The sequence below is a fragment of the Nelumbo nucifera genome, chromosome 6 (assembly GCF_055504915.1).
Source record: "Nelumbo nucifera cultivar China Antique chromosome 6, China Antique-T2T, whole genome shotgun sequence".
Lineage (NCBI taxonomy): Eukaryota > Viridiplantae > Streptophyta > Magnoliopsida > Proteales > Nelumbonaceae > Nelumbo > Nelumbo nucifera.
Window position 1 is genome coordinate 4,184,764 of NC_142654.1, and position 68,231 is coordinate 4,252,994.

Genomic DNA, 68,231 nt, shown 5'->3' on the forward strand with positions numbered 1-68,231 from the left:
GGACAATGATAGGACTCCTGAAGCTGTAAGAGGAATAGTAAACTGGCCAATGCATATCGTAGGACTTTGGGGGAAGGTTGACTACTGATCTTGCGCCCCGGTGACGTTCATCTCAATGCTTTTTTCGGTGTTGTTAGAAGAATCCATTGGGATAAATCAAAAGCTAAAACTGCAACTAAAATTGGAATGACCTTTCGATTGAATTCCCACAGACAATGTCAATTGATGATGCACAATCTAGATACTCCTAGCTGGAAGATGATCCGAACTCCAGTTGTGCGGCGAGCTGGGCCAAGCTGCAAAATAATAGATCAGAGAAGCCAAGGTGACTAGCCCGGTGGGGTCGCTCCGATGCTTAAGGTAGTTCTATACTGTGGATGCGAGTTGAATACTTGAATGCTTGATTGCTAGTGAGTAAAATAATCACGCGTACCTTTGTCTTGGGGTTTGATGTCCTTATATAATGGAGCAGTCGTGGGCCTTACGAAAGAGCTCTGCGATCTCCGGGCTATGTGGATAAGATCTATTCCGTTTTTTAAGGAGAGCGATGTGTTGATAAGGTTTATCGTTTACCTTCGATTTAGGCGGAGTTAGGATGAGTCTCGTCGTGATCTCGAGAAATTCGGGGTCCGTTGGGAGGCCTTTTGATTCGATTACGTGGCATTTTGGCTCTTTAGATCCGAACTGGTACTTCGGTTATTTAGTCCCGAACTGGATTGGGTGTCAAGGTGGCTCTACGTCGAGGTTATTGGATATCCAAGCTCCGAATGTTGCAATCTGGGTTCCTTTGGCTGAGTTATCACCCCTCGAACAAATCGCGTCCACGTGACCCCTTCTTACTAGGTCGTACCAAATCACCCTTCATTAACTACCACCACTGGCATTAGATGACATGATTATTGCTGACCTGAAGATAATGCAGCATGCATTAGAGCTGTCAAAACATATCTCCAATCTCACTTTCCAGTCAAAGATCTTGGATTGGACATCTCAAGTACTTCCTGGATCTTAGAATTGCTTGTTCAGCAGAAGGAATTGTCATTTGCCAACGCAAATGTCTTGCAAACCCATGGAGCAACAATGCTGACAACCTAGCACATACAAGCATCTTATAGTCAAGCTCATATAGGTTACAATTACAAGACCTAAATTGAGTATCCAGTTCATCTCCTCAGCCAAAAAAAATTCTTAAGTGAACCCAAACAGAACTGGGCCAACTGCCCGCTCACAAGGAAATCAACGACTGGATTCATTATGATGTTGGGTGACTCATCCATCTCCTGAAGACAAAGAAACAAGGGATAGTTTCCCGACCCTGCAAAGAGGCCGAATACAGAGCCATGCAAAAGGGTGACATCCACGAGCTTATCAATTTTCCACGAGCTTATCTCCTGAAGACAAAGATTCAATTTTCCACGAGCTTATCAAACACATATAGATATAGACTCCCACTTCTCCGAGAGCATATACAAAAGGGTGACATCCACACTATGCATATATCTACCAAATGTCAACCTGCTGATATTCTCACAAAAGCACTCCACAGTGATCTATTTCGTTAAGTTGGGCATCTCAAAGCTCCATAATCCAATTTGAAGGGGGTGTCAGAATATACACACGTGTTTGAATCTGTTTCAAGTCGGTTACCCAAAAGTTCTAGATTGCCACCACAATCTCTTGTGTATATAAAATACACCAAAACATGAAGATCGGAATTTACCAATGCATTTAAATCAGAAAAGTACACCCAAAAATCTCTGTTTTTCCAAGTGAAAGAGCAAAACATGTGGATCAGAATTAGAGCTGTTCATGGGCCGGGCCAGGCCAAGTTCGGGCTGGGCTTTTGCTCTTTATTAACATAAACTTTTCAGGCTCGAGCCCGAGCCCGGCCTGACCAACGGGCCTAAAACTTGGGCCCGAGCCTGGCCCTCATAAAAAGCCCGAAGCCTGGGCCCGAGCCCGAAACCCAACTTGGGAGTCTGAGTGCCAGTGCCCTCTGAGGATTGAGAGAATGGTGTTGTTGAGTTCGCCAATTCCTGGGAGTTTGAGAGTGAGAATAGAAACCCAGAAAGTGAGAAAATAGAAGATGAAAACAATGTCGGCTAGAGAGAGAGAGAGAGAAAGAGAGCTCACTGCGAGAGAGACGATCTAGATCTGGTGGTGCTAGCCGCCGGTGCCTGAGTTTGCAGAATGAAAATGGTGTGCCTGGGTTCTGGTGGCGCCGGTTGGTGAGAGAACTGAGAATGAGAAGAAAGAAGATGAAAACGGTGCCAGCTAGAGAGAGAGAGAGAGAGAGATCACCGCCAAAGAGAGAGATGACTAGTTCTAGTGGAGTCGGCCATCAGTGACTGAGTTTGCAAGTGCAGTTGGGTTCACCGATTCTGAGAGTTGAGAGGGAGAAATGAGAGCCATCGCTTCTGAGAGTGAGAGTGAGAAAGGAGAATGAAAAGAAAAATTTTAAATATTTAGGGTTAGGGTTAGGTAGTTTAGGAAAAGTCGGGCCGGGCTTTTTTAACAAATCCCGAGCCCGGCCCGTAAAATAGTCGGGCTCGGGCTTTTAGGCCCGAGGTCAAGCCCGCGGGCTAAAACACATGCCCAAGCCCATCCGGGGGCCGGGCCGGCCCGTCGGGCCACCAGGCCCATGAACAGGTCTAATCAGAATCATTTAAATGCAATAAAAACAGAAAAAAATAACTAAGAATGCTTTAAGAATGTAAAGACCTGGTATCCAAGATACCCACCAATTCACATATGTGGTTTAGAAACTGAATAGAAGAGAACACTGTAAAATCAATACACAATATTTTCAGATACCAAATAGAAAAATCAACAATCGAACCAAACATGTGGATCAAACCCAAACACAGTAAAACCTAAATGAGAAATATGAGCATGAACAGAACAAAAAATGCAAAATCCAAATAAGAAATATGAGAATGAACAAAACAACAAATGCAAAACCCAAATGACAGGACAAAGCTTGAACTGGCGATGGATAGACACGAGGAGTTTGAGGAGGAGAGATATGAGCATGAACAGAAGGTATACCTCTACTGAATGAAAAAAGAACTCTAGACCTCTGGTGACCAAATAGAAGGTAAAGCTTTAGACCTCCAGCGATGAGATCGATTCTCCGGTGACTTGCTACGCAGGTAGACTTTCGATGACTGGGAAAGGAAGACAAGGCATTCGACCTCTAATTAGGGGTGAGCATTATTCGGCTAAAACCAAATCGAAAATTTTGGTTCAGTTTTTAATTAAATTGGTTCGGTTAATTTAGTTTCTGGTTTTGGTTTTTAAAATTAGAATTTCAGTTAATCGAGTTAACTGAACTTTTTATCATTATATATAATATATTATATGTAACATATAATATATAATATATAATATATAATATATTTATATATTAATATATAATATACTAAAATTTGATTTCATAATATATAATATATATTATATGTTATAAGAGTATATATTATTAAAATTCAATTTTAACCAAAATAACCGAAAATTTTGGTTTTGGTTTGCTTTTTATTTCTTTAATTTGGTTTTTAAAATTTTGGTTTGTTTGGTTTGGTTTTTAATCGGATAAACCAAATGCTCACCCTTACCTCTAATAGCTAAAAACGCAAAAGAAGAAAATGTTTTAGGGTTCGTTAAAAGAAGAGAGAAGCAGTTTACGATATGGTGCATTGTCAAATATAATACATGTTGGATGCCATGTCACTGCCACATCATGTTATCGTTGACAACAACGAGCTCCAAAATGAGAAAACGTCGAATTCGGTGTTTCCCCAGACCATACCTGCCTGATTTCCAAGACATGGTTTGGGGCAATGTTTTTTATGGAAAAATGGTTTCAAACATTTTGCCGTTTTCTGGAGTTGTGATTTTTTTGACATGACATTGATGGATTGCCATTTTTTGAGTATGTATTTGGCATCAATGCTGCATATGCAACACCATTTTCTTCTTAGAAAACAATGCCTTTTTTGTTTGAAAGCGTTACTGTCAGGTAGGATGTTTCTTGGGGCTAACAACAACACCTTCTGTTTGGTACCGGTGCTCCAAATCTGTTTTGAGCACTGGTATCCATCATCTAATGTTTCTACTATGTATATATTATCTTACATCCAATGGTAGAAAAAAAAACACATATTTCATCCTATCATCCCAATTGTTGAATAGACTATAAAAAAAATAAAGTCAGAAAATCATGAAAAAATGGCAAAAAATCTGAATTACATGAAAGAAACACATATTCATGTCATTACACCATTGGCAGCGAGGAGCTCCAAATTGAGAAAATATAAAATTTGGTATTTCCCCAAACTATGCCTTCTCGATTTTTAAGGCATAGTTTGGAGTAACGTTCTTTTATGAAAAAATGGTTCTAAATATATTGCCGTTTTTTAAAATATCGATTTTTTTAACGTGGCGCTGATGCATCATAGTTTTCTGGAACAATGGCATCGATGCCAAACAGATGCATCGTCACCGGCAACCAAATTTGATTTTAACCGGGTCTCCGGTACCGGAACAAATACAAACAACCAAATATCGTACCAACTGAACGCAGTTGGCACCTTGGATTTGGCTACGGTGAGGATAGGGGGGGGGGTTTGATCCCCTAATTTGCACATTGGATTCTTTCTTGTAGTGGTCCCCACGTCGTGAGGGGTAAACAAGGTAACCGGTTTGCCAGTTGAGGATGCACGCAAAATGCAATCACGAGTTGAGTTTGTTTGACTCAATCCTTAACCCTAACTATTAACTAATAACTATTAGGGGTTGGGGACTGGGGAGGTTCATCACTTTCCGCGTTGGAAGCTGGACGCCGGGATCCTGCCGTAATTAGCCACATAGGATTCTCTGGTCTGTCCGGCGGAAGGTCTGCCGTCTGAGTAAGGGCATTCCTGTGATTTATCGAAAGTTGTGTACCCGTTTCCTACACCTTCCGCGTTCCCTTTTCCCTTTCTTTTTTTATTACGAATTCTTGTCAACATCGATGCTGTTTGCTGGCATTCAATGTCAATGAAGAACTCGATTGAAGAATGAACCCCACACAACAAAACCCTTGCTTCTGGATAAAATTACCCATGCGCCCACTATTATATGTCTATGCCTGCCACTGCCAGTGCCACTGCCGGTGCCAGACTTTCGTGGGTCTCTCTTTCTACCTATCAGATACAGATTTGACCGCCAGTTTTAATTATGACGTGGACAATGGACCCACCTCATGAGTCATGACAACAACGACAAGGATGAATAAGCATTTTGTTTTCTATGCTTCTCCATGTTAAAGAATAAAGATGACCGTTGATCTGATACTGTGAGCTGAGCATTCGCCACTTTCCTTTCGAGTTTCGACGGCATTGAGAGCCGTTGCACATGTTGTAGGGCCCGCCCAGATACTGAGGAGAACAACATCACATTACCACATCACATCGGGATGGTTCTGACTTGAGAGAGAGAGATTTTATCGGATTGCTTTTGTATCTTTTCAGAAACAAAGGCTGGTGTACTCTCCTCTCGGCTCTCTCTTTTTAATGATTTTCAAATTACTTGGGGAACGAGGTACATTCATGTAATATCCGATCAACTCAGGGGTATTTCAAAATTATGTCCTAATCGAGCGGGATTTAGGACTGGGTTTAGTACTTGTCACTTGTCAGTAGGAGATGTTAATAGCGCCGATGCGAATTCGACTGGAACCACTGGACGCCTGCTTCCGTTCTGTTTTTTTTGGTAAATTATAAAGACCCCGTATGATGGAGTCTGTGACAAAGACCCGCTGCATTTTGTTTTGCGACAAAGACCCCTCTGTATTATTATCGTGAGATAAATACTCCCTTAACCGTTAAATTATATGACGGAAAACGTTAAATTATCAAAATATTCTATTAAACTTTTTTTATTTTTTTTCTTACCCTTGTCCAAATCCAAATGCAACTTTGGTTCATACTTGACCGACAACGCAACTCTCTCGGACCAAACGACTTGTAGTTGGGCTGGCGCCTGGTGTGGAATTGTTTAAAGCAACAATGAGGCAGGTGAAAGACAATTATCAGTCATTCACGGCGCTCCTCCTCTTCCTCATGCAATCTGCTCATTGGAAGATAGCTGCTGTCATCCGATCCGTCAAAGCGACCACCAGCCCAAACACCACTAGCACCACCAAAGCTCATCACGTCAGCTACGCACTAGAGTCCTATGTGTGCCAGAAAATGTTTTACGGTTTCGACCATGAGACGTTCTACATGGATTGTTGGGAAATGGGACACTGAAACTTTGGAGGAGAAGCTCTGAGACGCGTCTGAAGATACTGTCTTTAGAACGTTATTTGCCCCCACTAGCATCAAAGCGACCACCAGCCCAAACACCACTAGCATCACCAAAGCTCATCATGCCAGATACGCACTAGAGTCCTATGTGTGCCGGAAAATGTTTTACGGTTTCGACCATGAGACGTTCTACATGGTTGTTGGGAAATGGGGTCACTGAAACTTTGGAGGAGAAGCTCTGAGATGCGTCTAAAGACACTATCTTTAGAACGTTATTTGCCCCAACTCAGTTTTACTAAGTTTGTTATTGGGTTACAAGCAAATCCGTTCCTAAGATACAATAGAGCCTTGGGCTAAAATCTACAATCAATACCTACATTTTCTTCATACCTCTTCATAAACTATTTAAGGAGCATGAATTAGACTTAAAAAACACTTGTTGCGCCGCACACATGCATGTACTCACATTGCATGGTATCAAACCTCCATACTCTCCTCTATATTTCTAAGGAGTATAAATCAATTCCTATTAAAATACTGAAAACAAAGCTTATAATTTTTCAATGTGGGACAAGTTCAAAATTGAGTTTTATAAGAGAAAAGCTAATTTTCCAAACAAGTGTGCAAGTGCAATTTCTCATGTAATTGGCCAATCAAACCCATTGGATTTAATCTCTTATGAGATTAAAATCCAACATGGACAACAACGTCCCTTCATTTCTCCACCCCGACCAATTCCGCCGAGACTGCTTAGATCAGTTCCGAGATTTGAAAGCCACGGACCAAGTTGAGCTCCTAAGCATATTTCCCACTTGTGGCTTCTCTCTCTCTCGTTCACCCCAAGATGGAGGAGTCTATGTTCGGACATTTTGAGCAGCGTCGAGTGTTTTCGACAGGCAACCACCCGAGGAGTGAGTTTTACGAAGAGTTCTTGGCAATGGCCAAAGCAGTTTGGTTGCTTCACTTGCTGACCTTTGCGCTTGAGCCCGCCCCATGCCATTTTCAGGCAACTGGAGGAGCTGAATTTCATCCTCTGTACATGGAGAGTGTCATCGAGTTTTCCGGTCGACGAGTGCCACGTGATTGGATCGTGAGATTTTCGGTTACTCCTGGGTTCAAGCTTGGAGACGGTTCAATCATAAAGGTTGAGTTGCATTCAAAGCCCAAAAGCACAAAGCAAGTCGTGTTTTGCCTTTGGCTCAATTTTGCTATTCACAAGCCCAAAGCTCAAAAGCAAAAGCTTACAGGATGAGATCATGTTGAGATCAAAAGTGCTTAATCCAAAACTGTTCTGACGAGTAAAAGAGGCCATTCCAGACCCGAGTGCTGCTTACAATTAATTATAACGCACTCAATAGTATTAATTATAATGCAATTGGGGCTTGTTCACGAAGGAGAAATCCCTTGATTGGTTGCAAGGGAGAAATAAGGTGAAAAACGTATGAAACACGAAAAGAGGTTAATATTATCCGAATAGTTATTACGAGAGTAATATGGCGATTAAAATATATTGTAACGGCGGATTTTTTATCTTTTTGGACGGAAGGGCAAAAGGCTAACGGAAGAGGGTCTTTCTCTCACGGTCATACTACAGGGGTCTTTCTCTCGTAACAACACGTACGGTCTTTCTCGCAAAGCAAAGGACATGGGTTTTTGTCACAGACCCATACAAGAGGGTCTTTGTAATTTACCTTTCCTTTTTTTTTTTTTTTGAATTTCAAATACTCTCACAGTCTGTGAATACCATACGTGTTGGCTGTTGCTCCGCTCAGCTCTCTTCTCTCTCTCTCGTAACAACCTCTAAAAACAGACGTTTTCGAGTCTTGCAGAGGAAGCTCTTTTTCTTCTTAGAGAAGTAGGGTTTTAAGGTTTCTGAGACTCTGTTCAGCTCGAGCAAGAGGTTTTCAAAAATGGGTGCTTCAGGGAAATGGCTGAAAGCTTTTATGGGTCTGAAAAAGCCCGAGAAAGACGACCATGTAATCTTGAATCCCCATACACTCTGGGCTTCTCTCATTTTCTTCTTCGTTTCTTTGTTTTTGTTCCGTTTATTTTCTTACATTTGGTTTCTGGGGTTTATCGACATCTGCAGGAGAAGGTTGGCAGTAAGAGCCGGAAGTGGAAGCTCTGGAGGAGTTCTTCTGGTGACATTGGATCTTCGTGGAAGAGTTTCAGAGGGGGGTCAAAAGCGGCATCTGAGGCGTCTGATTCTTCCTCTGCAGCCGATGTCTTTAGCGCTGCAGTTGCCACTGTTGTTAGAGCTCCGCCTAAAGATTTCAGGGTTGTGAGGCAGGAATGGGCTGCCATACGGATCCAGACGGCGTTTCGTGGCTTTCTAGTAATGGATTTCTCTACTTTCTAGTCACCCTTATTCATATTTTTCTTTCGTTAAATAGACTAGATACATCCGTGCATAGACTGATAAGTGGGACAAAGTATGTGAGCAACATTCTATAACTCTTCAACATTCAATGAGCTTGTTTCTGATGTATCTCACTGGTTAATGGATCATCGGCGGATGCTAGCCTCAGCTCAGAACACCTCACTGAAGAAGACTTGACAATGAGTTTTGCTGTTCTTGAATGGGGCAGACCTAAACTCTTCAAATTGCAGTTCTAAATCTGAATACTACGCTCCTCCAGTTGATACTGTAGTGGGTGTACATTCTGATTGAACATGGGCGCTCAGAACCTGTGCTTAGAAATCAATCTATTTGCCTGGGCTGGTTACATACTCACCCAAGCTTAGACTTTTTCTACAGACGACCGGAGTAAGGCAATAGGAAACATACATTGATGTGGCATAGCCAGGACAAGGAATAGATACACTCCAGTTCTTCTTATGTACTTAAACTTACTAGCCAAATGCATTTGGTATTTATATTTGAAACAGGTAAATTTTCTTGGAGCTTTCTTAACATCTGATAACTCATATGGAATGATTTGCTGCAGGCAAGAAGGGCATTAAGAGCTTTGAAAGGTATAGTGAGACTTCAGGCCCTTGTCCGTGGGCGGCAGGTGAGGAAGCAGGCTGCTGTGACACTAAGGTGTATGCAAGCACTTGTTCGCGTTCAGGCCCGAGTCAGGGCTCGTCGTGTGCGCATGTCCATCGAGGGGCAGGCTGTACAGAGGCTACTGAATGAACGTCGTAGCAAGGCGGATTTGTTGAAGCAGGCTGAGGTACTAGACATTTATCCAATTTATTATTATATTCTCTGCCCACTTACGTTTAAGGCCATTAAATTTCAAGAAAGTATTTTCTTTTCTTTTCTGAACAATCTCTAGGAAGGATGGTGTGATAGTCAGGGAGCGGTAGAAGAAGTAAGAGCAAAGCTACAAATGCGCCAAGAAGGAGCATTGAAAAGGGAGAGGGCAATTGCTTATTCCCTCTCTCAACAGGTAATCATTAGAAAATCTGGAAAGATAAGACTGTTCTTTGTTTCTATTTTGTATTGATGATGCAACTGCAATAACTCTTGGCTACAGCAATGGAGATGTGGCTCGAACTCAAACACAAGACCAAATGGGTCTTTGACTTCTCTGAAACACCATGAGGTAGACAAGAGTAGCTGGGGTTGGAGTTGGCTAGAAAGATGGATGGCCACCAAGCCATGGGAGAATAGGTTAATGGAGAAAAGCCATGTTGATTCCTCGGAGATGACTTCATCTTCTAAAAACTGTAAAGACAATAATATAGCCAGAATACGGCCAAAATCTTCAGAACCAGGGTCGGTGAAAGTCAGGAAGAACAATGTGACGACCAGGATTTCTGCCAAACCTCCTCTAATTGGGCATGGCACACGTTCCTCTTCGGTCCCAAGTTCTGAGTATATGTATGATGAGAGCTCGGCATCCTCTTCTTCAATCTGCACCTCTACTACTCCAGTTTCTGGTAACACTCCTTCGGCAACGGAGAGGACAGAGGGGAGTAATAACAGTAGGCCCAATTATATGAACCTGACAGAGTCAACTAAGGCTAAACAGAGGACATTCAACCATTCATATAGAATTCAAAGGCAATCAATGGATGATTTTCAGTTTCATAAGAAGTCGGCTGCATTTTCCCAAGGGGATACAAGTAGTGCTGGTTCTGATCCTTCTTCAGTTAATTTATCCAAGTCCATATACTTCCCAACACAGTTGGAAAAATCACTGAGGGTGAGGGAAGAGAACTGTTATTAAAAAAAAAGGTTGTTTTACAATTTATTCTCTTATTTTTGGAGTTCAACATCTTGTTGTCCTGTAAAGCTGACTGAATCTACTAAAAGTCACAAGGAGGAATGTGCTGAAGAACCAATTCAAGACTTCGAAATGTGGCTGAATTTTCTTCTTTCATTTGTAATATATAATGATTTAAGCAAAAATTTGTTGTAGAATTAAACTATGTGCTATTTATTTGCCTTGATTTGGTTGATAATTTTCAATGAAAGATGCCTGTATTTAATTTCTGCTATCGTTTTTCATAAAAAAATTATGCTTAAAGTGGGAAGGTTATCAATGCTTATATATATGGACCAAATACTAAGCTGATTTAGAACCAATTCAAGACTTCGAGATGTGGCTGAATTTTCTTCTTTCATTTGTAATATATAATGATTTAAGCAAAAATTTGTTGTAGAATTAAACTATGTGCTATTTATTTGCCTTGATTTGGTTGATAATTTTCAATGAAAGTTGCCTGCATTTAATTTTTGCTATCGTTGATAATTTGGTTGATAATTTTCTTCTTTCAATGTTTAAGCCCATATATAGCCTTCCTTAGTCTGCACACCTTACTATCCTCCCCTGAGCAACAAACCTTGGAGGTTGCTCCATCTAGACCTCTTCGAGTAAGTCACCATGCAAAAAGGCATTCTTGATATCAAGCTGATATAGTGGCCACTCATACATGGCTGCAAGAGAGATCACAACACGAACTGATCCTATCTTAGCAACCGGTGAGAAGGTCTCTGTGTAGTCAATGCCATAGGTTTGGGAGTATCCTTTTGCAACTAATTGTGCTTTCAGACGTTCAACACTACCATCAGGCAGATACTTAATCGTATAAACCCACTTCCAACCAACAACTTGCTTCCTAGGAGGAAGAGCAGTGAGGTCCCAAGTATGATTATAATGAAGGGCTGAGAGTTCTTCTTCCATGGCACAGCACCACCCTGGAGAGGCAAGGGCTTCGTGGACATCTTTAGGAACAATAACTGATGATAACAAGGTAACAAACTGGCGATGGGAAGCAGAAAGGTGAGTAAGAGAAACATAATTAGAAATGGGATGAAGGGTGCAAGTACGTTTACCTTTCCGCAAAGCAATGGGTAGATCGATCTCAGATGCTAAGTGGGGATCTCGTGCCGGATCCGTCGACGGAGATGTAGCCGGAGGAGTAGTAGCTGGTGCACGTGGGCGATGTGTATACACATGACGGATAGGTGGGCGTTCAACAGGTGGTGACACCGGAGGCAAGGATTTGGTCACGACTAGAACAAAGGGAGTATGATCGAGAACGGGAAGTGGAAGAGGAGGAGGTGATGAGGAGGAAGAAGCATCACCAGACCCCAAAAAGAACGGAGTAGACTCAAAGAAACTGACATCAGCACACATAAAGGACCGTCGAGAACCAAGATGGTAACACCCATACCCTTTTTGGGTCCGAGAATAGCCAAGGAAGATGCACTTGAGAGAGCGGGCATCAAACTTGTCATTCCCAGGACCCAGATTATGGACAAAACAAACACACCCAAAAACTCTCGGCGTAAGAGGAAACAGAGACAAAGTGGGAAACAAGATGAAACGGAGACCGACCATCAAGGATGAACGTGGGCATCCGATTAATCAAAAAACAAGAGGTAAGCACTGCATCACTCCAAAAAGCTTTGGGAACATGCATGTGATGCATTAGGGATCTTGCTGTTTCAAGGAGATGGCAATTCTTTCTCTCAGCCACCCCGTTTTATTGTGGGGTGTAGGTACACGAGGTCTGATGTATAATGTCATGTTGGTCCAGGTATTCCTGAAATGATGAGGATAAATATTCGCGGCCATTATCAGAACGAAAAACTTTGATGTGGGTACCAAATTGGTTACGAATTTCAGCATAAAATTTTTGAAAAATGGTAAACAATTCACTTCTTTCTTTCATTAAATAGAGACACGTCATCCTTGAAAAATCATCCACAAAAATGACAAAATATATGTATCCATTATATGACATTACTTTATAAGGACCCTAAACATCTGAATGAACTAAAGAAAAAGGACCCGATACACGATTATCAACCATAGAACTAAAGGGAACACGATGGTGTTTCCCAAACTGACACGACTCACAATCCAAAACATAAAGCTGACTCAAGGACGGAACTAAGGACTTCAAGACTTTGAGCGACGGATGACCAAATTGGCAGTGCCACTGGAGAGGAGAAAGAGATGATTGGAGAGCTGTTGAAGTTCTACCACCACCACCGTCAATATAATACAGTCCACCTGCTTCATGCCCTCCACCAATCTTCATCCCCGTCTTGAGATCATGAAAGACACACATAGAAGGCTAAAAGGTAATGGAGCAGTTAAGTGATTTGGTCAGCTTGCTAACAGACATAAGGTTAAAAGGCAATTTAGGAACATACAGAACTGATGAGAGGGATACAGGATCTAGGTCAACATTACCAACACCACAAATTGAGGATGTGGAACCATTAGCAAGGGTAACAGATTGTGATGTTATGCAATGAGATAAGGAGGAAAACACACCTGGAGTTCCAGTCATGTGATCGGAGGCTCCAGAGTCAATGATCAAGGGATTGGGTGTAGATGCCAGACAAGCCATACCTGAGTGAGCAAAAGTCGCCGTGTTTTGCTGTGATTGGATAAACCTCTCATATTCATCTCGGGGAACACTCACCATCTCCTTCATGGGACAATCTGTGAATGTATGAGGCAATTGGTCAGATGAATGATTCTCCCGTCTAAAGTTGGAACTTGAGTCATCGGTCGCAGCATGATTGGCCCAGGTTGAGGGAGGACCATGTAAATCATAACAATAGTTGATGGTATGTCCATCCATACCACAATGAGTGCACTTCCTCGGGCTTGAGCTATGTCCTCTACCACGGGCTCCCCCTGAATCTCTTCTCTCAGTACGACCACCACCACGATTATAAGTAGACCCACCATTGCCACTTCGGCCATATGCAGAACCACTACCAGACTGAGCTCCCCGAGCTCCACCTCTACCACCACGGCCTCTCGATGTAGCAAAGGCAGATCTATTTGAGATATTAGAGTTCTCAGTAGATCCGATAGAAATCCTCCGAAGTCGAGCAAATTCCTCTTCTAGGGACGGAAGAGCCGATCCCCCTAATATCTGAGCCCGTACTGGTTCATATTCAGACTTTAGTCCCACAAAAAATCTAGTCACATCAAGCTGCTCTCTTTGTTGTTGCTGAATCTTGACATCAGAAGTGAGAGGATGATAGACATTCAACTCATTACGTATGTTCCCCATGTTGGCATAGTACTCCTCAAGACTCTGATTGCCCTGTTGCAGATTAAAGTACTCTTGATAAAGCTGATAAACTCTGGTTGTATTGTCCTGTCCCGAATACAATTTCTTCGCATGGTCCCACACATCTTTGGCAGTATCAAGGAACATGAAGTTCACACTAATCCTGGGTTCCATACTGTTCCACAACCATGTGATGATCTGAGCGTCCTCTTGCTCCCAGTCTTCATACTTGTGAGAGTCAGAGGAGGGTTTCTCCTCTCTGATGTGTTTTATCTTCTTCTTTGCCTTCAGAAAGACTTCAACGGATTTAGCCCAAGGCACATAATTCTCTCCATTTAACTTAATGGAGGTCATCTGAACATTCAGGTAGTCTGTAGGCACCATAACACTAGGTTTATAATCCTTATTGTCTCCCATTATGTTATCACTAATTCTGCACACTTGCTGAATTCTATTATCACTGAGATCTGCACTCTACACACCACTAGGTCACACCTGTCACACTGATTGCAGCACTAATTGCTGCTGGAATGTGTGCTCTTTACACCACAAATCCTACTCCTACAACTACCTGAAATCTCACCACTATATGATCATATCTCTTCCTTCAAAATGCACAAAGAAACTAGCATAAACCCTAGCAAATGGTCTGAAACACACCTCCTATTTAATCCATAACAGATATCATGCATTGAAATCCCTTACCTTATCGCTGAAGTAACACCCATGCGAGCAGGAGAGCAGTCCACACACAACAGCCACACACAGTTCGGCCCTCTATTCTTCTTCTACTAGGAGAGGGCGATCTCAGAAATCACAGCAACCGACCACATACGACATGAGTGGAGGCATAGAGACCCCCAAGGGAAGAGGGCGATCACTCCTTTTCAGCCCTTTCCGTTATCTCCAATCGAACACAGAAAAAAAAAAGAAGAAAACCCTAGATAGGGTGCGCAGAGAATGAACCCTAGGCAAGCAGAAATCTAGGCAGATTTAACCTAGCTCTGATACCATGTTATAATTCAGGTCTGCCTTAGAGTTCGGCCTGAGTTCAGTTATGTAGAAGAAGAAAAAGTGATAAAGAAAGAGAAAAAGAGAGAAAGAGAGGAAGAGAGAAGAGAGAGTTCTGGTTTAAACTGAAAGAGTCAACATGACTTCTCCCAGTCGGCTAGTAAGTATTTATATTATTATTAAAACATAACTGAAAAGACTTATGTGCCCTTACTTAAGTTAAGAGCACATATTTCAACACAACGTTACAGATCAGCAACATCAATCAAGGTATAAAGACAGAAATACCCCTACACTAACAATATATACCCATTCGGGTCTTTAAGTTAGAGGGTTCCCTCACATTACCGAGAGCAGTTAGTAAGCTTCACATGAACCTGTTCAGCCCGTTGGGTCAATGGACTAGTGTCCAACTAGGTAGGATTTTAAGCCCTGAATTTCTCAACTACCTAGCCAAACGGCCCAAACCTTTGACCATGCCAAGCAGGTTCTCTCTAATAACATGGGTAAAGTTTGTTTAAGAGTTATATTACTGTTTCAAACAAATTAATACTTTTGCCCATCGGTGTAAGTTGCTCCTTCAGCCAAGGGATTTATCTATACACCGAGGTTATTCTAATGGAGGGCCTCTGGCACTTACCAACACAAAAGAATTAACGAAGCAATTTTCAAGATTGGGCTTCTTTGACTATTTTGGTGACAACGGAGGAATCATTAAATATGGAACCTAGCTTGGATCCAACCTTAAGGATCCTTTCACCACAGAGTTCGCATAGACATCCTTCTCTTATTTATCATACATGTGGTTATCTATTTTTAAATTAAATTGTTCAAGAAATCATAACAAAACACTTTTATGTTTTAATTTTCTTTAATAAAATCCATCATTTACTCTTTCTAATAAGATCGTTCTTATCTTTTTCTTTTTATTAAAAAAAATCATTCTTAAAATTCTCTTTCACTCACCCCTCCAATAGTTAATGTTTGTAACATTTTTCCCTCCCTCCGGCATTTACTAAATTTCATTTTTTTTCTTAAAATATAAAGTAGATGGATTGGGCATGTTAAGTGCCAGCCCAAGCCTAAAACTAGACATGGCCTCTACCTGGACCCAACCTGTTGTCAAAGCTGAAATTTGCCAACCCAAACCTAACCAAATTTATGTGGGTTTAATTGCTAGCGTGTCCTTGCAAAAGAACTTTGTGAGAGCTTCTATCTCTTGGGTTGTGAACTTTTGCCAATGCATTATGCAAGCTTGAGGTCCACTTCCAAGGAATGTTTCTCTGATTCACTTTATCACAAGTAGTTGAAAGAAACCCCTCTGTTCCAAACTTCGCAGTATTCTTATAAAAACTAAAAGGCTATGATTGAGAAAAGTACAAATACAAATATGTGTGGTTCAGAAAAATGAAGAGTTGGTTTAGTTTTGTACTGATAATTTTGTTTCCTGCCAAATTATTTTTAGTTGTGATAGGTATAAACATGAATCCTAAGACTAGAATCCATCTTGGGATTCATGTTTTCTCTCATTTTCAATACACAATACAAATATTTTGGAATCCTATGGCTTCTCAAACATTTAGGGTTTGAAACCCTTCACCTTCGTCAGTCTCAGGTAGTGACCGAAGCTTGAAGCTTCACTCGGTTGCTGCCTCTCCTCTTTTGCTCCCTCGAACATTGGCATGCTGCTTGGGTCAGTTAGGGATCGGACAGGATTGAAGTAAGTTGCTAAGGGTTAGAATTTGGAAGCTCAAAGCTTCATTCAATCGTCACCCCCTGTTCTCTTCTGCTCTTACTAAGAGAAGATTTAATCACTTCCAATGCCTATTGGTGGGTTGGTGGGTCAATATGGGTGGGTTGGTATCATGGTTTTTAAAAATGAATTGGTCAGGGGTTCGGTTACCGGTTCGAACGGTCCGATCGTTCGATCCGAATGGCCGGCCTGTTCTGACAAAAAAAAAATAAGAATTGGAAAACGGTCAAAACCGTTTGAACAGTTAGAATGGTTCAAACCGTTTGAACGGTTAACTAGCCGGTTCAGCGGTTTACTGACCAAAATCAACGGTTTTGGGGGAAAAAGCAGTTTTGGAGGAAAACGGAACTGATTAGGTCAGGTGACTGATTCCTGGTTTTTCTGATCCGACCGTCCGGTCTGATCCAGTTTTAAAAACAGTGGTTGGTATTCAACCCTTACCCAACCCAACCCAACCCAACCCAACCCAACCCACCCACTCAGAATATATGTTTCTACTATTTGTCTGGACGTTGCCCGTGCAACTCCAAGTAGGATTACAAATGGATCTAATTGAATAAGATATAAATTTGATTTGTTTATATTGGAATTTTAATTGCGTCAGATTTATATGGAATTCAAATTGATTTTGGATTGCAATCAAATATTGAATACTACAAATAAATAAAACCAAAAATGGAGAAAATATTTTATATTATTTACAAAATGAATTCAAATGACTTTAATAATATATTTTATGGACAAAATAAATTGTATGAAACTTGAAAATAGCACAGTTTAGTAAAACGGAAACATTCAAACCTAACAGTAGTTCTGTGAAGTGAGTGTGAGGACAATTTATATTTTCATTTATGGGAAGATGTTTCTAATCTACGACTACAAGTGCTGTGAGGTGGGTGGGAGGACTATTCTATAAAGGAAGAAATCCGGATTCACGTGGAGGTTGGTGGGTCATTTCTTCTAAAGCCCATCCTGTACTGGACTTTGCTAGGGGGGTGGTCAGTGAGGGATCCGTGTTGGTGAGCTATTTAGGCATTAGTGCAGCCCACTAGCCCAGTTCAGGATTCTGATTCTGGAACAAAAGCCAAGCATTGGCTGAGAACTAACATGGGTTAGGGCCTTGGAAAGGACCGACTTTTTTTTCTAGAATAGAAAAGTAGAACCGAATCACATTCCATAATATTTGTGCGTCAACATTTAGACTTTTGGCTTTACTTAAGACCAAGCAACGTAGCAGGTGATGAGATGAGTGGTGGTTGAAGTTGAAGATTTGGCTTGTTAACCCGTATCAGTCAAGGATATTCCTTTAATTGTTCACCATTCGTTAATGAACTGAAAAAAGAAACAAGTACCCAAACGAAAATTGTCAACAAAATTTTATTGTGGTTGATGGGTCAATTTCAAGCTTAAGTTTAGGAATTAGGAATGGAGACGACGACCCAGTAATCCTTCAGGCTCTAGCTTCAGTTTCACGACATATATAACCCATCTATTCCTCTGTCTTAGGTGACAAGCTTGACACCAATCACCTTCCGAAGCATGACAATTGACAATGGCAAGAAAGAGTTCCGGCTGAGGTGTTTGGGTAGAATCAGGATTTGCTCCTCACAGAATGTACCTCACCCCGACCTCAAGCATTCCCACCATGTACTGGAAATTGGCAATTGGCAAAGAAAGAGTTCCTGTTGAGATGTTTGGGTAGAATCAAGATTTGTTTCTTAGAGAACGCGTCTCACACCGATCTCAAATATCATTCTACCATATATTGGAAACATCTCCTCATAAATAACAACACAAAATAAGGAAAATGTTCTTGATATGTGGCTGAGACACGATGTTAGATTGGTGTAAGGAGAAGATGCGGACTCGTTTGGGTATTCCTTTGGGACATAGCAAAATTCTAGCTATACATGAATTAAAGGCCTGACATGGACTGAGAACGTTGATGTCGCCAATCCTGTCAAGTGTCAAATGCCCAATGCTTTGGACCTTGTAAGTCGGAACTTGGATAAAGACAAATTCTTGTCTTAAAATTCGTTAGAATTGGACCTTTCTATCATCAATGGCTGGCTGGATGACAATTTCCCTCCTACCCAATGGGTACCCACCGGGGATTTGAAGGTGGGAATAGGTTTTGAAATTTCATAAGTCCATTATAAATGGATTAGGTCTAATCCAATCCAATGAATATTTTGGACCAATTTGAATAGTCCAATTCAATGTCTGAATCGCCCAATCTGTTTAAATTCATTTTGATCAGTCCAAACCCGATCCATTGATACATATATTTATATCTTATATCAAGGGACCAGATATTGGCTTAATCCAACCCAATCCAATATAAATTTGTTACGGATGGACCAGGTCCAATCCAATCTAATAAATATTTTGGATTATATTGGTCCAATCCAATATGTTTTATTGGTCTGTCCAATCCATCCAAATTGATTTTGGATTGAATGGGGTCCAATCCAAAACCGGTCCATTGACACCCTTAGATACAGGTAGGGTATGGTATCAAGTTAAACCCATCCCTCTCCAATGCATACTGATTCAAATTTTATGTATTAAGAACCTAGGCTGTGTTTGTAACCAATGTAAAACGTCATTGGAGTATACTGATGACGTTTTATATCGAATCATTAAAAAGTAATCATTTGAATTTTGAAAAGTGTGCATAAAAAAGTGGAACATTACATTAGCTGTATTGATATAATATTGACATCGATAATCGATGTAAAACTCTACTTTTATGAACTTTTACATCGATTTACAATGTAAAACTCCATTCCATCCAAACGTACATTAAATGAACAGGAGTGGAATTTTACGCCGATCATGATTGTACACTCCTTGCAAACACTGACAAAATTGAAGCAACATAAATATTTACACGGATAAAGTTTTACATCTATTCCAAACACAACCTTAAGCATTAAGTGTTGAATGTTGACTTTGTTGTTATAAGGTATATGAGCTAATTATGAATTATGTTTTGAATTTAATAATATTTGGATATTATTTGAAAGACAATTGATAGTTTATTTTTTCCATATTTTAATCAAATAATTGAATTGAAAGTTTTAATATTTGTTCGTGTACTTTACTTATTTATTATTTATATGTAACAAGCAATTAGATGCGTGTCTGGACCCGGTTGATCAACTCAACCTGCCCATATTCAAATGAGGGGAGGGTAGGGTTGAGGAGGCAAGGGAGAGGGTCTAGGATTTAAGGTTCAAAATATTGATACGCTTGATATGCCTATAGAGGTGTATCGGGCAGTTTCAGTAGTTTTTTTAGTTTCTTTTTTTTCAAATCCGGTTCAGAGGGGTTGGTTTAAGGTCCGTCCATCCCTGAATTGGTCAAAACCCTGATACACCCTTTATAGGAGCGTATTGGGAAGCTCCTGTTACACCGGTAGAGGCATATCGATAGTTTTTTTAGTTTTTTTTTTTCAATTCCGGTTCAGAGGGGCTGGTTTAAGGTCCGTCCACCCCCCTGAACTGGTCAAAACCCCAATACACCCTCTGTAGGGACGTATTGGGAAGCTCCCGTTACACCGGTAGAGGCATATCGATAGTTTTTTTAGTTTTTTTTTCAAATCCGGTTCAGAGGGGCTGGTTTAAGGTCCGTCCACCCCCCTGAACTGGTCAAAACCCCAATACACCCTCTGTAGGGACGTATTGGGAAGCTCCAATACGATACGTATCGACCGATCGATACTTTTAACCTTGCTAGGATTTACAAAACCCTCCTCAAACCCACTCCATTGCCATTCTAATTGCACAGTTGGGAACTGGGATTAAGAATTATTAACAAAGAGCTAAGAGGACCACTAAAAGCAATAAAAGTACATAGTGGAAAATAGTTCTATTACACAAGGCAAAGCAAGATAGATTTTTCTTGAGTAAACTGGGGACCTTTCTCCTTTGGGGTTGTCTTGATAATTTCGGGTTGGCTCTACGCGAACCCAATTCTATTTGATCACAACCCAACCCAGGCCCAAAGTGGAACAACAAAGAAACAAAGAAGGATGAGATAAAAATACAAAAAAAAAAATATGGAAGGCTCTATGTAGGGGTGAGCATTTGGTTTATTCAGTTAAAAATTGAACTGAATAAATCAAAATTTTAAAAAAATATATACTATATTATATATTGTATATATCATAACATATAATATATACATATATATTATGAAATCAAATTTTATTATATTATATATTAATATATATATATATATATATGTTATATATTATATATTATATATTACATGGTTAGCAAAGTTCAGTTAATTCAATTTTTTTGGTTAACCAAATTTACCAAAAACCGAAAAAATTGAAATAGAAATTTTCAGTTCAATTTTTCGATTTTAACCGAATTGTGCTCACCCCTATTTTATGGTACGGGAAAGACATGGTAAAAGAAGAGTTTTGACCAATCAATGTACTTCTGTGAATTTTGATGATTGGTTACTTTTTTTATTATACTAGTTCAGTAGCTGTGAGTTTTTCCAGTATCATAATCGAACCCTAAAAACATTAAAAAAAGAAAGAATAATGAATATTAAAAAATAATAGAAAGAAATATAAGAAAAAACTTGATATAATTTTCACATGACAATCTAAGATAATACATTGATTTTGTGAGTTCAAAACGCTTCCAACACCATCCTAACAAGCCATTACAGTTGCACTTCGGGGCATCTCACTTTGAATGACAAAGGAGATATGTACATATGTATGGGTGCAGTGGCGTGTTGGGACAGTGTTTTCTTGGTAGCATATCCCTACCATGCTTTTGTGGCGATACAAATTACAAATTTATTTATTTTTTATCATATTACCCGACATGTAACTTGTTTCAATCATTTGTCTCTCAAATTTGCAATAGAAACGAGACCCATTTCATCATTTCATCTGCCAAATAAATGTTTGAAGTACATTAGAATTGCAAACGATCTGACGTTGACATTTTGTGGTTTCATTCATCCAAATTGACCCAAAAGGCATCTTTTTATTTCCCTGAAGATAGAAAAAAAGCACCATGGAATTGAGCTACATTTCAATTGGAGGCCTGGAGCATCAATTATCCCTTCCATTATTAGGACCTTCACTGGTTCCTTTCAATCAATTCTCAAAATTTCCCAATTCTTTTTATCAACGTAATGTGAATGTTTAATCAATTCTATGTACTCCTTGCCTTTAGGTCTTCCCTAATCGCTATACAAGAGTAAGCTTAGGTTAGAATTTTTTGGTGTCTGTCATTTAATTATCTGTTTCCTTTTGTTAAATGGAAGTAATTGGGTGGAACTAGTGTTTTTTTTTTTTTTTAGAAGGGTAGAATTAGGTTAAGACGCACAGTTCTTGACTTGCTTTGAAAATAGGATAGATCCTTACTTCATCATACTGACATTTAACAAAGGAATATCCCATAGGACACTACAGCTGTACATTGGGAATATCTCCCCATGAATGATAACATGTAAAGAGAGAAGATGTTCTCAATGTACAGCTGTAGTGTCTTGTGGGTAAGATCGTTGTGAGTAGGAGATCCGAGCCCGGATGGGGGTTTTTCTTGAGAGGAAATGATTCCCTCATTTCCACCTTCTCATACATCACTTGATTTGTCAGAATGCTAGATAAAATGCATTTGGTAATTAAGGCCATGGGTGGTTTCCTATGGGCCTCATTCTTTCAATTATTTCTTAGGGTAAGAATGGACGAATGAAAAATCAGTCCATAACACAAAAATTAAGGTAATCTTAGGGATGCATATGGATTTGAATCAGGACATATCCGAATCCAATCCGGCATTGTTCATGGCAGATCCAATCCGATTGGCCTCGATCCACTTGTTTTCTTTAAAAATTAATAAATTATTAAAAGAAAAATAAAATATACCAATTTAAATAAAGAAAAATAAAAAATACAAGCATTTTTAATTATTTTCATCATATATATACATGTTTTTATAAAAAATAAATAATATAACAAATTTATAAAAATACAATATAAATAATATATTTATAAACAAATAAATAAATAACATATATATTTATATATTTATATAAAATATATATAACATATATCGGATTGGATATTCTCAAATTGGATAGGGGTGACCCGAATTCAACCAAATAGGGCTGGATCTTGGATCGGATTGAGTCATGATCCAATCCATTTGCACCCTCAAGTAATCTGCAATCCGAAAAATAATAGTGCCTTATGTTGCTTATTTTCATTTTTCAAAGAAGTTCTTTGCCAACAGTGCCCTAGGTCTTCAAACCACTAGCATAGATTTATTTTTCAGAGAAGTACAGACAGGCCCAATATAAATTTTTGATTTCCACTGCAGAGTTATAAACATCCAAAAACCCCCATTCTAAACCTACCCCAACTGTACTTTGAACCTAAAAATTCTGACCCTAAGCTGAACCGTCATTCTCCCTAGATTTTTAATGGCTGATGACTAGCAGTCAATTCTCCATCGGCTATTGTTGTTATCAAAACTTGTGCCAATGAACATTGATTTTTGGCCATTCGCCAGCAAAAATCTATACCGGCAGTTTGAAGGCCTAGTGGCATAGAACAAACTTCGAAAAGTGGAAATAACTAAATAAGCAACATAGGTTACAACCATATGATCGATGTTTAATTTATTATAATTTATGGCTTTATTAGTATATTATCTTTATCAAGCATGCTATTAAGCCTACTATCAATTTGATGAAATTGTCAAACATTTTTAAATTCCATTTTTATTTAGAATTCCAAGCTCTTTTCTTCATTTGCACAACTGCTTACTCAATTCAGCAGAAATAGGTATTAATTGATTTTCTAGTTTCTTGTCTTTTTTATTCTTTTTCATATTTGAGTTATTATTGATGTGGGGCCTACATGGTTGATTTGTGTTTTATTTGTGTGGGTTTTGCTTGTTTTCACTACTAATGAGTATTGTATGTATACCTATATTATTAATTTTGTTGATGAAATTAAAAAATAAAATAAAATTAAAATTTGTAACGAAACAAGTTCAAATTTTATTCCATTCTTGCACAAAAAGAACTAATTTTCTTTTTGAAAAAAAAAGTCTGATTTATAGCAACATTTCCACTTTTTTTTTTGTCTGTTCTAAGATTTTATTATTAGAGAGAATGAGCAAGAATGAGGGCTAAACCAAACATGGCCTAAGCTTATTTTTTCATGAAAAAAAAATCAGTAAAGGAAACGGCCACTCTCAATTTTATGCTTGGGGGAATTCTCAATGTCCAAGAAATGGCTTCTTGAAATCAAGGCAATTCCCAAAAGTAATTTTTGATGTGATATTTATCCATGCCAAGTTGCCAATAATATTCAAGCAGGAAGCATAAAAAATGCCATATCAACATTATTGCTAGGAAGTTTTTTTTTTTTCTTTTTTCTTTTTAACGATTATAATTCCCAGAAGAGAACAGGAAAGCCTAACAAGTGGTGATTCCTAAGAAAAGTAATTTCAGGAATTATTTTCTCTTACCAAACACCATCTAAATTTACACACTACAGTTGAAAGAAAAAGACCTATACTAACAACCACTTGGCAAGCAACAAAATCCAATCTCCATACCTTGGGTCATTGTGAAATTTCATAATTCATACCACTCTTGCTTTTGATTCCCCCATATTCCGGAAGAAACAAACTCTCCAAGCTATTGTGCTCTCTGATTGCTCACCAAATAAAGTAAGAGGGTTGGTAGCATTAATTGTTCCATGTGCAACAAGAATCAACTCTATAATTTCTTCCACCACAAGAATGCAAACTCTTTTCTCCCTTTTTCTTGTATATTTTTTTCTCTACTACAAGCAAGAACATCAAATGTGCAAATCTATGGCAATCTTGACCTGCACAAGTAAGCCAAGATTGTTGGCCATTTTAGCTTATATTTTCTTGTGGAGTTCATGAATTTGTGTTTTTTGGCTTTGATTTTTATTCATTGGAGAATTTCATGATCGCCTCTTAAAGACAGGTTTATAGCAAATATAATTTGGCCTATGTTTGGATAAGATTATGCTTTTGAGCTTTGGGCTGTAGAAGAAAGTGCTTCTTTTAAAAACATAATCTGCAGTGGAAACACTTTTAATGTAAGTTGTCAATTAGTGTAAACACTAAGCTTTCCTTTTGATTAGCCTAAAATTGGGGCTTAAAAGTGTTTCCACTGCAGATGGTATCTGGCATATATACTAATTGTCAAGTGTTTCCACTAATTGTTAATGGGTTAAAAGTGTTTACACTAATTGTTAATGGGTTAGATTTCCACTTGAAGTGGGTAAACACTTAAATGGGTTAGGTTTTGGAAATTTAATGGTAGCATAAAAAGGTTTTGTCTTTAATAACTACAAGCATTTTGGATTCTGGCATATATACTCACCTTGAAACCATCCAAGTAGATGAGACGAAAGCCTACAATTTCTCAACCTCAATATCTCTGCTTTTCATCAATTATAGCTTCAAAAGAATCGTTTTGGGCCCTTGTAAAACCATGTCCTGATCAGATTCTATTCCAATATAATTTCCTTTTTGTGAGAAATACATGTCCAGGAACCCCATGATCCAAGTTCATCATACACTATTGTCTCTATCTTTACACATTTTCAATTCAAAGTCAATTTTTCATTTTTTTTGGAATCTTAAGCATTACAATTCTTCTCAGAAACAGAATTGCAATGTCACTATCATGTTTTCAACAAAACTAAAGATGATTAAGAAATGGCAGGGTGCCGGTAAGGGCATGCAACTTTAATTCCAGTTTTATGATCTGTCTAATTCATCTTTATTATAACTTTAATTCCAGTTTTATGATCAGTCTAATTCATCTATTTTTTATTATTATTAAAGCAAACTACATATTAAGCAAGAACCCAAAAAAATGGAAATAAAAAAACAATTAAATCGTATTAATTTTGAATGTTAACAAAGGGCTGGGTGTTTACAAGAAAGTGCTCTCCAAAGCAACTATATATGGTAAAAATAAAACAAGTGAACAGTTAATTTTATGGTTATTTTTCTGAAAAAAAAAACTTAATTGCTTCAGAAATTTAACAATATTTCAACTTCCTAATAATATCAGTCCGGATTTCCTACTAACTTCCCTCTACTCCCCTCTCTACTAACCCATTAAAATTATTCCAGCTGTACTAAGTCCTATCTAGTGTAACGATTGACTAATGCCTTAATTAATTCCTCCCTTAGATACTATTTTAAAGAAATACCTATTTTTATGTATTAATTAAATATTTCTAAAAATAAAAATGTAATAATTTTAGGTGGTCTGTAACTAGGGGTGCTCGCGATTTGGTTGTGGGCTTTTTTGTGAACCGAATCAGTAGTACCAGTTTCTGGAAAATCGGTAACCGGAACCAAACCGAAACCAGTTCGTTGATCGGTTTAGTTCATCGACTTTTTTTATTTTATAATATTTATTACAAAAATATATAAAATATTATATTTTAAATAATAAATAATATATTATAAATATATATTTATATATAATACATATTTATTAATTTATAATATATATATATATATATAATATACATAAATATATAAAAAATATATAGAAAAACATGTATAGCGATTGCTTTGATTAACCGCCGGTTTTTTAAATTGGTTAACCAAAACCAAACCAGCACCTTTGGTTTTTTAAAAACACCAAACCGACCGATTCAGTTAACCAATTTTTTTGGTTCGGTTTTGGTCGGCTTTTTAGTCAGTTTGGTTTTTCAGTTTTTTTTTTCTCACCCCTATCTGTAAATCTTTCTCCATGCATGAATTTTCTTTACTAGGCTTAGAAAATAAATAAAAATAAAAATATCTATTTTAATTACATGCAAATTTTCCATACTCTCTTTAATTTTATGCAAATTAATTCTCTAAGCCTAATAAAGCAAATTCATGCATCAGAAAAAGAGTTACAAACCACCCAAAATTATTATATTTTTATTTTTAAAAATATTTAATTAATGCATAAAAATAGGTATTTCTTTAAAATAGTATTTAACGAGGGATTAATTAAGGCATTAGTCAATTAAGTTGAGTGGACTTGTGGAAATAAATAGTAGCCATTCATTTGAGATATAGGGTCGTAAACAGTACCATGCCAACTAACTTAATTGTTTTATTTGGAAGAGGAATTGTACAATAAGAGAATCCTCATCATAACTACAATAGGTGTTGCTGGAAAGAGATCAACTACCTAAAAAAGTCGAGATAATTTTCAGTCATTTGATTTGTAAAATGATCCTCTTTTTGGAATTATAATAATTGCTTTTCAACTATTAGATAGAATCTAACTATATATATTTAATTGGCATCAGTTGGTCTAGTTTTGGACCCATATATATGATTGTAAAACATCAGAGAAGACTAAGTAGGTGTTTGGCATTGGTGCTGGGAATATCGTATTATTTTTTGAGAAAAACAGTGTTAGGTATGTAGAGTTGTAAAAACTGTTTTTTTTTTTTTATTTTTATTTTTTTTGAGAAAACAGCACTGATTTTGTTTGATATCAGTGCATTGATTCCATATATGCAACACCCAAGATGATGCCATATTGATTCCACAACATTACATCATTGGCAGCAACACACCGTTTTCCCAGAAAATATCAAATTTGGCATTGTTCTAAACCACAGTTTCCCGATTTTGAAAACATGATCCGGAGCAACGCTTTTCTAAAAAACGATATCAAACAAGAAGACATTACTTTCAGCAACATTTTTTCTGATGTAATATTTACATAACACCATTTTTTTTCAGAAAACGGCACCAATACCAAACACCGCCTTAAATAGAATGCATTGATCTAAGCATATATGGGAGTCGTTACTTGATATTTATAGACTATAAGAAGTGTAGGCCCTGGTTTTTATTACCTTAAATTCTCAGCACGCACATGGCTACTTCGATAGGCACAACATCAATGTTAAGACGAGGGAGCCCCTCCCCCTCATTGCAGCCGGCCGGCTTCCATTGGACGGTTTGTATTTTAATATTCGATCTGTTAGAAATTAATTACATCATCATAAAGAATAGTTTATGCCAGAGAAGGCTGAAAGTTAATTATGGTGCCTTTTGTGTTTCTCTTGTCCCCAACATTGCTTAGTGGGTTATGATATGTCCTCTTCTGATTTATATATATTTATTCATTGGACATATCTGTCTTTTCCATAAAAAAAGAGAAAAAGAAGGTGAGATGATGGATGAAGAAATTAATTAGAAATGGCTCCTGACTTTTTAGGCATGAGGCCCCAAGACGGACCGGCTACCAAACAGCAGTGATGTTGTTGTCCTGAAGTTGATTTTGTTGGTAGCTGTTAAATTGGACAGAAAGAAAGGAAAAAGAAGGGGGGAAATTAAAATAGAAAAAAGGAAAAGTGATATATCTTAGATGAAGGAGTTTAATTATAAGACTACTTTAGACTATATTTTATGTATGGGCCTAAAAAACACAAGAAAGACCGATTACCCAGCAGCTAGACTAGATTAGACTAGACATCTTTCCCATTTTCATGAAAGAGAAAAGAAAGGGGGAGATGGATGTGACTTAATTGGCATTAATTAATGGGAGAGTGACGAATCAGTCCACATCAGGGGGGGAGGGGCTGGAATTTAGAATTCTGCATAGGATGTATCCGTACTTCACGACAATTAATTTTATTCTACCATCAAATTAACTGTGAGGTATCCCAACGTTATGGGAATGGGATTCTTATTTGTTCTAAGGACTATATATATATATACCTGGAGGAGATCTCTATACTTAAAACATATTAATGTACACGTATACATATATGATTCCATTTTTTCAGTGTATCGATGGATTTGGTTTTGATTAACTTTAGTGGTTGCCCAATTATGTCAAGTTAATGAAGGAAAAGTTTTTCAAACACCAATATGCTATGCCTTTGGCCTTAAGAATCATGTCCACACGCAGAAAAGTAGAGTAGGTGCTTTGTTGTTTAGTAAGCAGTATTTATTATACAAATACAAATAATACAAAAGATTGGATCTTACGGTCAATGCTTAAAATTAATATGGTCCATGGCCTTATCCCTGGCCATGGATATTAATTCCACATTGATTTGGAGGTTTAGACCCATCATATATATATATATATATTTATTTATTTAAATTGACATGCCAGAAATCAGTCTGCGACATGGTTAATTAATTAATTAGGAGCATTGTCGTTTTCAATTCTTACTGCATGTATGTATCAACTGGTAAATATATATTAAACCTCACGATCGATCAGAGGGAAGGCATATATAGATCAGATGGTTGCCGATGAAGGCCGCTTTCTGATTCTGGTTCTTTTGTTTTTGATCTTGCGCTGATTATTCTAGAGCAGACACCCTTCTAATTGTTAACCATTAGACGTTAATTAGTATTATTATCTTGGTAATAAGGGACTTGTACGAGTTATTTATTCTGGAAATTAAGGGAGGTCGCTTGCAATTTGGAACGTGCCACCAAAAGGTGACAAAGTTGATAGAAGGAGGCGTTGAAGTTTTACATCGGGCTCGTTGGTGCAGGTACTTTCCTCAGTTTCAAATCAAACCCAGAAAGCAGAGAAGGAGAAGAAGAAGAAGAAATAAATATATTGGATGGGTCGCCATCTAACGTAACGGAACGTTTTTGTCTTTTCTTCTCCAGGATTCAGGCTGGGTCCATCAAGATTAAAAAGAAAAAAAAAAAAGCAGTAACATGCACCCATGATCTGATAGATGCAAACGCTCTCTCCTTTATCAGTGGATACAGACCATGAGAACCTTCTCAAGTTTATCGTTTATTGGTCGGAAATTGATATTAATCAGAAGAACTTCATTAAATTTTTGTTGCCTGGGCTGGATTAATTGCAGGCAAGTCGACATGTTATCTTTTCCCTAATTTTTTTATTTTATTTGAGTGAAAGGAGTTATACTGCTCAAGCTTTAAAATCTCTAACTCTTATCAGTTTATATCACAGAAAGACTGAACTATCTCATCTGGTTTAGTTGTCAACCTCACTTAACTTTTATACTACGTTACCTTCATTTGATTTTTAGGCTCAGTTTGGAAGGAGTACAAATACAAATTTTTTAAAAGTAGAAAACCTTGTATTTGTATTTATACTCTTACCAAAGTGACCCTTAATTAGTTCATAAAGTGCTGCTCAGTACAAGCTTTAATTCTACATTTCCATTGAGAGAAAATAGATGGATTGTTCTATATCCTGATAGTCTGTGAGTGCTTGTGTTAAATATAACTCTGTTTTTTATTATTTCTTGCCTCTGGACCGTCCAATTAAAAGTTTAAGAAGATATAAAGATGTTATCATCAGCTAGCTAGTATTGCAGCAATAGCATCATGTCATCAATTGGTCAGCTGGATATCTCGACGATAGGACTGTAGAAAACTTGTAGGCCCACCACCTTGCATGTGTGCCGACTTTATACCAGTATATGGCACTCCATAAGACTCCAAACGACCCATTAAAAGCCAGAGAAGTCCCACAGAGAGCTTTTGCAGCTTTAGCCCCAAACTTCATTGGGTCATCATGGTACACCAGCCTCATTAAATTTGCAACCACTGTACCCTCATTTCATGACATCCATCCCCACCACTTGTTCACAGTTTGGAGACTTCTTGCTTGGGCGACAGCTGCTAGCTACAAACTTTCTTTCTTCCAATATGGTTTAATTTTTAACAATTTCCATTGATGATCTTCTCCTGCCATTGTCTGCACTTCTGGTGTTGAGGAATAGAGATGGGTCGTCATTCGTGCTGCAGTAAACAGAAGGTAAGGAGGGGACTGTGGTCACCTGAGGAAGATGAGAAACTGATCAACTACATTTCCACCCATGGCCATGGTTGTTGGAGCTCAGTGCCAAGACTTGCCGGTAAAATTGGAGTTCAATTCCAACTTAATTATATTAATACTTGTATAGATCTGTGGAGCTGCTCTCTAGCTATCTCATTTTACTTATAAGTAGTACTGATGACAATTTCATTTAAATGCATTAGATTCATCTTAAATTCTTAATTTGCTTCTCCGTTTCTCCTGTTTTGCTCTGTTAGAAAGCTCTTTCAAACTCACTCATAATTAAGAAACAAATGAACATTAATTTGAGCTTTATTTCATGGTCCAGGCCTGCAAAGATGTGGAAAAAGTTGCAGGTTAAGATGGATTAATTACCTCAGACCAGACTTGAAACGTGGGAGCTTCTCACCCGAAGAAGCATCTCTTATCATCCAGCTCCATAGAATTCTAGGAAACAGGTAATTTACCATCACAAATATCATCGTCTGTCAATATCGGTATTTAATTATCAAATCGATCGAGTTCACAACTTTTTAATTACGAGAGAGATTGTCTTTTACAGATGGGCTCAGATTGCCAAGCACCTACCGGGGAGAACAGATAACGAAGTGAAGAACTTTTGGAATTCAAGCATAAAGAAGAAGCTAATAATGTCTAGTGATAGTGTTTCAGACCTGACCACTCTACCTGATGTCTGTAACCCAGTTGGTTTTGGCGAAGGTTTGTTGACTGTAAAAGCAAACCCCAACATAATTATTGGTGACCAACAACAACATATGCCACAAGGTATTAACCATGACGATTTCGAGCCGGATATGATCGACCAAGATGTCAACTACTGGGTTAGCGCGTCGCCGGCGGCGTCACTTCCGCTGCAGTCAGAGACGAACTCCGTTAACCCAATATGGCGCTCTGATTATGACCAGACTAACCATCATCATGGTCATCAATCCGATTCACCGAAGGATCTCAACGACATGAAGTTCACCACAACGGTTTACGATGAACTGCTGCTGGGGTCGTCTGTAATGCCAAAGCTATGCGAGATTCTCGACATGGATAAATGCGGCATGACATCTTCTTCTGCTTCACATGAAGGCGACCCAGCAAGTAATATGATTCCTCCTTGTACACAACTACAGTCTTATCCATATAATCTTCGTCACATGGCCACCAATCCAATTGGGTGCACTGATGCCACCATGCCAGCATTATCGTTTTCCTCCTCATCATTATCATCATCACTGTCATGTGGTGCTATGAACCCTAATCTGCCACCTAACTGGGTTCAATTACTTCAATAGGCTTGGCTTCACGGTTGTGTGAATGCATGGGTCCATTAATTCAAAATATTTAAAGAAGGTGCGTCACATGGGAAGTACTAAATATAGCTACTGGTATAGTTTCCTTGTAGCAATACTTAGGTTTTTTTTTTTTTTACGGTTTCATCTTTCATCCAAAAAAAAAATTGCAATAAAAAGGTTCAATTTCACATGTCTGCAACCATGTTTGTGTATGTTATAAATAAGTTCTTCTCAGTTTAATTAATTACTTACTTCTACAAGTGGATGTCATCATTAATTTCTTCATAAACCTCTGCAACATTTCCAAGCACTTATGATTCCTCTCTCCTTCATTAATGTGCATTTACATTGTCAGAGACTCAGAAGTTTGCTGATCAGTAAGCTTTTCTTTTCTCCTTATTAAATGGAATTATTTCAATTATCTTCAACCTCTTAATCCAAAGTCCAAAGCATCTCTAGTATGCATGAAAATGTGACCTACAACCCAGACGATATAGAAAATAAGCATTCCTTCAAGCAACTCAGGAGGCCTCTACTTGGAATTGCAATAGTACAATGGTAGTATGAAGAGGCTAGCTGGGTATTTCTTTTTCTCTGGGTTGAATCCCAAAGGGATAGAAAAGAAATTGCAAATATGACTTATGTTAAGGAGCAAGGGCTCTCAAAGAACTACTTTGACATGAAAGAAAAAAAAAGGACATAAAACCCTAAAACTTTGTAGAAGTTTAGCAATGTTTGGCAAGTCTTTTTGTATGGTCGTTTGGGCTTCGACAAGCTCGAAAAATCAATTTTTTTTTTTTATTTGGTAACTAAAATCTGGTAAAACCAGAAGAAGCATGTGCAGAAAGACCTGATGAAATGATAAAAGAAAAATGTCAAATTTCGAGAATCTTTACATGAAGTTTTCAAATGTGTTTTTAAAAACCCTATAGACTGAATCACTTGCCAAACAGTTTTTATCTTTAAAAACAAGACTCCAAAAATTCAATACCTCTTTTGATCATCTAGTCTGTTGGAAGATTTTTTCTAAAAACATAAAAAAAAAGAAAAAATTGCAAAACGCGCGGCATGCACTAGATCTTAAGTCTGTTTAATTTTGTTAAACTTGAGCGGCCAAAGGAGTAGTGTTTATAACAACTAAGTCCATGGACATGGTGTGATGGGGTGGGCGGTACAAAAGGCTAATTGCTATGTCTGCTGCACGTGGATTGCTTTTTCAGCTGCACAAAAGAAGGTTTGGCTCCTTAAAGGAAGACATATAGGACGATCTATGCCATTTCGTAACCAACATTATAGAAAAGGGCTTAGAGGAAGGACAGGTCACTTTGGACGTGGAAGCTGAAACCGTTGCCCAGCCCAGAGGTTTTCGTTCCCAACAGCTTTACAGTTTGCACTTTACACACTTGAGGGATCTAAAAGTAATGGAGCGTTTCCAGAAGTAGTTTGCAAAAATCGAAATTTCGTGGGCTCCTTGTTATTGGCATAAATCTAGTACATTAGTGGCCAAATTGGGCCTCGCCCAAGAAAAACCTCTTGCCTCTTGGACACGCGTTTTCCTTTCTTAGCAAGGTTTTAAAACCGTGGTTGTTGATCCGGATGATCAAAGCATCTATCTGATCCCGGCGGTCGAAGAAATAATAAAATGATAGTTTTGTCCTAAAACAGTAAAATTATAATTATTCCATGACTAGGGATGCAACTTGGACGGGCCCAGCCCGAGCCCGAGCCCGCACCGATTAGTTGGGCTTGGATTTTCGGTCCTCGGGCTGGGCTCAGGCCTAAGAAGTTGTTTTTTTTTTATTTTTTTGGCTGGGCCTGGGCTTAATCCTTACGTAGTCCTAGCCCGGCCCAACTATTTTTCTCTCTCTCTCTCATTATATATAAGGGCAGAGCTAGAAATTTTTCATGAGGAGGGATAAAACCTAAAATAGATTTGTGTGTGTGTGTGTGTGGGGGGGGGGGGGGGGGGGGTTGACCTCGGGCTCGAGCCTTAAGCCCAAATTTTAGGGTCGGGTTCAGGTTAACCATAAACCTTGTCCAACCCGCCCGACTTGCACCCGTATCCATGACTTCGATCTAGTGTTTCTTTCAAGTCTCAATTGGACTATTGAGTCTAGACTGGAGTATGCAACTTGGGCCATAGTTGGTTTGCTGCTCAAGTCCTCATTCTTTTAATTCTTGTTCATACTGAACAAGAATGGGCAAAAATGAATAACATTAGAGAATTTGGTTACAAAATTCTTGCCATGAACCTCATTCTTTTTAGAATGAAAAATGAGCTTATAGCACAAAAATTGAGGTAACCTGTAGCATAAAAAATAATCATGCTCCACCTCGCTCATTTTCATTCTTTAAAGAAACTCTATGCTAGCAAAACTGTCACCATAGATGTTTACGAGTGGACTGCCATTGGAAACTTATGCCGACGGACGTTGACTGTTGGCTATCCCCTGGTAAACATCTATACTGGCAATTTTAGAGACCGAGGCTGGCAGTTTATGACCATCTGTACGGATTTTTTTCTGAAGAATGAAAATGAGCAACATAGGGCACTTGTCAGTCTAAAAAAATCATTTTTTAGGAAAGAAAGGATTTGGTTCATAGCAATATTTTCTCATATGCCCATTTTTACCCTTTCTTGTTCATTTTAAAATTTCATCTTGGGTAAGAATGAGAGTTGAACCAAACATGGACCTACCATTGGTGATCACCAAATCTACCACTTGCAAACTTGCAGCAACAACCACACTAACAGCAAGCAGATGCAGCAGTGGTGGCACCACTTGCAGCAGCCACCAACAACAGCAGTGATGGCACCACCTGCAAGGGCGACTACCACTTGCAGTGGCATGTCTCTTCTTCTTCTTCTTTTCTCAGCCAGTTTTCACTATCTCCACTCTAGGAAATAACAATACAATGTACATTCTTGTATAAAATGACAAATACTAATTTAACAAATAGGATTATAGATTGAATATAACCATCATCACCCCGTTCAGATTAGACAGTTGACCACTAACCTAGGATTTAAAAGTGGTTTCGTTTCTGAGTCAATTTTTAAAATATTGTTTCTGAGTTATTTTCACATTCATGAACTTGGGAAACTATCAAAAAACCTCCCTCTTCCTTTGTTTATTATGTTTAAGGGTCTGTTTAATTAGGAGCGAGGATTTAGCTACGTTGAAGCATTCAAGATAAGCTATTGAAAGAGGTTGAAGTAGACAGTGACTAACTGATAGCCAATTTGAGCTCTCTAAATTTTTCACCAAACATAGCTTATATGCTGTCTGTGGTGCCCACCATGGAAAGCTAGAAGCTGCTACATTTCAGCCATCTCCAAAAGGAACCTAGATATGTTGCTTGCACAGTTGTGTTTCACTTACTACGTAACTCTGACTTTAAATCTCCAAGGAACTTTCTGTCATATATCTATATCTATATATATAAAGTGGATATTTAACTCAATAAATTATACAAGTTGAATCTACATACTATATGCATCATATACGATTAATATTTACTTCACACGTGCAGAGTAATTATTTTTACACAAATTCTAATAAATTGCAAGCAAAAAAATTTCAAAATTAGTACTCTATCCATCAAACTTAGCGTCTGTTTGGAACCGTTGCTGCTGCTCCAGAAAACGGCGCCACATCAGTGTCATGTAGGAAAAAACGGTGCTCTAGGAAACAGTGGTCTGTTTGGAACCATTTTTCATAGAAAACGGCGCTCCAAGCCATGCCTTGGAAATTAGGAAGGCATGGTTTGGAGCAATGCCAAATTTGGCGTTTCCTCGAGCTGCAGCTCATTACTGCCAACAGGACAGTGATGTGGCAGTGAATAATGGGTAGAAGTGCAGAAAACATTTTTTGGAGTATTGGTAACAAACAGAAAAAAATGTTGCTGCTCCAGGAAACATCCTACCTGGCAGCACGATTCTAAACCAAAAAAAGGTATTGTTTTTTGAGAAAACAGTGCTCCAAGCCACACATCAGAAAACGGTGCTACAACTGCAGTATTGATGCCAAACATATACATAGTTTATCATTCAAACATGTGTGTTATTTTGTCAAAAAAAGTAAGTGTATTATAATATATTCAAAATACTGTTAAATACTGGCTGTTCTATGAATGAACAAAATGCCACTGACTTACACATGAGGGAATGTTCGGTTGAAGTAACAAATTGTTCAGCACAAGGTTCAAAATATCAATACGTCCAATACGCCGATAGGGGTGTATCGGGCATTTTGATACTTGTTTTTTTACCTTATTTTTATTTTTTCTTTCAAAACTGGTTCAGGGGAACTGGTCTAGGACTCCTCCATCCCCTGAACCGGTCAGACCCCCGATGCACCCACTGTAGGGCGTATGAAAAAGGTCCCGAAACAATACGTATCGACCGATACATAATGATACTTTGAACCTTGGTTCAGCATGAATACATATCATATCAATGGTCATCATCAACATTTGGATCTTTGCAACTATTAGACCACTCAGTTTTTTTTTTTTTTTTATATATAAGTTAAAACCCCCTCTCTTGAGAATAAGATTCATTCTAACTAATTTTAATTTCAATTATAATTCTCATCTAAACCAAATAGAATCAATTCAGATTACACCGACATATTTATAAAGAGTGGAAGCCCTTAATCCATAGCCAAAATAAAGTAATAAACCATTCCTATCTCTATAAACGGCTTCCTTGTTTTTTTTCCAATGCAGTTATGTCCCATTATGATAAAAGGTAAGCCCTAAACAAATAAATATGTATTGATATGGCAGATGGAACTGGTTTGATATATCAAGAGATGCACTCTAATCTTTTTGTTGGTAGAAGATGACTTCTATACGAATCATATGCAGTGTGTGAGGATATTACATATTACAGGGGATTAAAGGCAGGAACCACACGAGGTCTATTATCACTTAGATGTGTACAATATGAAACCACTATGTGAAAAAGCAAAAGCTTGGTGATTGATGGCAAGGACTAATGGGTCAGGACTCACTGCCCCTGTAACTTCCCACGTCTATCCTCAAAAAGGGTGATTCTATTAGGGATCCACAATTTAATATTCATACTAAAGTCTTTTCCTTTCTTTCTTTTTCTTCTTCTGTGAAAAGTCAGATTTCAGGTAAAAATAATACAAGTGTGGAATTGATTGCCAACAAGAAGACAAATTACTGGTTTGAGCAACCTTGTTACTACTAGTTGGAGGAATAAATTGAACAGAGCGCATTTCATCAAGTGTATGGGTTTCATGTCTTATTCATAATAACATTTAAGCTTAGCATGTATATACCTAGTTTTAGTACATTCCTTTTAAAAACTATGACTAGGACTTAGAATGCTCATTAGGTGGGACCCATAATAAGTCTTGATTCTAAAAAATCCCGCTTTGTGATTCATTTCAAGCTTTAGGATACTCCCTTTTGACACTGAACACCGAAGGGGTGTTTTAGTACAGTAGTATTGTGTTTTGGGTTGATTAATATAACTTTGCAATTAAGAAATATATTTTTTTTATATGATATATGAGTAGCTTTTCAACTAAAAATGCATGTACGTAAGAAATATTAAATTAAGCTATGTTTGGTTTGAAGGAAAACGTAGGGAAAGCAAGGGAAATATAGAGAAACCTGTACAAGGTTTGTAAAGTTTCCTTACATGAAAATAACAATTTGTATTGATCAATTCAAAACATTTTAAAAATATTTCAGACCAAAATAAAATCTTTCTTACACAAAATTGTATTGATTAATTCCAACGCATCTCACAATACCACTCTATCAAATACCCCTTAAAAATGGAGAATGGAAATTAGAAGTGCATCCTTTTTTTTGTTGTTTCAAAAGAAAATTGTTATCCTTTTTCTTTTTTTTTTTTTGTTTCAAAAAAATGTTTTCGTCTTTAAGGTGGTGTGACTTTATGTTTCATGAATAAAACAATGGGCAATAGACTTAAACCTCCCCGAATGTATGCTTTTCACAAATACTAAGACCTCCCCTCTCTTTTTAAAATGGATTTAAACCTCCCCGTCCAGTGAAATTATGGGATAGAGATCTCCCTTCGGTTAATAATTTGTCAAGATCCATTTGTACATTATATCACTTAGGCTCCATTTGGTTTGTGGGATGGGAAGGGAAAATATGGATGTTTGGTTTGTAGGATGACATGAGATGGGATGAGGAAAAGGTGGGATTATAGATCCGAATTCTTGGGATGTGAAGTCCCACCATTTTGGTGGGAAACAAGTGGGACTTATTAATCAAGTCATAAGTATTAATAAATAAAATATAAACTAATAAATTTAAATATTAATTAATATAGTCATTAATTAACTAATTAATATCAAATTAATGATTAACAATAAAATACTAAATCATAAAATATTACTAATAAATTAAGAATTAAAAACAATATATTTTATAATTAAATAATTATTTTATAATTAATAATTTAATTAAAAGAAATAATTTAATAATTTTTAGTAATTAATATAAAATTTTTAATTAAGTCATTGGTATTAATAAAATATAATATTAATAATAACTTATAAACTAATAAAATGTAAAATATTAATTAATTAACTAATTAAGGATTATAAATAATTAATAAAAAAAGTATCATTAACTAATTAATAATTAACAGAAAATAGTTAATAATTAATTAAGTAATTATTGAATTAATGAATAAATAATGATTTTATTATTAGTTTAATTAATGATTTAATAAAAATAATAATAAAATAAAATTATTAATTAATTAATGGTAAATATTAATAAAATAAAATTTAAAATATTAAATCTTAATTAATAATTATTAGATAATTATCGATATTAAAATTATTTCATTAATATATAAATAATTAATAATTAATATAAAATAATAAAAAAAATACTAATTAATTAATTAATTAATTAATAATTGTTACTAAGGTTGATTTTCTCACAGTTTTCCGTTTTGCAACCAAACAATGGAACATGAAAAATTTCCACCCATTTTCCCTTTTCAATCCCATCCCATCTCATAGTTTTCCCATCCCACCAAAATCTTCCCACAAATCAAACAGAGCCTATAGTTGAAATTTTTTAAAATCCCAATTTTGTTCTCTTATAGTCCTTTTACCTTGACTCAAAAAAATCCACCCTTGAAGGTCTGTTATAACAATTCTTATTTCGAAGAGGTCTGGGTTCAAGAACCATTTTCTTGCCACTCGGGATGATTTGCATTTATTTCTTTGAAAACTCCTAGTGAATCCACTGAACTAATGAATACTATGAATCCACTTTACAGAATTCTTCTTTGTGTTCAAATCAACATTAGAACTCTCGATTTGCATTTATGTAACTGCAGTTTTTATATGAATCAAGAACCCAATTAGATTTTTATTAATTTCAAAACTAAACATTAGTTGTGATCAAAAGAATTTGACATTTCATACAACTTTTTTTCTGAAAAATAGATATCAAAAATATTGAAAAGGAAAAACAAAAGATGGGCTGCTGAATAAGCAACTAATATGATAGGAAAAAGGAATTAATGAGCTCCCTCTCAAATATACAAATAAAAGCTTTTAAAATTGAAAGAAAGGATTCCGCTTCACTTGATCATTATAGCCTTGTACAGGGAATATGGTTTGGGATGATCGGCACTCGGCAGCACTAATGCAATCTCCGGTTTTTCTCTAAAGAGGTATTTTTCAATGGAGGTCTGGAAATGGTGCTCATCTTTTTCTAGAATTTTCATCTTGTTTTTAGTAGAAATGCTCAAGCCATCTTTTTTATTTGTGCTTAAGAATACATATCACTTAATACGCAAAACTCTCGGTGACAGAGTTCAATATTTTGAAAATTTGATGAATCAATTAGGATAAAAGAGTCATTTTAATTATTCTGTTAGACATAACTTTAACCGGAGAGGTTTTAGTCCCATTCAAAACATATAATATTGAGATAGAGATAGATAGATAATGATCAAATGGATAATAATTATTTCAAAAAAATACTTAATAATTCTTTTTTTTATCTTTTACATTTTAATTTGTATGTATAAAAATGTTGGTTGGTATGATAAATGGAAGCTTCAACACCAAACCTATAAGAGGGATTCCTATCAAAAAAAACAAAAACTCATAAGAGGGATTTGATGCGATCGACGGTCGGGATTGATGAAGATCAGAGCCTATCGAAGCTGCGCTCATCATGTTATCATTGAAGAGGTATGGTAATTGGTGAACGATGTACCAGATTGATCGAAACAACATCTGGACCATCAAAATGGTCCAAAGATCCCTTAATCTTAATCGTTTCTGTAGCCGATGAGAATTTTCTTATTTTCTAGCCTCTCTCTCTCTCTCTCTCTCTCTCTTTTGACTTCGATTCTTTCTCACTCATGGCCTCTTCCTCTTTATTCTTCTACGCTCTGCGTCTCTGCCAATCCCCAGCCATGTTGTTTCATCCCAAGTAGTCTTCCTCTCTCTCTCTCTCTGATTCGGTTTCGACCCGTATGCCCACCATGGATTCTCGAACAGCTTTCTCAGACTCCAATGACAACAACAGTGGGAGCAGCGGTATCTGCTTCATTTCCGGCACTGAGAGGTCCGAGACCCTGTCCTCGGAAATTTCTGCCCCAGACGTCACAGCCTTAAGACGCCTTTCTGAAAATCTAGAATCTATATTCGAATCCCCCGATTTTGATTTCTGCAGCGACGCCAAAATCGTAGTTTGCTCAGGCCAGGAAATTCCCGTCCACCGCTGCATTCTCTCGGCTCGAAGTCCCTTCTTTAAGACCGTCTTCTCTAGTTCAGCGGCCAAGGAGAAGGGTGGGAAATTCGAATTAAAGGAATTGGCCAAAGATTTTGAGGTGGGTTACCGCCCCTTTGTTGCGGTTTTATCCTATCTCTATAGTGGAAAGATCAGGCCATTGCCCAAAGATGTTTGTATTTGCGTCGACGACAATTGCTCACATGTCGGATGTCGACCTGCTGTGGATTTCATGGTGGAGGTGCTCTATGCCTCCTTCGTCTTTCAGATTCCTGAATTGGTGGCTCTTTATCAAGTAAGATAGCAATTCCTGTTCTCGGTTGTGAATTGAATTTTGATTTACACCTTTACTAGCTAGCAGTCATAAATAAGTAAATAACCATTTATTCCAGAATTTCCTTTGTGCTTGTTACTTGATTTCCAAATCACTGTAGAGGTGGTCGTGTTGCAAAACAACTTGTTATGGAAATAAGATTACTCTAGTATTCAGTCAAAGTTTTCTTGTAATCTAGTATCCGCATGAATTACGGGAAACCATGAGACCCTACGATAAATTTGATCATCATTAACAGAGGTTTTTATTGAATGACCAAGTTCAACTCATGCAACAGACAACTTCATTATAGATTTTAAAGAATAATTGCAAGGATCGTCGTCCACAAGAATGGTAATTCTCTGCCTTTCAATGGAGCAAACTGCCCATATATATACAAATACATCAAGAATAAAAATAGTAAGAATAAAAATTAAGACTAAAAATTAGCAACTTCCTAAAAGTCCATATACACAAAATCTTTCTAAATATCTTACAACATCTCTATTACTTCCCTTCAAGTTGGAGCATGTAGGTCATGTATGCCCAACTTGCGAAGAAGAAAATCAAACTGTCGTCGGCCAAGTGCCTTTGTCAAAATGTCTACTAACTGATTATAAGTCCGTACATGAGCAGTCTCAATAGTCCGGTCTTGCAAAGCATCACGAACAAAGTGACAATCAACCTCTATATGTTTGGTGCGCTCATGAAACACCGGATTATCTGCAATATAAATAGCGGCACGACTATCACAATGCAATTTCATAAGTCTGGGATGTTCCACCCTAAGGTCACGTAGAATACTCTTCAACCACTTCAGTTCACACGTCGCAGCAGCCAGGGACCTGTACTCTGCTTCTGCAGATGAACGTGAGACGGTATGTTGCTTTTTGGTTTTCCAGGAATAGGAGACCGTCCAAGCATCACAAAGTACGCAGTCAAAGAGCACCGTGTCAAATGACAATTAGCCCAGTCGGAGTCACAATAAGCATACAATCTGAGATCACTGTTGGTGCTCAAAATTATACCCTGGCCCGGATTCCCTTTGAGGTGTCAAACCACCCGTAGAGCTGCATCCCAATGTTCTTGTCGTGGTTGTTGCATAAATTGAGCCAATATATGCACAGAATAGCAAAGCTCTGGCCGTGTTATAGTAAGATAGATTAATCTCCCGACTAGACGTCGATATTTTTCTGGGCCATCAACCAACTTCCCGTTGGCCAATGCGAGTCTATGATTTTGTTCCATAGGCAAATGAGCCGGTTTAGCTCCTAGCAATCATGTTTCTGAAATAATATCTAGTGCATACTTTCGTTGACAGAGATAGATGCCCTCATCACCTCTGGCAACTTCAATGCCAGGAAAATACTTCAGCATCCCAAGGTCCTTCATGTGAAAGCACCAACTCAAATACTGCTTGAATTGATGTATCATCTCTCCACTGTTTCCTCCCACAACAAGATTGTCCACATACACCAAAACACATAGTGTAGCTCCGTCCTTATGGTAAGTGAATAAAGAATAATTTGAGTGTGATTGAGTAAATCCATACGTCTTCAAGGTCATGCCCAATTTGGCAAACCGGTTTCTGGGTGCCTGTCGTAATCCGTATAAAGATTTGTGCAAGCGACATGCCTTTCCTGAATGTGTAGATGAGAAATCGGGCGGCAATCGCGTGTACACCTCTTATGCCAAGTCACCATGCAAAAAAAGCATTATGCACATCCATCTGATGAAGCTCCCACTTTCGTGCTGCCGCTACAGCCAAAAACAACCGAACAGTCACCATCTTTGCCACTGGAGCGAAAGTCTCATTATAATCTATCCCAGCCTTCTGATTGTTTCCTAAAATCACCAATCTAGCCTTGTGTCTTTCGATCGTTCCATCTGAGTTATACTTGGTCTTGTACACCCATTTACACCCGATCGCTTGCTTCTCGGGGGGCAACGGTTCAAGAGTCCAGGTGCCATTACGCTCAAGAGCTTCAATTTCCTCCTTCATTGCTTGTCTCCAATGTGGCTCATGAATTGCTTCTGAAAAATATGTGGGATCTTTCCCTACAGTTATAGCTGCCAAGAACTGTCTCTATCTCAAAGAAAAATTAGTACAAGTCACATTACGTGTAATAGGATAAGACACACCTGAGGAGTGGCATGATGTGGCATGATCAGCGAGGGGGTCGTTGATGCGCTGCGCTGTGTGGCATACATAGTCCTTCAGCTTCTCAGGAGGACGCCTTTCCCTACATCCTCGGCCAAGGTTTTCACCTTCACTATTACTTTCCAAGTTCACGTCGCCCTCCCTCTATTCATTAAGAACCTCACCACTCCCCCTTGCTTCCGGAGTCAAGTCTTCTTCAGGAGTTGGTTCATCATTCGAAGTATCTGCACTATCCAGCTCATGATCATCAAAGCATTGCACATCATCATTACAAATAGATGGTTGCTCGGTCACACCGGTGCTAAGTGATTCAGAGATAGCAACCTTATAAGGAAAAATATGTTCAGAGAATACAACATCACGAGATACAAAGAACTCATTTGTATCTAAGTCATAGAGTCTCCATCCTTTCTTGCCGAAAGGGTACCCAACAAATATGCACCTTCGACTTCGAGAACCAAACTTGTCTTTGTCACGCCTTTGATAATGAGCATGACATAAGCATCCAAAAACACGAATATGTTTGTAAGTTGGTTCCTTCCCAAACAACAATTCACAAGGACTATTTCCATCAAGTAAAGGACTTGGAGTACGGTTAATCAGATATCCTGCAATCAACACACATTCACCCCAAAAACTCACCGGTAAATTTGCCTGAAAACGCAAAGCGCACACAACATTCAAGATATGGCGATGCTTGCGTTCCACCCTGCCATTTTGCTGAGGTATCCCAACACATGATGTTTGGTGAATAATGCCATGAATATCACAATAATTACTCAAGGCTACAAATTCCGACCCATTATCACTCCTTATTACCCGAACCTTACTGTCAAATTGGGTCATTACCATGGCACAAAATTTCACAATGTTAGCACTAACTTCACTCTTTTCTGCCATCAAATAAATCCACATTGCCCGTGAGTAATCATCAACGATGGTCAAAAAGTATATAGCACCACATGAAGTAGGAGTACAGTATGGTCCCCAAACATCGCAATGAATCAAAGCAAAAGGTGCAGAAGCTTTATTATGGCTCAAAGGAAACACATCACGGGTTTGTTTAGCTCTTAAACAAATATCACATAACTCACTTGTGTTTCTTGACTAGCAATTTTATTTTTAATAGTAGGAAGTAGACTAACAACTCGTTTTGAGGGGTGTCCCATTTGCCTGTGCCACAGTTCATATGAGTCCATCTTCGCCAGCCTGCATGCACCAGTCCTTGCCACACAGCGCCAAAGATAGACCCCATCACGCTTCTCACCCACACCAATCACTGTCCTCGAAGTGGGGCCCTACATTACACATAGTTTGTCAGAAAACGTGACTGTACATTTTAATTCATCAATAAATTGAGACACAAATATCAAATTGCAACTCAAGTTGGGAACATATAAAACATGTTTTAAGATCAATCCTTTCCCAAGCTGTACTTCTCCTTCTTGCAACGCCATCATATTCTTTCCATCAGGAAGTCCAACGGCACAAGGAGGGTTTTCATGCATATTGTTCAATAGCTCCAAATTCCCGGTCATATTGTGAGAGCATCCCGAATCTATCAACCACATTTTCATACCCGTCAATTTCTCTGAAGTGGATTCCTTGTGTGAATTGATCATCGCCATTAGCGTTGCCCACTGTTCATCATTAAGTCCGGGAAAACCAGCTTTGTCGCTGGTCCGGACAGCCGCAACAGTGGTATTGACGCCGCAGCTTCCTTGTGTCTGGACAGCATTGGCAGCCGCTGTACCAGACCCTCCTCGACCCCTTTCGGTTCCCGTGCCTCGACCTCCTCGTTCCCCACGACCACCAGAGCGACCTCCTTTGCCTGCAAACCACCAATCTGGGTAGCCTACAAGCTGAAAACATTCGAGCTCCTCATGTCCAATCTTTCCACAGTGAGAGCACATCTTCTCATCCTTGTTCGTAGCTTTGGTTCTATTTCCAATTTGGACAGCAAATCCCACAGCCTCTCCTCGTTCTTCACTTGCTCGAGCCACCGTTTTGTGCTGTTCCTCTTGCACAATTATTGCATATATTCGATTCAATGAAGGTAAAGGATCTATACTTAAAATATTTGACCTAATAGTGCCATAAACTGCACTGTCAAGGCCCATGAGAAATTGATGAATTTTCCCCTTTTCCCACTCCAATGCTAGCTCGGTCGTCGCTCCACACTTGCATCCACTACACGTGCATCGTGGTTTCTTCACATACCCAGCCAACTCCTCCCACATGGTCTTCATCTTCCCATAATATGCAGATACGGTCATGCCTTATTGTTTGCAATTGGCCAAGTCACTCTTTAATTGGTGAATTCGCAGGTCATTCCCAATGGCGAACCGTTCCCGAAGATCCTCCCAAAGTTCCTTTGCTGTCTCCATATAGGAGATCGTAGACCGGAGTCCAGGTTCTATGGTATTGAATATCCATGCTACCAACATGGAATTCACACTATACCAATATTCTAATTCGCTGGAATCGTCACCAGGTTTTGTCACATTACCTTCAAGAAAAACCAATTTCTTCTTTGCCCGGAACGCGTTCTTCATGGCTTTGGCCCATTCATCATAGTTATCGCCTTTCAAGACAATAGGTGTCACGACCAAGCCGGGGTTGTCCTGCAAACCAAGATAGTAAGGAGATTTCGAAAAAGCCATAGTGTAAGTATGGCTCTGATACCATAAAGAATAATTGCAAGGATCGTCGTTCAAAAGAATGGTAATTCTCTGCCTTTCAATGGAGCAAACTGCCCATATATATACAAATACATCAAGAATAAAAATTAGTAAGACTAAAAATTAGCAACTTCCTAAAAGTCTATATGCACAAAATCTTTCTAAATATCTTACAATATCTCTATTAGATTTTATTATGAAGTATTTTCTAGCATAAAATTTCACAACTCAAAGATCTTGCTAATAAAAAATTTCTGATAACAAAATAATACCATACTGTGGAATCTATATTTGTTCATGGGATAACTAAGTTCATCATAGCTTTAGCAGTTGGAAGTGAAACCAAGGCAAGACTAGTAGTAGTCTGCCAGTTATCAAAGCTATAATGTGTTTCTAGCATTGGTAATGAAAACAACGATGACATGGATTTATGGTGGCTGAAAAATTGAAAGTTGGGATCTAATATGATTAGGAAAACTCTTTGACATATTATACATAGGAATTTTTTGTGTAGTTTCAAGCCGCTGCTAATATGGCACTTTTTGTTGTATCTTACCTTTTCTGTTTTTAATGAAATGCTCTTTTTACCCAAAAAAGAAAGTTTCCTTGACATGTATATAAGCTACGTGAAGATTATCACTACTACTGACAAATTATATGCTTGTTATTTTCCATAAAAAAGTGGGAACTAGGGAATAGCTTATTAGGTAATTCTAACATATTCTACTTTAATAGTGTTTTTTATTTCAAGAGATCCTTTTCACATCAGTTCATCCAGATCTATATTGAAGCTGGTTGGGGATATAAAGGTAACTCATTCTATACTGTTTGGTTGAGTAGGTTTTGACTGCATTCAGTTCTTGTGATACATAGTATGTAAGGTTCACCTCATTATTGTTTGCAAGGATTGGTTTCTTTTGCTACTTGCTTATTTAGGAAATTAGTTTATATGGAATACATTGTCAGCCTGAACTGGGGGATAAATAAAACTAGAGTTGTTCTGCAGAGGCACCTACTTGACATTCTTGACAATGTGACAGAAGATGACATTTTGGTGGTACTATCTGTTGCAAATATGTGCAATAGAGCTTGTGAGAGATTAGTGACAAAATGCATCGAAATTATAGTCAAATCTGATATTGATGTTGTAATGCTTGAGAAGACATTGCCCCATGATGTTGTGAAGCAAATCACAGATTCACGTCAGCAACTAGGTTTGGAAAGGAATGAAGACAACATTTTCCCGAACAAACATGTGAAAAGGATACTTAGGGCTCTAGACTCTGATGATGTTGAATTAGTGGGAATGTTGCTAAAAGAAGGGCATACTACACTAGATGATGCGTATGCTTTACACTATGCTGTGGCATATTGTGATGCAAAGACAACTACAGAGCTTCTGGACCTTGGACTTGCTGATGTTAATCACAGAAATCCAAGGGGATTCACTGTGCTCCATGTTGCTGCAATGAGGAAAGAGCCTAAGGTGATAGTGTCTCTCCTAACAAAAGGCGCCCGGCCATCTGATCTTACTCTGGATGGAAGAAAAGCACTTCAAATCTCAAAACGGCTTACCAAATCTGTGGATTACTTAAAGTCTACTGAAGAAGGAAAGGCCTCTCCTAAGAATAGGTTATGCATAGAGATATTGGAGCAAGCAGAGAGAAGAGATCCACTATTAGGGGAAGCTTCTGTTTCTCTTGCAATGGCAGGTGATGATCTGCGTGTGAAATTGTTGTACCTTGAAAATAGAGGTGAGTTATTCTGATACAGTCAAATTTCTTTTCCTTTGGGTATGCATATTACCTGTTAAACATATTTTGGATGAACTAAACTTATTTCCTACAAAGTTTTCTCCAACTCCAAATACTGTGTCACGTATGAGTCAGGTTATACCTTTATATCGTACATCATACAGAATAAGAAAAATGCTTGAATTCAGCTATAAAAGATAAAAGTGAAATTTAACTATATTGATTCTTTATAGCTCTTTCTTTCTGTTCTGATTGATTGGTATCTTGCAATTTACCATCTTGGCCCATGCATTTATCCTACAATCTATGATTTTTGTGCACCTGAAGATAAAAGCTATGAAACAAGGCCTCTAGAACCTTTTTATCCAATATCTTTCCAAACCAAGCAAGATGGCATCAATTTTCAGTGATCCTCAATACTAGTTCTTGTTACGTAAGCATTTTTTTCATAAGAATTCTTGAAGTTCATCTCTGTACACTCCATGTGAGAGTTGTAACTTATTAGTGCTGTATTTTGCCGTGCCTGGCCAATAGTGTTCTCTTGGGGGCCTGTTGTACTCTTTCAGTTATAATAAAATTTACCTTACCTTTTTTCAAAAAAAAAAAGACTATAACCTCCAACCCCTCATTAAAATCCTTTGAAGAATCTTGCTCTTGTTGCTATCAAAGCCATTCAGTTATGATTTTCAAATTCTTAGAATCAAACTTTAGTTTATTACCTGCTTTTCATATCTTTTTTTTCTTCATGAAGATCAATTAGCTAATGTTTTCTTGTAAAAATTCAAACCCCTTTGCACCTATTCTTTTCTTCTTTTATTTTTTGTTGCTACTTGTTAAAAATAACATATATTTTCTAGCAGTTCTTTACAATATTCAGTTTCGTTTTTTTCTACCCACTCTCAAGAGATAAATTGTGTTTCAAACAGAAACTATTAGATCTCAGATGCTGAGATTTCTGGCCAAGATTAGCTACTTTGCATATGGTAGAGAGAAATATTAGATTGTAAACATCGAGAGTTTTTGAAAAAGTTGTGTCACAAAACAATCACCAGGGAAAAAAAAAAGAACAGTTTCCATCTTTAAGGAAGGTGATGTAAACTAGCATTGCTTACTGTGGAGAATACTCATTTTCTCCCAATGACCACTTTTATTTTATCATTTGTATAAATTTTCCACTCTTCAGCTAAATGGATGTTCTTCAATTGATGCCTACCAACTTATAAATAGGAACATCAGAGCATTTAGGTGTATTTTTGCCTAAAATTCTATTATATTATTATTTTTACAATAATTGAGGTTTCTAATGTAGATTTTGTTTCATTCTTATTGCCGTGTTTCAACTTTCAAATCTCCATACCCTGCCCCCAAGCACTCAGGCATGCACAACTGGTCTTTTTTTTTTTTTTGTCTTGTATGGATCAAACCTCAAACAGTGATTGCTTTGGTTTAGGTGAATCCCTGACCATCATCCCAGAAACCATGCAAACCATTCAGTCGAATCACCCAATCATGAAATCTTTTTAATAGTTCCAAGAGTTTGATGGTTCTGCTACTTTATTGTCCAGTTATATTAATGATGTGGCATTGGTATTGCGATTGAACCTCTGGACTATGAAGTGCCAGCTCCAGAAGTTTGAGGCCTGGTTTTAATTCAAGAGCATTTGTTTGCAGGTTTACAAATTTTACCATAATAAAGAGTTTTTTCTTACATTGACTGAGAACAACTTCACCTAATCAATGACCATTGCTGTAAAATATCCTATGGTGATTTTTGCTCTGAACTCATTTGTAATGATATGCCTTCTTTTACTCTAGTTTGTCTAGCAAAACTTCTATTCCCTATGGAAGCAAAAGTTGCTATGGACATTGCACAAGTGGATGGCACTGTGGAGTTCCCATTAACAGTGGACTTGAATGAAGCACCTTTCAGGATTAAAGAAGAGCATCTAAATAGGATGAGAGCACTCTCCAAAACTGGTAAATAATTCCCCATTCTTTCCATTGATCTTGCAATACTAGTTCTTCTGTGCTCTTTTTTCCTTTATCTTCCCTTACTTTGAGGGGAAATTACCCCTTGATTTCGAAGTCTTTATATGGCTGCAATTCAATTACAGAGGCTAATGCTCGAATATCTAGTGCAAGGAAACTAAAGTATTAGTGCCACCCATATGGAATTTTTTATCAATGCATCTGTGAAAAGGACTATGCACCACGGTCAATAAGAATTCCTGGTTGTCTGCCCTCTTTCCCAGGTGCATGCTCAGGTACTGCCACTCAAGTATTGGTTGTACTTACTGCCTTGTCTTTAAAACCAGAATTCTCCTTCGATAAAGCATAGCCACTTACTGAACTGCAGTTCCTAATCACTTCTAGTTCCTTTTCTGTAATCACTATTCTTAAGGGAATGCTGACCCTACAACCAGGCAGTAATTGTATATGTTTGTTACCACTTTAACATGAGACCTGTGGTAGACAAGCTACAGAGTACCTGCTGAGCAGTTTGAACTTTGGAGCAAGCACCATCCACGTTCCTTTTAGGCTGCGTTTGGTTTGAAATGAAAGGTAGAGAAAGGAAGGGAAAGGTTGAGAAACCTGTACAAGCCTTAGTTCAGTCTTCTTTACAGTTAACGAAGGGCTTTCTCTCCACATGTGTTTGGTTGGGAACTACCCAGTTGTAGAGTGGAATTCTTATTTATCCTATGTCCTCCTGCATGTACAGTTGTTTACTCAAACTAGAACCCGTCCTTGGAACAATAGAGGACAACTAGGAACAATTTTGGTTTACAAGCATGATTGTGCCACATTTAATAATTGGGGCCATGCCATCTTATATCGTGAAGGACAGCTCTGAACTTTTAGTGCATGTTTGTATATTTGTAACCTTCTCCAATCATACATATCCTTGCTGTTTATATGTAATTGAGTATCTCACTGCCATGAATCTTCTGTTTGGAACCTCAGTGGAACTTGGGAAACGCTTTTTCCCACGTTGCTCCAAAGTACTCGATAAGATAATGGATGCTGAGGACTTATCAGAGCTTGCACATGTTGGAAATGACACGACAGAGGAGCGTCAAAGGAAGAAGACAAGGTACATGGAACTACAGGACATGTTAAGTAAAGCATTCCATGAGGACAAAGAGGAATTCAATAGATCCACCATGTCATCATCATCCTCATCAACATCTATAGGAATGGTGAGATCTAATAACAGGCTTACCACAAGGAAGTAAACTTTTAACAACCTGAGACTGAGAGACAAACACCTGTCCCATCTTGTTGCATGCTCATGCTGTAGTGTATCGATTCCATTCACTTTTTGTTTTGCTTTCTTTTAGCATCCACATCACACTTGTCCTAATGTAACATATACGAACATGATTTTGGTATGTATTTACTTGCTCATATCATTGTACAGTCTGGGAAAATTTTGTACTAGAGAAGATTAGGTTTGTATGTGTTATGTAGGGCACAAATACAAGTGAAACTCTCAAGTTCAGGTCAGAATATAACGACTTTGGAATAAGCATCTACAGGCAACCATAGAAGCAGGTTGGCATTGTCTAGAACATCTCCTACTCCTAAGGTCGGAAGAAAATTCGGGATGATCATGGCCACCATGAGGAAAGCAGAACCAACTGGATATTGGGAGATGATGTTTGAAACTCTTATTCTATTATTCTTTCAGACACTGTAGATCTTGACCTAAAGCAAGAATGGGATGCTCATAGTCATAGACACAGCTGGCTGTGATTGATTATTGGATCCACAGTGCACACGGCCAGCAGCTCTTCAGTCTTCACATTCATCGTTTGCTGACGACCTACTATGTAGTCCGGACTGACTGTCACAGTGTCACGTCACTCCCACTCAATAATAAACGACCCTGAAAGGCTGAAAAGCAGATCCTCCAAAACATTATCCTTACAGAGTGTGTAGTGCCGATAATTGCCTTGGCCTCACGCCCAATCAACCATTCCCAATAGAAATGATGTGGGGCATTTGGGTTTTGGGGTATGAACCAATGTTCTATACTCCTTGAGAAAATTTTACAATTTCCAGCAGCGGCACGGCAGAAGATAGGATCATCCGCGGTTTCTGTCTGTTGTGTCCTTGGCTTTGTGGGTTTAACTAGGAGGTTGGAGAATCAAATGGCCGCATGGCACAAATGTTGGTACCCTACTCCACAAATCTATATCTGTCTATACTATTATAAAAAGTAGGAATAGCTTCTAAATTTCTAGAATTTTTTCTACTAAAATATCCCTTTTTTTTGAAATATGACCCCACTATTGTGAGGGTAAAAAATGTAATATAAATGCTATTATTCAATACATTCAATTCTCTCTTATAAATCACACATTTAAGGTATTAACTCCCGTTCACCCTCATTGAATCATATATTTAAAGCATCTTTGTTTATTAACATAAAACTTATAAACCATTTTTTTCTACATGGAAAAAATAGTGTTTTCATCTAGGTGGTGGTAAGAAATTAAACCATTTTGGTCAAATGGGCCAACTCATGTTTCCGCAATTATCCACTTGTTGAAAAGTTAGTGTGTTGTGTTAAATACAAAAAAAAAATATTTCCATAATTAAATAATATAAAATTCAAAAATAGATCAAATGCAAATATATAAATTAAAGAAAATTTTGGAACACTTTTAATATCATATATTTGACATATTAAACAATAATAAGTATGACAAATAAGAATTATTTTTATTAATGAGGGAAATGGAATATAAAATTTAAAACCAATTTGAAATAAAACTATTTTCATATTCTCTCTCATTAAATCTCATATCCAATTTATATTTTCTCATTAAATCCTATATCAAGCATATATTTTTTTCATCATTAAATTCCACTAATTAAATCCAAAACATCAATTTTATTATTATAAAAATAAATATATTGAAAATTTATTTGAAAATAAAACCATTTTCTTTCACTCCCGGTGGTGGGTAAGCAATTCAACCATTTGGGCTTAAATGGGTTAATCAACAATATCATAATTTAATAATAAAAAAATAAAATAAATAAAATATGGAAAAACAAAAAGAATTAAGTATATCTCTAATATTGTGCATTCATTATACTAAACAAAAATAAGTATGAAATATAAGAAGTATTTTTATTAATGATGAAAATGGAATGTCAAATCTAAAATCAACCTATAAATGAAATGATATCATAGTCAAATAATAAAATTTTTAAAAATAGAAAATAAAAATAATCACAAAAATTAAAAAACTAGATAAAATTTTGGTTATATATCTAATGTTACGTATTTATAAAAAATAAAATATCGGGTACATCTATAATATCATACATTCATTATATTGAACAAAAATAAATATTATACATAGAAATTAATTTTATCAATGATATAAATGTAATACAAAATTTAAAGTCAACCTAAAAAGCAAACTATTTTCCTTTTTTTGAAAATAAATATTGTCCTTTTTGGGTGGTGGGTTACTGGTTTGGGTTAAATAAATTAATTGATGATGTCATAGTTAAATAATAAATCTTAGAAAGTAAAAAAGTACAAGCAATCAAAAGAATACAAGAATTATAAAAAATGTATAAATCTCTAATGTTATATATTAATTATATCAAGCAAAAATTTAGTGTAATAAGTAAAAAATATTTATATAATGTATATGAAATATATAATTTAAAATTGATTTAAAAGCAAAGCTATTTTCCTTTGTAGATGATGGGTCAATGATCCAACTTTTCAAATAAACTCATGGTTAAATTTTAATAATAATAATAATAATAATAATAATAATTGTTATTGTAATTTAAAATTTCTATCTGCAATCCACATGAAGTTGGAATTTTTTGTGTATATTTACTTTTTATTTTATAGGGTCATTTACTATAACACCCCCTATAATTTCATAAATTTACTTAAACCTACCCTATAATTTGTGTTTTACTAAAATACCCCTTATAGTTTGAAACCTATTTACTTAATCAACCTTTCATTAATAAATATTTGTTTTTCTATTTGAATATAGTAACATGATCACCTAAACTAAGTAGAAAATGTTCACCCATGGTTGTTTATTCTAAAAGTACCCCTAAACTAAGTGAAAAATGTTCAAGGATATGGGTCCATGGTTGTTTATTCCAAAAGTACCCCTAACACTTTCGCATAGAAAATAAAATTGATCAAATAGAGAAGAATAAAGTGGTTATCCATGTTTTACTAGGGGCAAAAATGGCATTTTTTTTAGTTTCTTTTCATTAAAGTTTATTTGAATGAATGTTAGGGTTAAAACTATCATTTTCCACTTTTATCTAATGGAACTATGGAAGGTCAATTAAGTAAATTGATTGCAAACTATAAAGGGTATTTTAGTAAATGACCCTATTTCATATTACATACATACAAATATACACATACGCACACACATATATATACACACACTTTTATGTATAGTATATTTATTTATTCTTAAAAGTATTAATGAGAATGTGGAACTTCATTTTTTACTAAACTACCCCTATTTTTTAATGTAGTTCTTCTTTAATTCCGAGGGGTAATAATGTAATATCCCTTACAAGCTTTCATCTTATTTAATTTCCTTCTCATTAAGCCTTATATTTAAGGAACTAATTCACATTCTCTCACATTAAATGTTTTTTAAAGGATAAAATGCTAAAACCTCCCCTAAAGTTTCTGACCATTATTGAAACTTTCCCTAAAATTTGGTAATTACAATCACCTCCCCTAAACTTTTTAACATGAGACTTTTTCTCTTATAATCCTCTAACAAGAGGTATGAAAAGGTCCAAAATAACCATATTGTTGCTTTGACTAAAATGTTTGTTTTCCAAATTTTCCTTTCATATCAACCACTTCCCCAAACCCTTCCAACCTCTTTTCCGAAATTGGTTTATTTTATAATTTTTTCCTTTATATAAATCCCTCAAAAAATTACAATTTTAAACATTCTTTTTTTGTTGTTCATAAAGTTTGCATTATGCTATACAAAAACCAGCCTCAATGGTAATGCATGGGTATTTTGGACATTTGTGTACCTATTGTTAGAGGATTCTAAGAGAGAGGGTCCCCTTGCAACTGTATTAGAAAGTTCAAGGGAAGCGATTGCAATTACCAAACTTCATGGGAGATTTTAGCAACAGTCAGAAACTTCAAGATAGATTTCAGCAATTTATCATTTTCAAAAACTAACCTAAAAAAGAAAATGAAACAATTCTTCAATCCAAGTGGTGACTAAGCCATTTCGACCATTTGGGCTCAATTGGGTGAATCCATGTGGGCCATTTCTCTGATATTTTATATTAATCATAATAAACAAAATAAGTGTCATAAACAAGAATTGTTTGTATTGATAATGGAAATTAAACACAAATTTTAAAACCAACCAAAACATGAAATTGATTTCCTATTTGGTCCAGATCAACAATTCAAAATTGCCAATATTTGATGTCACAATTAAACAATCAAAATTAAAAAAAATAATAATAAAACTGAAAAAATACATAAATTTTGCAAAAAAAAAAACATTTGGGCACATCTCTAATATTGTATATTCATCATATTAAACAAAAACAAGTATTATAAATAAGAATTGTTTTTCTGTACATGGAAATGTAACAAATGTAAAAAATGTAATTTGAATTTAATCTCCTTTTAATTGTGAGGGCAAAAAATGTATTTTGAACTATTATTTTTCACCTCATTCAAATCCTTCAAATTAAATCATATATTTGAGGGGCCAACACCTATTATATCTCATTAAATGACATATTTAAGATATTTTCTCACCAATAAATTCTGTTATTATATCTATATCCAATACTTTTAACAATAAATCTCATTTTTTTCAAAGTTGAATAAAAAAATGAAATTATCCTTCTGTTTAGGTGGTGAAAAAGCAAATCAACCATCTAGGTCAAATGGATCAAGCCATGATATCATAATTAAATAATAAAAATTAAAGAAAGACAAAAACAAAAAACATGCATAATATGTATAGAAAACATTTGGGACATTTTTATACAAAATTTAAAATAATTTGGATGTATATTACTATTTTCATCATCTAAAATTGCCACGTGCAAGACACGTTCAAATTTACTATCTAAAATTGCCACGTGCAAAACACGTTCAAATTTACTAGTAACAAAATAATGCTTGGATTTATGGGAAGAAAGAAACTCTAGGATCTATGGAAAGAAAGAAATTTCCTCTAAAGGCAATCATTTGTTGGTCTTTATGAGAAGAAAGAAACTCCAAGATCTTCTCTGAAGAAGAGAGAAGTGCTGAAGATCTGAGGGCCCTGATCCATATAAGGGTTGTACAGTGGATGAAATCCCTAAAGCTATACTGACTATACAGTGGATGACATGTTGAGGAAATGGAGTGAGATTGCTAATTGTACCCAGACTAAAGCAGTAATGAGTGTATCTTAGACTCCCCCACCTGTGGGTTTCATAAAACTAAACTTTGATGAAAGTAGCAAAGGGAACCCTGGACAATCAAGGATTAGGGTGTTTTCAGGGATGAGAACGGGGTTGTTTCTACCATGTTCTCAGACCCAATTAGAGTGGGTGACTCTCTCAGAGCTAAGATCCATGCAGTTATGGAAGGGGTCTAGAAAGCTAGGGAAATGAATTTTGAGAAATATAGCAATGCGAGGACGATAGTGGTTTATAGAGATATAACAACGCGAGAAGGAAATTCAGATGGCTGGTTCGAGAAATAAAAGTCAAAATTAGTTGGGTAAAAACATCAGCTAATTCTTTTGGGTTAGCTAAAGAAGGGGTGGACAGGGAATCAATGTTCTAGGCACAGTTGTAATTTAAATCTCTTCTTTCCTTTTTCCTTTTCTCTTTCTCTCTTGTTTCATTTCTTGGGGCTCAAGCTGAAATTGGAAGTTCGTATTCCTCTTTGTAATTCTTATTGTGATAATTAATGAATTGTGTTATTGATAAAAAAAATAATGCATGTATTCATTCAGATGATTAAAGTGATCTTGGTGCTTTGTAAGGCTCAGTTTGGAAAGAGTACAAATGAAAACCTTGTATATATTTTGTATTATTTGCACTCTACATATTTTGTATTTGTACTCTTTCCAAACTGATCCTAATCAGTTTGGAAGGAGTACAAATGCAAATATATAGAGTGCAAAATCGTGTATTTTATATTATTTTGTATATATTTGCAATGTACATAAATGTAATTGTATGCAAATTTGTAGAGTGTGAAACCTTGTATTTTGTATTTTGTATGTAATATTTGTATTTGTACTCCTTCCAAACTGAACTAAACAACGAGTTTATGCAACTCTCGTTCTATTTCCACAACAAATATGATCACAGACAGATGAACATACTAGCTCTACTAGTCCAAGTTGCTAACTAATCAAGCAAATCGCCAGACACCTCCCTTTATAATTCAATGCATGCTACTAACTCGGCAGGTTGTAAGGTTCAAAGAACTTTAGAAATAGCCAGTAAAAGATCCTAAACATCTCCAACTTCTGAAAAAAAAAAAAAAGAGTAAAACCAGTAACATCAACTACCACCCTATCTTATTCCTTTTTGGGTAAGAAGCTTATCTTATTCATGGCTTCTTAGTTCATACATTGAAGATTGATCTTTAAAAAACATAATTGCCACTGTGCAGCTGGAACCGCAACACTACTCTGCAATTGTGGGTAGAAAAATGCTCCCTCAAAAAGTTGTGTTCTCAACTTCTTTAGTATCTTCATCAACAAACTTCTTGTAGATGCAGTGCATCCAACCTACAAAACAAACCAAAGCACCCAACACCATAATCGTAAACCAAGAAGAAATGTACCACGAAGTAACACTGAAATCACCATGTACAAAAGAAAATAAAGGATACAGAAGAAAGAGAATCGCCTCTCTTTGTCTCTCTGCATCTTCAGACCCTTGCCTGGCTCCCTGCTGCTATGTACATACACAACATGATAATGGACTTTGCGCTTATCTACCCTATCAACAACGGAAAGCCGGAGAGAAGATGCAGAGGTTGACGACGTCCAACCCAAAACTAGACAACCAGTGCTTTGTTCCTCTTCCTTGTACTATTTGTTGGACCCCAGATAGCCCATTTGTTTCACCAAATCCTGTACATCTTCACCCCAATCCGGTGTCTCAACAACCAAATCCTCCACTGGGATATCGATTTCCGATTGATGTATTTCATCCCCTCCATCACCCGCAATCAACTCCTCGTCCAGTAATTCCGCCCAGGATATATCGTTAGCAACACAGCTCAAATCTGGTTCATTTGTTTTGGAGATCGCATCAGCTTTCGGGTCCTGAATAGGACTGCTCGCAGCTTCATTGTCTATAGTCACGGAAAACAACGTCCCCATATCCGACTCTGTTTCTGGCACTTCCTCCTGACCTTGGTTAGGGTACCCCACAAACCAGGTAGTCTCAGATGGTATTGGTATTATCTCCTCCGGAAAATTTTCGGTGCTTCGACTGGGGGGCAGTCTCCTTTTCCTCCCAACTCCGCCCATTTCTTTCTTCTGCTCGTTCCGATGGATGAGTTGTTGCACAAAAAGAGGGTTTCTCAGAGCTCTGGCAAGGAAAACCATCATTTGTTGTTGCTTCCTCTCTGTACCTTGCAGCTGTTCTTCCATTCTCACGAGTTGCTTCCTGGACGTTTGTTGTTGGTGTCCAAGATTCACGATTTCCACCATTAACAGGTTCCAGTCCCCCTTCAATCTGTCGATTTCGTCTTCCGACCCACAGTGCCCCAATTCGAGACAAGGTCCTCCTGCTACTTGTTGTTGCATGTGCTGAGAGACGTTTCTTCTTCTCTTGATATTCTTCAACAAATGCTTCTGCCCTCCCAGAAAACCTTCATTCGCGAACTCCCATCTATCTGGATCAACCTTTCTAAAACCCTGCACCGTTTTCATCAATGGAACTTGTCAGTAGTGACCAGAATTAGTTGCAGTGCGGGATAAAATCTTCGTAAAATTAGCTGAAGACAAGAAGACGGGAGAAAATATAACAAAGGGGAAGAACAGAAGTCGTAAGAAGGTTACTACTTACGTATGTGAGCTGGCGAATGAAGCTCGAGAAGTTACAGTGCTTGAAGTATCTTGGAAGGAGGTTGGTGGAGAACTTATGGGAATCCCAAATAATGAAGCTATTGCGGGCTCTGCTCCAAGAGACAATGGAGCCAGTTGATGGATCCTCGATCATATCGTAGGTTTTGGTCAAGAATGGAGGAGGGCTGGTGTCGTGCAAACCCTCCATGGGCAGCGGAGGCAAAGCAGTACCGACCACCGTTACTTCCTCTTCCTTAATGATTACTCGTTCCATGGTAGTCTCTTGGTTATTCTTCTGTAATTCGAATTCTGTGGATGAAGAAATTAAATGGTGGATAGCCAGCAACAAGAAAGAGAGAGAGAGAGAGAGAGAGAGAGAGAGAGAGACTTGAAAATTTCAGTCCATTTGAACGAAGAAGCGAAATTTATGCCAAGGCAGACGTGACTCGATTCGTTGGACTTGGGACTTGGGAGCAGAGAGAGAGAGAGTGAATACATAAATTTTGGGAGATGGAGGTGGAAGCGATAGGTCTGGAGAGAGTGATTAGTGTCTCACAACTTCCACCTGTTTCGCCGTATTTCTCACAACTTTCTGCCACTTGTCCCCCTGAAGTTTGGGAAAATTTTAGCTGTCTAAATTCTGACAGCCTTGGCTCTCTTTAGGTTAGGGCTGCAAGTGGATCGAATTCGAATGTAAGTAAACCAATCAGTCCATCATCCCCTCGAGTTTTTTAACTCCCAAGTCCCAAGCCTAGCTTGGTGGCAATAGGCTGCATTTGGCATTTCTTTAAAAATTTAATGTTAGTAAAAACATTTTAAGTTGGGAGAAAGACGGTTCAGCTGAGGGTCAGAATTTTTAGGTCTAAAATATGATTGGGGTGAGTGCCAGGAATTGATATCAATTTATGAGCGGGCATTGATGTATAGAGTAAAGGTTTTTGATGTATAGAGTAAATTCAGAAATATGCATTGAGCCTGTCCTTACTTTTCTCTTTTAAGTTTTTAACTGTAAAATGGAAATAAATCTTTAAAATAAGGAATTCCAAATAAAATTGCTACAATGATTAGAGATTCAAGTCAACCACTACACTATCGGACATTATGATACCATGCAATACAAATGATTTGATTTTTTTACTCAAAAATGATTTCGGTACGTCATATCTAAGCAACTTAATTGGATAGCTAATGTAATCGTTTCTTGGTTACGTATCAATTTTTTCGTGATGTATCAAATTTTTTGGCTAAGTACCTCGTCAGTGATGCATGCTCCCAAGTGGTCTGTAACTCAGAGACTTAAGTGGAGTTCCCTAGTGGCGAGTTGTCTGGTAGCGAGCTACCTAGTGACAAACTGCCTGGTGGTGAGCTCCCTGGTGGTGAACTGCCTGGTGGTGAGCTCCCTGGTGGCATACTGCCTAGTGGTGAGCTCCCTGGTGGCGAACTGCCTAGTGGTGAGCTCCCTAGTGGCAAACTGCCTGTGGCGAGCTGCCGAGCTGACCAGGTGTCGAGCTGCCGAACTGACCAGGTGTCGAGCTAGATTTACGAGCTTCCTTGCTCTTTAGAGACCTGCAAGGAACCAAATGTCAAAGGACACGGGGTGGCTAATCCGACGAGGTCGCTCCGATGCTTAGGTCAGTACTCTCATAGTACATTGTGAGCTAAAAATCATAAAGTATGAGAGCTAGAATATGCTTAATTGCCTACTTGCCCTCTCCTTGCCCTTTGTGGTTGGTGCCTTTATATAGGCATTGTTTGGCGTGGGCTTCACGCACCATATCCGAGATTTCTGCGATGTCGTCTAAGTGGTTCAAGATTCCTGGAGGTAACCGCCACGCACGTTGACCACCCTCCAGATCGTTCGGCACGTGGACCAACTTCCAAAGATTGTGGGAGTGTTAGGATATGCATGCCGAATTCGTCGGTGAGCACGTCTTGTAAGTCGCCAGATCGGTGCCTGGGCCAGGTTGCCAGCTCGTGCTTGTGCCAAGTCGCGCCTGTGCCAGCTCGTGCCTGTGCCAGGTCACGCTTGTGCCAACTCGTGCCTATGCCAGGTCGCCAGCTCGCGCCTGTGCCAGGCTGCCAGCTCGTGCCTGTGCTAGGTCACGCCAGGGCCAGGCCGCCAAGTGGGACACCATCAACTTGGCTAAGGCAAGTTGTTGCCAAAGTGGTTTCGGGTGTCAGCAAGTTGTTCTGAGGTGCCAGATGTCACAATATCATTGGAGGGTGAAATCCGCCATCATCATTTGCCCCCCACTCCCGAGCCGAAAGTAACTCGGCGAAGGGAGTAGATTTCTCCTTTTGGCCTGGAATGAATAATTCGATGAGCTCGTAAGCGTCGATTCAATTCCTTAGGCTCTAAGAGCGGCTCGCAATCTACTCCTTGATTTTACCCATGTCGAAGGGGCGACTGGGTCTTATATGGTGAGGAGTTCTTCGCTAGTTCGGTATTTTGGCCCTTAGGCTTTGGGAGTGACTCATAGTCCACTCTCCTTGACTTTGCCCATGCCGAAGAGGCGACTAGGTCTTGTGACGAGGAAGCCTCTTATCAGTTCGTCAGTTCGCACCTGGCCAAGCCGCTAGGTCGGCGCCAGCACCAAGTCGGCGCATGTGCCAGGCCGCCAGGCCGCGCGCTGACCGTCGAGTGGGCGCCTTAGAGCTATGATTGTGTTGCATCAGCCTTATAATGCCGGTCACCCACTCCTACAAGAAGCTACTAGGAACTCGACCTTTGGGGGCAGCACTACTAACTTTGGGTCGCCAGCTCACACGGGAGCCTTGGAAGGCTCGACCAGCAAGGGCGCCCATGTAGTCTGTTGGCCGCCAACTCCCACGGAAGTCACAAAAATCTCATCTTTGTAGAGGGGACCTCACGAAGAGGACTAATGAGGTTTATCTGAATTAAAAGTAAAGTTGGTAGAGCTACTTAGTTTGTTAGCTCCCTCCATAGTTTTTGAGTTCATAAAAAATGGAAAGTATAAAGCGAGAGCTTTTGTTTCTAAGAAATGAGGACTTAGCTTTTTAGAGGAGGAGAACTTAGCTTTTTGTAGCGATTCCCACATACGGTGCCAAATGATGTAACCTTTCCTGGTCGCATATCAATTTTTTTGTGATACATCAATTTTTTGGCTAAGTACCTCGTCAGTGACGTCTGCTCCCAAGTGGCCTATGACTCAGAGAGTGAAGTGGAGCTCCCTAGTTGTGAATTGTCTGGTGGCGAGCTACCTAGTTGCGAACTGCCTGGTGGTGAGTTGCCTGGTGGCAAACTGCCTTGTGGTGAGCTACCTTGTGGCGAACTGCCTTGTGGTGAGCTACCTTGATGAGCTACTTGGTGGTGAGCTACTTGGTGGCGAACTGCCTAGTGGCGACCTATGGTGGTGAGCTGCCTGGTGGTGAGCTGCCTAGTGGCAAGCTGCCTGGTGGTGAGCTGCCTAGTGGCGAGCTACCTAGTGGCGAGCTGCCTGGTGGTGAGCTGACTGGTGGCGAGCTGCCTTGTGGTGAGCTGACTGGTGGCGAGCTGCCTTGTGGTGAGCTGACTGGTGGCGAGCTGCCTTGTGGTGAGCTGCCTTGTGGTGAGCTGCTTGGTGGCGAGCTACCTAGTGCCGAGCTGCCTTGTTGTGAGCTACCTTGATGAGCTGCCTGGTAGCGAGTTGCCTAGGAGGTGCCGAGCTGCCTGGGTGTCGAGCTGGGCAGGTTAGGTGACGAGCTTCCTTTCTCTTTAGAGTCATGCAAGGAACCAAATGTCAGAGGACCCGGGGTGGCTAACCCGGCGAGGTCGCTCTGATGCTTAAGTCAGTACTCTCATAGTACACTGCGAGCTAAAAATCATAAAGTATGAGAGCTAAAATATGCTTACTTGCCTACTTACCCTCTCCTTGCCCTTTGGGGTTGGTGCCTTTATATAGGCATTGTTTGGCGTGGGCTTCACGCACCATATCCGAGATTTCTGCGAGGTCGTCTAAGTGGTTCGAGATTCCTGGAGGTAACCACCACGCACGTTGACCACCCTCCAGATCGTTCGGCACGTGGGTCAACTTCCAAAGATCATGGAAGTGTTAGGATATGCATGCCGAATTCTTCGGTGAGCACGTCTTGTAAGCCGCCAGGTCAGTGCCTGGGCCAGGTTGCCAGCTCGTGCTTGTGCCTGGTCGCACCTGTGCCAGCTCGTGCCTGTGTCAGGTCGCGTCTGTGCCAACTCGTGCCTGTGCCAGGTCGCCAGCTCGCGCCTAGGCCAAGCCGTCAAGCCGCTAGGTGGGACACCATCAACTTGGCTAAGGCAAGTTGTTGCCAAAGTGGTTTCGGATGTCACCTATTTGTTCTAAGGTGCCATAAGTCACAATATCATTGGAGGGCCAAATCCGCCATCATCAATAACCACACCAAGGGTGATTTAATTTGGTACGTCCACAACAATACCCTATTTTGCATTCAAGAGTTTTGATGAAAACATAAGAAGACGCTTATCATTTAGGGTAGGGTTGCAAACGGACTGAATTTTATTATATAGACCCAAATTTGATTCATTGATATTCGAAATTGAATATGATCTTATCTATTGGATATATATAATATTCTACTAAAATTTGGTTTACAATCGCATTTGAATAGTATAAAAAAGGTAATGTTAAAATAATTAAAATATTATATATTATTAATAAAATAAATAAAAAATGACTTTAATATAGTTTTTCATGAACAAAATGAATTGAAAATTACTTATATGAAAGTTAAATACAACATTTATATCAACTTTGCTAATATATAAAATATAAAATTTTAATATATGTATATAAACCAATTGGATTATATCAAATTTATAGACATGAAATTATATTTGATCTAATTATAGACGGAAACTTTAATCACTAAAAATAAAATATTCTCTAAAAATATAAAAGTGAATAGATTATGTCAAACCAAACCCAACCGATATGATTGGATTGGAATAAGGTTAAAGTTAGAGTCAGGGTTTCAAATTTCAATATCACTTAATTGGGGTTAGTATTGACCTCGATCCGATGTTAGGGATGTAATTTAAGACAGGCTCAACCCAAGTCCAAACCAATCCATATTCGATCCCATCTATTAATAAATATACAACATTCAAACCAACTTTACTGTATTAATTGAAATCGAATTCAAATTTCAACAATCAATGAAATACTTTTGCAGCCCCAAGCAAGGAAAGCCTAACCTTTCAAGTATCAACCCTTTGGTTTTGGAGACTTTTAACAAATTTCTGAGATCGGCAATCCTGTTTCCAAATTTATTAATGTCCCCGAGGGCTGTGGAGTTAGAAATCGGATCTGCACCTCACACCAACCTCACAGGTACATCCCACTATACATTCGAAATATCAAGCATCTCTTATGTATTATTATTTACGGGAGATATTTCTAATGCACGGTGGGAATAAGTGGGATGCGCAAGCAAGTGAGGTCGTTGTGAGGCGCCCTGTGTGAAGAGCAGATCCCATCTTATGGAGGAGACCGGATCTATTCTTCACACATGGCGCCTCACACCGACCTTACAAGCACATACCACTGTATATTAGAAGCATCTCCTGTATTTTTATGTTATTATTTAGGGAGATATTCCCAATACATGGTTTACAGGAAACATATACCCACCGGTTCACGGGAAACATTTACCCTCTAATATGAGGCGTACACATTGGCCCCTTAGATCTAACATGTAAATAATGGCAAATTCTCGTTAAGTTTGAATTTCCAGTTGAACGGAACACTAAAAGATAAAATCTCAATGACCCTCTTTGGAACGATTTGGGAGCTCATTCGAACTCCCCTCCATTTCTCTCATTCAAGCCTTATTCCTTGGAGTTGACCACCGGTAATTTTTCTGCGCAGCCAATCTTCTTCTTCTTCAGCAAACACATCGGAGGTCTAAAAACAGAGCAGGTACTCTCTATTTTGCAACCTAACTTCTTCGTATTTTGCTTGTGCTTTGTCATTTTAATGCCAGAATGTATTGATTTACGGAGGTTTTTCTATAAAATCAATTCCAATGCATTCATAATTCAATGCAGTGTTAGTGTTCTTGTTCAAGGCCTTAGGTGGTAGTTATTCCACCAAATGAGGCTTTTAGTGTTCGATTCAAGCGGATGAATCGCCGTTAACAACATTCACACGTTAACTTGAAGTTAAATTAAATAAAGTGACATGCTTCCCTCTGATTGGAGGATGCACACTTTCCATGAATAGATGGGTTCACAGGATGCAAGCTCGAGTTTGGAGGCAAGGTTCAAAAAATCGTTATATATCGATCCGTATCAGTCGATACGTATTGTATCGGGAGCACTTAGATACGCCCCTACAAAGGGTGTATCGGGGTTTTGACCTGTTCAGGGGGTGAAGGAACCTTAAACTGCCCCCCTGAACTGGATTTAAAAAAAAAAAGTAAAAGAATTAAAAAAACAAAAAATAGAACTGATACACCCCTATCGGCGTATTGGGCATATCAATATTTAGAACCTTGTTCGGAGGTGATGGTGTACCCTTCAATGCCAGCCAAACTAATCCTGTGATTGGGAGGTTTGAAGGCCAAAAGCAAGGTTTAAAAAAACACAATGTATCAGGCCAGCCAATACATACCGATAAACTGATACATGAAACGTGTAAAAATCATGTGTTCCATTTCTTTTCGTATGTACCGGCCGATACAGCCCCGTATCGAACTATTTCAAATCTATATCGATTGATACAAGCCCAAAACAAGCCAATACAAACCAAATCATTTTGGTTCCCCTTGTTCCATAATTTATATTTAATACTTAATCTCTCTCATTAATATTCTTTATTACTTCTATGTTTAAGTCTAACTCTTTTATTAATTAGTTAATTACTCCTATATTTAATGCAAACTTAAATTTAAATTTGAATTTTATCGCCTAATCACAATTCTCTCATTAATTATATTAATTAATGACTCTTAATGAGGGCAGATTTGGCCCTCCAGTGAAGTTGCGACACGTGGCACCTCGTGACAACTAGGCAAGCCCCCAGGCAACAACTTACCAAGTTGGTCCCCCCCCCCGGGCACCGGTCTGGCTGGCCTGACGCGACCTGGCGCGGCCTGCGCGCGACCTGGCACGGCCCGCGCGCGAACTGCGTGCGACCTGGCGCGGCCTGCGCGCGAACTGGCACGACCTGCGCGACCTGGCCGGATGAGCCTGCCACATGCGCCAACCTGGCAATCTGGCCCGGACGCAGGCGCCGACCTGGCGACCTGGCCCGGACACAGGCGCCGACTTGGCGACTTGACCCGGACACAGGCGCCGACCTGATGACCTGAACCGGACACAGGCGCCGACCTGATGATCTGACCCGGACACAGGCGCCGACCTGGTGACCTGACCCGGACACAGGCGCCGACCTGGCAACCTGGCCCGGACACCGACCCGCCGACAGACAGGCGCCGGCCTGGCAACCTGGCCCGGACACCGACCCGTCGACTGACAGGCGCCGACCTGACGACCTGGCCCAAGCGCCGACCTGGACGCCTGGCACAAGCGCCAGCCTGACAACCTCGAGGAGTTCATCACCGTACCCCGGTTCTGACGGGATATGACGTCTTACCATTTGAAGGCTTTTCACCCACCTAACCCGCGAGGGCACCACTATATAAGGACTCCGACCCCCAAAACCAGGAGGAGAAAAAAAGAGGATGGTAACCCCCGCTCTCTAACTCTCTCATTTCTCTCCAAGCCCTCTGTAATCAGAATGCTAACTTAGGCATCGGAGAGTCCCCGCCGGGAAAATACCCCCGGGTCCTCTGATTCAGTTCCCGTAGGTCCCTCAGCTCCCGCCGTCTACAAAGGAGAGAAAATCACCTCACGCGGGGGGTAGTCGGGTAGCGCTGCACCAGGGAGCTCCACCATCCTCTGAGTTGCAGACCGCCAAGGAGTAAGTCAAGTGACGAGTTCGCCATCAGGGAGCACTACCAGGTAGTTCGCCACCAGGCAGTTCGCCACCAGGGAGCACTGCCGGGCAGTTCGCCACCAGGCAGTTCGTCACCAGGCAGTTCGTCACCAGGCAGTTCACCATCAGGCAGTTCGCCACCAGGGAGCACTGCCGGGCAGTTCGCCACCAGGCAGTTCGCCATCAGGCAGTTCGTCACTAGGTAGTTCGCCATCAGGCAGCGCCACCAGGTAGTTCGCCACCAGGCAGTTCGCCACCAGGCAGTTCGCCATCAGGCAGTTCGCCATCAGGCAGTTCGCCACCGGGTAGTTCGCCACCGGGCAGTTCGCCACCAGGCAGTTCGCCACCGGGCAGTTCGCCACCAGGCAGTTCTCCCCCGGGAAGTTCGCCACCAAGTAGCTCATCACCAAGGCACGTCACCACCAGGTCAAACACGAGGTACTTGGCCAAAAAATTTTACACATCCCAAAAAATGGTACGTGACCAAAAACGGTTACATCAATTGGCGCCGTCTGTGGGATTACGCTACGAAAAGCTAAGTTCTCATCCTACAAAAGCTAAGTTCTCATCCTACCAAAGCTAAGTCCTCACTTTTTTGAAGATATCACTTTATAGTTTACATTTTTTATGAACTCAAAAACTATGCAGGGGGCTAACAGACTAAGTAGCTCTACCAACCTTACTTTCGATTCAGATGATGCCTCATCAGTCCTCTCCACAAGGTCCCCCTACAAAGATGAGCTCTTCGTGGCTTCCGCGGGAGTTGACGGCCAACAGACTACATAGGCGCCCTTACCGGTCGAGCCTTCCAAGGCTCCCGTGTGAGCTGGCAACCTAAAGTTAGTAGTGCTGCCCCCGAAGGTCGAGCCCCTAGCAGCTTCTTGTAGGAGTGGGTGACCGGCATTACGAAGCTGATGCAGCACAATCATAGCTCGACACCTCACAGGCAAAGCCTACGGGCCACATTACTGCTTAAGACCCGGTTGCCTCTCTGGCACGGGCAAAAGTCAAAAAAGAGTAGACTACGAGTCACTCCCAAAAGCCTATGGGCCACATTACTGCTTAAGACCCGGTCGCCTCTCCGGCACGGGCAAAGTCAAAAAAGAGTAGACCACGAGTCACTCCCAAAAGCCTACGGGCCACATTACTGCTTAAGACCCGATCGCCCCTCCGGCACGGGCAAAAGTCAAAAAAGAGTAGACTACGAGTCACTCCCAAAAGCCTACGGGCCACATTACTGCTTAAGACCCGGTCGCCTCTCCGGCACAGGCAAAGTCAAAAAAGAGTAGACCACGAGTCACTCCCAAAAGCCTACGGGCCACATTACTGCTTAAGACCCGGTCGCTCCTCCGGCACGGGCAAAAGTCAAAAAAGAGTAGACTACGAGTCACTCCCAAAAGCCTACGGGCCACATTACTGCTTAAGACCCGGTCGCCCCTCCGGCACAGACAAAAGTCAAAAAGGAGTAGACTACGAGTCACTCCCAAAAGCCTACGGGCCACATTACTGCTTAAGACCCGGTCGCCTCTCCGGCACGGGCGAAAATAAAAAAGAGTAGACTATGAGTCACTCCCAAAGCCTGCGGGCCACACTGTTGCTAAATATCCAATCGCTTTCTCAGCAGGAACAAAATCAGCAAAAGTGAACTATAAGTTGCCCCAGAGCCTAAGGGCTACACTACTGAAACCGGCGGAGACCCCCTCGTCTTACTGGCAGCTCGCCACATACAGGCAGCTCCCAAAGCCTAAGGAATTGGATCAAAACTTACTAACTCGTCGACTTACGGGCCAAAAGAAATCTACTCCCTTCGCTGAGTTACTCTCAGCTTGGGAGTGGGGGGC

General features: G+C 38.7%; 4 protein-coding genes across 6 annotated transcripts; 3 read left to right on the plus strand and 1 right to left on the minus strand.

The window, feature by feature from the left end:
* Positions 1 to 8,029: 8,029 nt before the first annotated feature.
* Positions 8,030 to 10,729, plus strand: LOC104586654 (protein IQ-DOMAIN 6-like). The gene is made up of 5 exons (XM_010243946.3): positions 8,030 to 8,260; positions 8,374 to 8,619; positions 9,233 to 9,460; positions 9,566 to 9,679; positions 9,767 to 10,729. Exons 1-5 carry the CDS (start codon positions 8,195 to 8,197, stop codon positions 10,460 to 10,462), a joined length of 1,350 nt encoding a protein of 449 aa, XP_010242248.1. The 5' UTR covers positions 8,030 to 8,194; the 3' UTR covers positions 10,463 to 10,729.
* A 19,438-nt stretch (positions 10,730 to 30,167) lies between these two features.
* Positions 30,168 to 31,948, plus strand: LOC104586653 (uncharacterized). Its single transcript, XM_010243945.3, has 3 exons — positions 30,168 to 30,463; positions 30,713 to 30,842; positions 30,947 to 31,948. The coding sequence occupies exons 1-3, from the start codon at positions 30,331 to 30,333 to the stop codon at positions 31,686 to 31,688; spliced, it is 1,005 nt and encodes a 334-aa protein (XP_010242247.1). The 5' UTR covers positions 30,168 to 30,330; the 3' UTR covers positions 31,689 to 31,948.
* Positions 31,949 to 39,937: 7,989 nt separating this feature from the next.
* Positions 39,938 to 50,777, plus strand: LOC104586651 (BTB/POZ domain and ankyrin repeat-containing protein NPR1-like). Its single transcript, XM_010243944.3, has 4 exons — positions 39,938 to 40,758; positions 46,625 to 47,372; positions 49,188 to 49,349; positions 50,334 to 50,777. The coding sequence occupies exons 1-4, from the start codon at positions 40,207 to 40,209 to the stop codon at positions 50,603 to 50,605; spliced, it is 1,734 nt and encodes a 577-aa protein (XP_010242246.1). The 5' UTR covers positions 39,938 to 40,206; the 3' UTR covers positions 50,606 to 50,777.
* A 5,920-nt stretch (positions 50,778 to 56,697) lies between these two features.
* Positions 56,698 to 58,978, minus strand: LOC104586650 (heat shock factor protein HSF30-like). Of its 3 annotated transcripts, none has more exons than XR_016077099.1 (3): positions 58,458 to 58,978; positions 57,007 to 58,306; positions 56,698 to 56,902 (listed from the first exon to the last, which is right to left on the minus strand). XR_016077099.1 is itself a non-coding variant. In XM_010243943.3 (2 exons), exons 1-2 carry the CDS (start codon positions 58,728 to 58,730, stop codon positions 57,473 to 57,475), a joined length of 1,107 nt encoding a protein of 368 aa, XP_010242245.1. In that variant the 5' UTR covers positions 58,731 to 58,978; the 3' UTR covers positions 56,774 to 57,472. The 3 variants fall into 3 exon arrangements, 1 of the variants encoding a protein (XP_010242245.1); XR_016077100.1 differs by having other exon boundaries at positions 56,774 to 57,166; positions 57,288 to 58,306; XM_010243943.3 differs by having other exon boundaries at positions 56,774 to 58,306.
* Between the last annotated feature and the right edge of the window lie 9,253 nt (positions 58,979 to 68,231).

Bases quoted from the DNA above. Each gene is read 5' to 3' on its own strand.
- LOC104586654 (XM_010243946.3), top strand. From the start codon at position 8,195: ATGGGTGCTTCAGGGAAATGGCTGAAAGCTTTTATGGGTCTGAAAAAG. The intron at 8,620-9,232 runs GTAATGGATTTC...GATTTGCTGCAG, and splicing joins CGGCGTTTCGTGGCTTTCTA to GCAAGAAGGGCATTAAGAGC. The intron at 9,680-9,766 runs GTAATCATTAGA...TCTTGGCTACAG, and splicing joins CTTATTCCCTCTCTCAACAG to CAATGGAGATGTGGCTCGAA.
- LOC104586653 (XM_010243945.3), top strand. From the start codon at position 30,331: ATGGGTCGTCATTCGTGCTGCAGTAAACAGAAGGTAAGGAGGGGACTG. The intron at 30,464-30,712 runs GTAAAATTGGAG...TTCATGGTCCAG, and splicing joins CTCAGTGCCAAGACTTGCCG to GCCTGCAAAGATGTGGAAAA. The intron at 30,843-30,946 runs GTAATTTACCAT...TGTCTTTTACAG, and splicing joins CATAGAATTCTAGGAAACAG to ATGGGCTCAGATTGCCAAGC.
- LOC104586651 (XM_010243944.3), top strand. From the start codon at position 40,207: ATGCCCACCATGGATTCTCGAACAGCTTTCTCAGACTCCAATGACAAC. The intron at 40,759-46,624 runs GTAAGATAGCAA...GTTGTTCTGCAG, and splicing joins AATTGGTGGCTCTTTATCAA to AGGCACCTACTTGACATTCT. The intron at 47,373-49,187 runs GTGAGTTATTCT...CTTTTACTCTAG, and splicing joins GTTGTACCTTGAAAATAGAG to TTTGTCTAGCAAAACTTCTA.
- LOC104586650 (XM_010243943.3), bottom strand. From the start codon at position 58,730: ATGGAACGAGTAATCATTAAGGAAGAGGAAGTAACGGTGGTCGGTACT. The intron at 58,307-58,457 runs GTAAGTAGTAAC...AAAACGGTGCAG, and splicing joins TCATTCGCCAGCTCACATAC to GGTTTTAGAAAGGTTGATCC.